This window comes from Halichoeres trimaculatus, unplaced genomic scaffold, assembly GCF_033239565.1.
Source record: "Halichoeres trimaculatus isolate MK-OKI-2021-1 unplaced genomic scaffold, fHalTri1.1 fHalTri1_scaffold_19, whole genome shotgun sequence".
Lineage (NCBI taxonomy): Eukaryota > Metazoa > Chordata > Actinopteri > Labriformes > Labridae > Halichoeres > Halichoeres trimaculatus.
In genome coordinates, this window is record NW_027437197.1 from 8,993,645 (window position 1) to 9,064,798 (window position 71,154).

At 39.1% G+C, this 71,154-nt stretch overlaps 3 protein-coding genes across 10 annotated transcripts in view; 2 read left to right on the plus strand and 1 right to left on the minus strand.

The window, feature by feature from the left end:
• Nucleotides 1–1,071: 1,071 nt before the first annotated feature.
• mlphb (melanophilin b) lies at nt 1,072–30,542 on the plus strand. Of its 2 annotated transcripts, XM_074695106.1 has the most exons (15): nt 1,072–1,186; nt 3,020–3,176; nt 9,153–9,374; nt 11,340–11,479; nt 16,308–16,363; nt 19,165–19,257; nt 19,884–20,019; nt 21,103–21,344; nt 24,175–24,258; nt 25,564–25,866; nt 27,261–27,410; nt 27,495–27,563; nt 27,966–28,014; nt 28,780–28,874; nt 29,872–30,542. In XM_074695106.1, the coding sequence occupies exons 2-15, from the start codon at nt 3,052–3,054 to the stop codon at nt 29,896–29,898; spliced, it is 1,791 nt and encodes a 596-aa protein (XP_074551207.1). In that variant the 5' UTR covers nt 1,072–1,186; nt 3,020–3,051; the 3' UTR covers nt 29,899–30,542. The 2 variants fall into 2 exon arrangements, with proteins under 2 accessions (XP_074551207.1, XP_074551208.1); XM_074695107.1 differs by lacking the exon at nt 28,780–28,874.
• A 4,680-nt stretch (nt 30,543–35,222) lies between these two features.
• On the minus strand, nt 35,223–37,139 carry LOC141808253 (ras-related protein Rab-17-like). Its single transcript, XM_074694765.1, has 5 exons — nt 36,870–37,139; nt 36,084–36,235; nt 35,872–35,997; nt 35,646–35,739; nt 35,223–35,353 (listed from the first exon to the last, which is right to left on the minus strand). Exons 1-5 carry the CDS (start codon nt 37,048–37,050, stop codon nt 35,223–35,225), a joined length of 684 nt encoding a protein of 227 aa, XP_074550866.1. The 5' UTR covers nt 37,051–37,139.
• A 1,787-nt stretch (nt 37,140–38,926) lies between these two features.
• lrrfip1a (leucine rich repeat (in FLII) interacting protein 1a) overlaps nt 38,927–71,154 on the plus strand; it is a 39,535-nt gene continuing 7,307 nt past the window's right edge. For 2 of the 7 annotated variants that reach the window (XM_074694764.1, XM_074694757.1), the window contains exons 1-11: nt 38,927–39,537; nt 52,774–52,860; nt 60,503–60,553; nt 66,682–66,708; nt 66,915–67,040; nt 67,237–67,308; nt 68,565–68,735; nt 68,923–69,015; nt 69,262–69,354; nt 69,495–69,587; nt 69,789–69,933. In XM_074694764.1, coding sequence (XP_074550865.1) covers nt 39,448–39,537; nt 52,774–52,860; nt 60,503–60,553; nt 66,682–66,708; nt 66,915–67,040; nt 67,237–67,308; nt 68,565–68,735; nt 68,923–69,015; nt 69,262–69,354; nt 69,495–69,587; nt 69,789–69,933 — 1,048 coding nt within the window. In that variant the 5' untranslated portion in view covers nt 38,927–39,447. The remainder of the gene's footprint in view (nt 39,538–52,773; nt 52,861–60,502; nt 60,554–66,681; nt 66,709–66,914; nt 67,041–67,236; nt 67,309–68,564; nt 68,736–68,922; nt 69,016–69,261; nt 69,355–69,494; nt 69,588–69,788; nt 69,934–71,154) is intronic. The other 5 variants (XM_074694758.1, XM_074694760.1, XM_074694761.1 and 2 more) reach the window with 5 other exon arrangements.

Below are 71,154 nucleotides of genomic sequence, written 5' to 3' on the forward strand. Positions count from 1 at the left end.
AATATACAAACCCAATGGTCTTGTTTGCTTCTGTTGATAATACAGAGGCATCATTGTTGGTTTTCAGTCTGCTTTGTAGCCTGATAAAACTCCCTACAGTAGTTTTAGGCGGTAACAAAGGTGCCTGTTGCTTTTCTTTTCACATTTCACCTGTAAAAACAAATTTTTGTTGGAATCCAGGTGAATGGAGCCACAAAGAAGGAACACAACAGGGGGTGAACAAATTAAAGGAATTGGATTTCTACAATTAGCACATGGGTCAAGGGATATCTTAAAAATTCCAAACCACAAGAAAGAAAATGGTAACAAAAGCTGTCATTTATGGCATAAAGAGGGAAGTAAAATCTCAAACAAGTTAATTAAGTTAGGTTTTGTTAATACAGTTGGGCTAGCTTAATGAAATTGGGAATGTCCAAGCATAAATTTTTATTCTGGGGTAAAAGGTCTTCCTCTGAAATGCCTGTCTTTGTGTCCTCATTTTAACTCTGCTTTCAGATCACAGTAACTGCAATGATCACGATGCATAAAAACGGTTTGTATTAAGTTGTCGTTCAGTTTGCCCTGACCCTCCCACTCTGCAAATAAAATATCTGTTCTCTGCCTGCTTAAACCAACATCAAGTCAATCATTAATGCATTTTCAAAGACTTTACATTCTGTGCTGTTGCTGTTGTTACATTCTGAATGAATAAACCCCCCATTATTTCCCTAAAAAAAAAAATGGTATTGAAAAGAGGTGTCACATGTTATTCTACAGTTGAGTCAATGCATCGCTCCTCTCTGTTATAGAACTCATGACATGTGACCAAAGGATTAAGCCCAAACTGGCCTCCACATAACCTTCAGGATCTCTGCCAGCTTTAAACAACATCCAGAGAAACGTCCCACAAAGTCGTCTGAGCAGTTTGATTTAACTTTAATTAGTCATCAGTCATTTTTGACGTAGTTGCAAAGCAGTAGCAGGTACAGCGTGTTTGATAACACTGTCAGTGAGGCCTGCAGGGGCCCTGAGCAGCCTTTGAAGTGCATTCAGGGAAAGCAGTGGGCAGGCTGTCTCCCTGCCTTTCTTCCTCCTGGTTAACTAGACATGTGATTAGCATTGCTGTCAGCTACCAAGTTTGCTCTACACTCTGTCTGCTCTGCCCTCAGAGGACATACTGCCTGCAGGCTTCTCCCTCAACCCCAAGGTGAGTGAGACTTACCAAGTTATATTCAAACTCAGAAAAAAAGATGATGATTGTAGGGATCTCTGTAAGGTTACAGATATACCTGTTTTTAAGCTTTGATCAAGCTAATTTCTCATTGGACGACAGAGTTGGCTAATATTTTGAACAGAAGTTTTGCTTAGAGTCCCATATAATCCAACATAGCATCTCTGGATTTCCATGTTTCAGAGTATCTTTTTTGAGGAGCAGCCAGTTAATGTTTACCAACTTGTTGCAGATCTACTGCGACAAAGCCAAGTTTGTCTCATTCAAAATATAATTGAACGTCAAGTGATTTGGATCACAGTGCTTTGAATGTTAGAGGCTTTAGCTGGTGAAACTATTTCACATTTGTATGTTTCCACAGGTGATATCAAGGTGAGCCATCCTTTGGCAAACAGGTAGAATGTGCACCTGTGGAGCTGCATGAACAAAAAATGTAACACAAGAAATCCTTTGTAGACTTGCTGCTTTACATTTCTGTTGAAGATAAAACTCAAGAAATTCTAAAGAATAGATTTACGCAAAGATAACTGATGCATTGCAGAGGGCATGTGTTTATTATGGCTCCTTGGAGAAAGATATCAAGGTGCTCCCACCCGCTTAGCAAACACACACTGTGTACTGCTTAATGTACCGCTCTGAAATTAAACTGTCAGAAGTGAACTGTGGGAACCTTAACATGTCACATATCTGGATGAGCAGATAGTTCCAGTCACTTCCACTGGTCTTGCTGGCTTGTTTTGACCACTTGCTGAGGCCAAAATTAGATTAAGCTAGATTAAGCAATTAGACAATTATGTGATGTTCCTGAGCATTCCTTTACATCTCCCTGCATATGAGAGCTCTGCATGCATCGCAGATGATATATCCAGCGTGTTCATGTGTGCTTCTCTCTGTCCGCTTGAGCAGAGTGACCTCATCCTCTGTAACCAACGCATTATAAAGCTGGACCATGTGAAATATTTAGGCAGGCTGAGTTTAACTTGATTATGATCCCTGAGTAATGTGATGGTTCAGCTGTGCCAGACTCTCCCAGATCACAGGACGCTTGCATGTTGGACAGAAATCTCAAATTCAGATAAATGACCCGGTCACTGACCCTCAGTGAACACAATTATTTCAGTCTGCTGAAAGATGTTGCACAAAAACTGTTCAACACTAGCGAGCATAGAGACGAAAATTAGCCACTGATGTGACGATAGATCCGCTGTTTTCTTCAGAGGTTGGTTGAGACTAAAAATATGCGATCAGATATGTGACACTATTTTTTGTTCGGCATTTGATTGTCTATTCTTTTGACTAGACTTTGGTCGTCTCTAGTGGTTTTGTAAACACACAGCCTGGCTAGTTGTTTACGACATATTGTCAGCTACTCTGACACGTAAGGGATTTTTGGGGATTCTTCCAAAATGGGTAATGAGGCTCTGACTAACAGCTACATGCCAGGGATGTTTTCTGAAGCAGCGAGTGTGGCTGACGTTTTTGTTTTGGCTGACAAAGGCACCCTAAACAGTGTCCCAAACCAAAAGAAAAATATGTGAAGAGCAGTTCAGACAACACTCGAGTTTCTTTGGAGAAATGAGACATATAAACTCTAAACAAACAGTGTGATGGTGCAGCAATGATACGGCCTGTTTCCTTCTCCACCTGTTGCTCCATGGAGAGTACCAAACAGTATCCTGACCAAAGGATGTTGTGGGAGATGGAGCTTGATTGAGAAGAGGTCTAAGCTGATTCTGTTATTTATCTTAGACCTAAAGCTTTATTCAGCATCATTGTAAAATAATTATATGATTTTATGTGTAACACTAGGCGGCCTGCTGACTCTGAGACATTGAACAATCATGCTCGGCACCACGACTGGGAAGAAGCTGGACCTCTCCAAACTCACAGATGAGGAGGCCAAACATGTTTGGGCAGTCGTTCAGAGAGACTTTGACCTGAGGAAGAAGGAGGAAGACAGACTCGGGTGAGCAAAAAGTCACGAATATCTTACTTCTGTTTGATACTGAATGAATAAAGAGCTCCAAAAAGGTAGTGTTTAGGTTTTCTGTTAAATTAGGGTTCCATAAAGTATAAGCCATGGCAGATAGGACAATTCTTCTATCTAATTTAGCTTATTTATATTCAAAAACCACCAGACTTTGACCCAAAAACCTGCACAAGTGTCAGCCTGAGTTTCCAGACATCACGTGTGTTCAGTGTCACCTGCAGTTCATGGAACAGCTGGAATCTAGAGCCACAAACAAAGTGCAAAACTAAACCTGAAAGTATGTATTTACTGAACTTGATCTACAATCTGTTTTAAAATACACATTTTGATATATTATACTTCACAATGAGCTAATGATTGTCAGTCCTTTTAAGACCCTAGCTTTTGTCTGGTGTGCAATTTTTAATTCACCTTGCTATTTTGGATGGGTAAGACCTAATAAGTATAATAACTAAACTTGGTTTTTGAACAGGAAGTTAGTTTATTTCTTTTAAGAGATCACTATAAGATATTTGTGTTGTTCAGTTTAATTATGTTGTTTTTTTGTTTGTTTTTTTTACTAAAATGTTTGATTTTACTAAAAGATGATGTGGGCAGTGTCCCCAAAAGTGGCTAATTGGTCAAATATTTAAAATGGAAGTATCATGGGTCTGAGAGGCAGAAATGTAATGTCCACATATGTGGATGCTGGGTCTTAAGAGGTTGCAACCGTTCACCTGCAGCAAAAAAAAAAAAGCAACTACTTTGCAATACTGTGCAAAATCTTTAAAAAGGAGGAGGAGTGTAGTTTGCATACACAACAGTAAGTACACTAAGCAATATAAAGCCTGTCTATTATTTGCTTTACATGTCAACCAAATGAAGACATAAAACTAATGAAATATGGAAAGTCAAAACTTACATGTCCTGATTTTAAACTGTTGGTCATTGCAGGTCATCTGCCCAAGTGGAGATGACCAAAGTAGAAATGATATCATGAACTATTTCTGTTACCCACATGAGGCTAAACTGATACATCACCATCAGAAAATTCAGTCATCCACTTCTAATTCACTGAGCCTCTGCTCACATGTTTCTGCAGTAATAATAACAGATGGACGGTCTGCATGGCACTGAACTCTTATACAAGACCGGAAGAAAAGATTTGGTTATAATCAGTCTGTTCTAAATGATCATGATCTTATTTTCTGTTTTGAAACCAAAAGATGGAGGTCACCGTCTTTCTACTTAATAATCAATACTGAGGAGTAATTTTCTGACTTTTACCACAGAGAAAATCTTCTTCTACAGTTTGAGAACTCAGGTTGTGAATGAAAGTTGAACCATACAGTGTCAGCACATAAATGATGAGATTCAGCTGTTCTACCAGACTTAGTTGGACACGACAGTAGTGTTACAAGAAGACCTGGTGTTTGAAAGGTCCAGCGTTGTTTTTCACAGTACATAAAGATTGAGACATCACATGTTTCCTATAACAGTTTGACGTCCCTCTTGACCAGACATATTATTAGCCTGAGAGATTCAAAACACCTGTGTGTGTTTTAGACATCTGCAGGATTTTGGATATGAAGCAGCCAAACCAAGCTAACACTTCAGACAAATCTTCTGTTGCAACTCTAACACTGTTTTTTAACTCCATGATCACTCCAAGACAAACAGACACACTTGCATCCATTCATTCACTGCGAATAGTTCCTGTATTTCTCTTTTTCTGACATGTTTACTGTAGGATGTGTTGTTTACCCCTGAATCTTATTGTCTTGGTTTAAAGAGGGACATGTCTTTGTGTCTGTTGTTATGAGCGTCCTGTGGTTCCAGCGACAGCTCTCTTTAAGCTTTTTGTTTTCCATTGAAACGAGTCGTTCTTTAACGTTGAGGCAACTGCTGTTTTCCTCTGGAGCGTCTGCTGTCTTTAAATAGGTACAGATCTTCATGTGGTTTACATATAAAACTGTCACGCCTAAATCTGTCAAACCACATGGGTTGGATCATTAACAAAAACCTATTTTGGAAAAGCTTTGGTAAAGATGTTGAGTTCCCTGCAAATAGTAAACTAGAAAACAGATTTCATGAACGTTTAAAGTGTCGTTATTTTATCATCATCATGTGCTATTTTGGGAATGGGATGTTTTGAGCAGTTTACAGACAGAACCGGGGATTTCTCCATGGATTATTTTATGACGTGTTAATTTTGATATTCAAACTTAATAACTCCTGTTATGAAGTTTTGACCAATTAGAAACAAGTATTTGACATAGCTAGATGATTAGTAAGAAAGCTGTGAGAGAAGTTCACATGAAGAGCTCACAGTATCTAATCTTCTCCATCTGAATTCCTTGAACGGATGAAAGTACAAATCATTTTAAGTTATAAAAGCTGTTTGTCCGAAATGTTATTCAGCTAAGGGAATACTCCTGTAGGTAATAACTTGAGAATGTGATGATTGGCCAAGAAGAATAGAAAAGGAGAGGATATGAGGTTCTGGTTTGAAGATTAAAGACAGGGTTAAACACACCAGTTTAAAATGTGCGCAGAAGATTTGAAACAGGAGTTTTATTAAACCTACAAAGGGCTTGGTTTGCGTGGGTGAACGCAGTAAGAGGATCACCATGCATTGGAACAGTCAGTAACTTTTTTCTTCCCAGTTGTCTGTGTCTGAGTGAACGTCTGGCTGATGCACACAGATTCATGAACTCTGCCAGCGAAGCTTTGAACCAAGTAGGGAGGAGAGGTCTGGATTTTATTGTAATTACTCAGAGTGTTAGAAAGTTCACTATTCAGTAATAACCAACATGTTAAATGTTGTCTCATGTAATGCTTCTTATATTCGGGGAACTACATGTTAAAAGAAGGTGGACCACAGCATTATTTTTTCACTATCTACACAAAGTCAAATCTTTTTCTGCTGAAATGAAAGTGTTTTGATTTTTTGGTAACACTTTACTTTAGAGGTCCGCAAATTTGATCACACTTAGGTAATAATAAGACAAAGTTTTTTCTTATTTCTTTGAAATTAGCACATAACTTCTTTAAAATAATGTCCAAATTTATTGTTGCAAGTCACAACTGGTAGGTTACTGAGCTTTTTTTCAGTTTTTTTTTTAATTTACTCCAACTTGCAAAGGTTAGAAGGTGACGATTAGCAAATAATGGTTTGAAATTACATGAACCTTTCACGAAATGTTTCTAGAAGTATCCCAACATTTCTGCCATTACCAGAGAAGCAGGTGATAAATAGCTGCTTAGTTCTTGAATAGAGAAGTTGGGTTCATTGTTTCCTCCGATAATTACCTTTGAAATGTTAAGTGAATAATTCAATTTCCCAATAAGCAGTTGATCGTAAGCTATTTATTTAATTTCACCAAGTTCTTTAGTACTAAGTTTGTTGATATGACTGAGATCACATGCAAAATGATATACCTTTATGATTAGGCCTATAATGTTTTAAATGATACGACTGAAGGCTTCAGATGTGTTATTAACCATGAGTGGGGTTGTAAATTGGCCTTACCTGACTGTGATAGACACTGCTAGTACAGGCGCACTGCAAAACAGAATCTGGCCAGAAGTTATGAGCTAATTTTGACCAAATTCTCATTAAATTTCGGGGGTAATTTCAAAGACTAAAAAAAACTTTGTCCAACTATTACCTAGATCGGCCCTTCATAAAAACATCACATGATTTCAATGGCCCGCAAGTTTGGTAACAGCATCTTGAAGTGACCCTCGAGAAGTTCATGCTGTGTCATAATTCAAAGAAGTCCTCAGAGTGGGCTGGCATTGTTGTGTCTTTGAGCTCATCGTTTCAGTCTTACGTACCACAGCTTCTCTGTTTTGCTTCAGGAAACTATTTTTCCTAGTTAAACTAGAGAAAGTTGATCCTAAAGAAGCCCTTCATGATTTTTGTTGTAACTATTTCGTTATTTTTAGAACTACGTAAAATTTCAACAATAAAACGACAGTATGTTCCTTTTACAGAAACTGGGAACAAGCCATTGCACTTGTCTTGGACAGTTGGCTGAGCCAGCCATGTATCAGTGCTTGGAGGGGCTGTAAGCTGCTCAGAGCACACATCTTATTTGAATCACAGAGCTGCATCTTTTCCACCAGATCTGTGGGATCTGATGTTTCAGAAGAAGGCTGATTTTACAGATATTACTTTTAAATCACATCACTAACAGCCACCAGCTGTAACTGCTGACTGTTATGTGATACTAACAAAGAGTCCACTTTATCCGGGTGATCTGGGGTATGATTTAAAAAGCATGGCTTGAAAAACACTTCAATAAACAATAGATATCCTCTTATCCTCAGTTGGTGTTTGGCCAGACTCCTCCCAGACTTTCCTCCCTGCTACTGTCAGCATCTTACAGCGCTGAGTGGGGATGTTGCTTCCCCAACAATCAGCATGAGTGTACTTCAGTTTGCTGAAGACATGATCTGGCTAGAGGCAGTGAAGTCATGAGTGGAGGGATCTGCCAGGTCACACAGGGAAGAAAATGAGTTTGCATTACATAGTGAAGTTTTGCAGTTTTTAAACATAACTGGGCTTATTAAAGCACTTAAAATATCGCTGTTAGATCAGTTGTTTATAAATAATCAGAGCAGAGGAGGATTTTAACTTAGAAAACACTGTCAGTTCTTTGTGCAGACTTCCTCTCCCCAGCCTGTGAGTGATCACAATGACAAAGAAAGCCCTGATTTAAAAGTTGAGAAGCTAAATAGAACCTTTGTCATAAGAGTTGGACTTGTTCCTGGAAAAACTTGAGGTGTAATAAGGTGTAATAATAAGTCACTTTAACCCATAATCTGTAAGAACTCCCGCAGGATGCTGCAACTACCATGGAACCACACTGTGCCGGTTTGTGTAACAGACCCAGGGTGATATGGACCTCTTTTGGGAGGTTTTGGATAATATGAGGCTCCAACAAAACCAGCATTGGATGTGTCATTCAAGACCACCTAGATAAAGACCACGTTGTGACCAAAACCAAAATGAGGAAGAAAAAAACAAGACCAATATTTTCTCTGACTGAAGCCGAGGCAGAGATGAAAAAACATCAGCTTCTGGGATGTGTGGCGTCATATTGATCACTTACAGAATAAAGTATTAAACAAGATTGAAATGAGCTTGTGCTCTTTTAATGCCCCACCTCTCATCTTAACACTTCCCTCTTATTTGTAGCTATAATGCCAAATGTTTCCCAGAGATCCACCGCAGCTCTTTCTGCTTTTAGTGACTTTTTCCGTTCATAATCGTTATTCATGCAAAGTTGCCAATTGAAGCCATGTGTCACCACGCGTGTGCCGACAACCATCTCATCACCCATCATCTCCAGCCAACATGGTGACTCATAAAATCTTTGTAAAGGGAAATTGAATATGGTTCAATTATGGTTCAGCTGTAAAACATAATGTAAGTAGTGAATTGGACATTTGCTCTCAGATGGACTTCATGTGTTTTTGTGCTTTGAATCAGAGAGTGGCATTAGCAGTGTAGGATATGGTTAGCTTAGCTTAGCATAAATAAAGGGGGTGAAACAGCCTGCCTGGCTCGGTCCAGTGTTCAAAATACGCACATAAGCCAATAAAGCTGTCTCATTTTATGTTCTTATACATAAACATACATGCATAAGTAATATTTGTGGTTTCGGGAGGGGTTATACTTTGGAAAACTGACTGGGAAACAACAGCTCGTCTTCCTGCTATGTGTTTCTGTGTGGCCTTTGCAGCGATGGCACTGGTTGCATAACAGAAATGTTTGTTTGAATCTATTTGTCAGCTTTATATCACTTTATTTACATCAGTTTTAATCTTCAAAAGTGATGTCATGGGGTGCTCAATGGTTTGGCTTGAAGATAAAAGTGCATGCTCCATTTACAGAGGCAGTAGTTCAGAGCTGATTCAATTCCTTATCAAATATCCTTATTTGTGTCAAAACTTTCTTTTCAGGGACCTAAAGACCAAAATCGAAAAAGAAGACACCAAGAGAGAGCTGTTGGGTAACCAGACCAGCCTGACCGAGTCATACTGTATCAGATGTCTCCAGCCCTTCAAGTTCCTGGTCAACAGCAAGCGTCAGTGTCTGGACTGCCAGCTGTACACTTGCAAGTCCTGCAGCCGCTTCAACAAGAAGGAGCAGGGCTGGGTGTGTGATCCCTGTCACATGGCCAGGTGGGAAATGACACAAGTGAAAGTTGAAAATTAGACCAGAGACTTGGTCAAAAATGGAAAATTCTCACCAGTAAAATACTGGAGATCCAATTATAGGGCCGATGATTTATGTATCTGGTCTATTTGAAGACATTTCTGGCTATTTAATCCTTATGAATGAATGAGACTCTAAGGAAGTCTTCACATCATCAATCTTCTGCTATGCACAGAGTATTTGGACTTTTGACCTAATTCAGAGGTTTACTTTTCAGTGCAGTTCCCTCTTACATGCAGATACACATGCATAGCACAATTGCTTCCCCGTTTATGCATGCGGGGTTCATTTACGAGTTTGTTTGAAACTGACTCCAAAACCTCCAGTCTCTATCAGCTACTGTTCAAACAAAGGATAATCTGACTTTTGGATACTAGTGGAAAATCTTAACATCCTAACTAACAAGTCAGAAGCAATCGTTGCTCTTGTAAGTGGAGCTGCTCCCAAACTCCACAGGGTGTAGTTCAGAGTTCATATCGTATCCGTTACATCTAGCCTAGATCACTAATTTGATTTCCTGCAATAAAAACGCTTAATCCTCATAAAAATACTCGCCTGCCAAGGGGAGACAATGTTTTGATGCGAGCAGTGTCACCATGGTAAAATGTCTTCTTGTGTTAACAGGGAACACATCACAGTTAATCACATGTATCAGTACAACTGTTCTAAACGTCAGAAAATATCACGTCATTCAGCATAAATATTCATAATCAGCCTTATGGTTGGTGCTGATTTCAGCGAGTTATGAAAGATAAATATTAAAAAGTGACTGCAGATTTTTAAATGCAGGAACTTTCAGTGTAGAAACAAAGCCATCACTGAGTGACATGTCCGTCAGCATGAAATAAATAAAGTTATATATTTGTTGGCTTATCAACACTTGATGAGTAACAGATGTTAGCTTAGCTAATGTTGAGTGAAGTACTCCCTGTGGACTAGATGAACTCATATTGTGTGGACAGTTGGAGGTTCAGTCAGCTCTTCCAGCACACTCTAACAGCACATGCAGCATTGATGGACATTTTGGCAGTTTATGTCCTTTACTGCTCAAGCTTTACTGGATGCAGCATTGGAATTACATACCAGCAGTTCAGTCCAGCTCCATCATATGTTACCGTTATACTGCTGATGGATCAGATGAGGCAGAGTTATAGAAGGTCTTTCTCTGAAGTCCAGGAAACTTCCTGCTTAATATTCCTTGCAGTTCTGGATGTTCTGGATGTGATTAAGAGTATCTGAACTTTATTCTACCTGACCAAGGAAGACTATTAAGTATTTGTTGATAGATGCACACCAGTAATTACAGACCTTTTTTGTCTGTAATTACTGGTGTGATATTAATTTAGTGAAGAATGTTGAAGTTTTAAAAGAAATGAATTATATTGTCAAGGTGTAGCTTCATGGGAAATGCAACACATGCAATCATGCAAACCAGATAAAAGCAATGCATGGCTTGGTCAACTCTTGTTCTTCAAACAATACTGCATGAGCCAAAATACAAATATTAAAGCCTAAAAATCTAGGGGTGGGTAAAAATATTGATGAATCAATACATCAAAATATTGCCTTGCCAGGGCCACGAGTGACCAAACAACGAATAAAATGGCAGCCAAAGCAGCAGCAGAAGCAAAAAGCCAGATCCTTCAGCTTTAAAGTCTGACGTTTGGGTTGTTTTATTGCTCCAAAAGGTGAGGTGACATTCAACATATGTTCAAATGGGGCATGATAATCAAAGCATTTTATCAATATCGAATCAAATGGATATCAAATCGCAACCTGAAGAATCTAAATTGAAATCAAATTGAATCAAGAGGTTCTTAGCAATATCTAGCCCTACAAAAATCTATAGTTGAAGTAACAGTGGCTACTTCTACTTGTGTATCAACAATGTGTGAGTCACTGGTACTTCATCTCCTCTGTCTCTCCATCAGGGTCCTGAAGATTGGCACACTGGAGTGGTACCATGAAAATGTACGTGCTCGCTTCAAGCGCTTCGGCAGTGCCAAAGTAATGCGATCATTGTTTAAGAGACTGAGCGGAGAGCGCAGTCTCTCCCAGAATGACCTGGAGGGTGAGTAGTAAAGTTTCAGTTCTTTTCAAGACCTTTAAAACACACTTTTTGTTTACATTCTGCAGCTATGTTAAGTGTGACAATTTGTCAGTACTCAACCAGAAACCAGCTAAGTGAGGTTGCTTGGTGTAAACAATCAAAAAGTGGAGTACTGACAGCAGCTGCCAAGTTGAAATGTCTGTATGAATGAGAAGCCGTGTAAATCAAAGGTTACAAATGTGGCAGAATGTCAGGTCTCAGGTCGAGGTTTCTTTGAAGGGGTGACCTTGACAGATTTCCGTCTGTTCCGCTCATTTTTTTAAAAGCCCTCAGGAGGGGCTGCAGGTCAGAAGTTTAGCAAGCAGAGCACTGCTGAAAGCCTGCTTGAGCTTACCATCAGAAATCCCCAATAAATGAAAGGATTCAAAGAGTTCCAACAGCTGCGGACTGGACTGTAAGTGCATGGAAAAAATGATTTGGACATTAGAATCAATCTCTGGTGTCTGATAATTGTTAAAACATCATGATGACAAGTGTATCCTATATGGGAAAAGGGTCAGTTTTCATGTTAACATTCAAGAGCTGGAGCAACGTTTTGTATAGGCTGTATAATCCTAAAATTACAGTGCATGTTTATGGGAGTAGCATAGACATCAAAGTACTGAAATCTGTGCAACTGCTTTGGAATAAACCCAGCACAGTGTAAAAATTTAGACTGATGTAATTATCAGAATAAGAAATACCATCAGGACACATAACTTCATAAGGTGCTATAAACACTTTGAGAATGTTTGGGGAGCATACTTCCTACTGCTCCACACAAAGATTAAGCATCTTAAAGTTAACGTGTCTTGTGTTCGTAGCTGAAGACACAAAGTGTAACTGTTTTCCTCTCATGTGTCAACCACCTGCCCATCAGACCCTTCATTTCTGTGACATTAAGTCACAAGAATTAAGTTTCCTTTCTCTTTTTCAAAAAGGAAGCAGTCATCATCACTCTGCCAAATCTGTCACAGGGATTTAATCTCCTCCATCTTTCCTGTTTTTCCAGCTCTTGGCTCCTCACAGCTGTGCTGAGTGCTAATGTCACGGACTTTAGTCTCTCAAAACCTGGACACAGCTCGGACCATGTCTTCCAATGTAGAGTTTGTGGTCTTTACTCAGTCTTGTAGTACACTTATACTGGCTTCCTAACCTCTTCAGACATGATTACCAGAGGTATTATGATACTCAAAGGTCCTGTTTATGTTTGCTGCTCATGTTTACAGTCTGATTCAGTGACGGCATGAGGCTTTATCAAAACCTTTCCACCACTTTTCCTCTCTTTTTAAAACTGCTCACACAGCATCGCCTAATCTTCCGGCCCCACCCAAATCATTTGAAACCAGTGCCCTTGAAGCATGGACTTGCAGCCTTATTATACACAGCAGGTCTCCAAGTGAGATCACAGCAACAGGAGATCAATGAATTATGAGCAGACAGCCAAGACTCCTGGTACTGCTTACGCTGAGTCACCCTGGAGGATTTTGGGAAAGGATACGGAGTGAGTTGGCTTAGCCCAGCGGGCCTTGTGATCATCCAGTCACATGTCTTCCATTCTGTGCCTGGAATTGAAGGATCCAGTCTTGCAGAGAGGGAGAGGAAGAGAGTGAGAGGGAGGGAGAACAGGACTTTTGTTCGCCATATTAATGAGGAATAGAGCTGACAGAGTGTGCACAGATGTGTGCTGCATGCACCAAACACTTCATAAATGTGTATGTTTACAGACGCTTTGTGTTTAAAATGATTAGCATCTCATCACATGCAGGCGTTCATGTGACCACCTGGATTAGATTCAACATGCATGACTGTACACTCCTTTTCTCTTTCACACACACATTCAAACACACACACACTCACACATTCTTTTGCTGCCTTTTTACTGTATGTGTTCTGCAGTGGTCCGCTGGGCCCCCAAAGCTCGGAGGGTGTCATACTTTGAGTCCAATGTCTTTGCACACACGCGGAAATGTGCACAAAAAGACTCTTTGTTCACATGCGTTCAATAAAAAAAGAAAAGTTTCACACACATAAGTGTCCAAACTGGGCTTCTCAGTTTAATGATGCAACTGCTGCTTCTGATTATCACTTTATGTGGAAAGTAATGACTACCAAAAATTATCCCAATTTGCTGAGCTGTTTATTAGAGCGAGTGCATGGCAAGGCTGCAAATCTTAACCTCATTCATCTTATTCTACAAAAAGAGGCCAAGGGTGAGAGATATTTCCAACTATCAGGTTATATCCAACGAAAACTTTTATTACATTTCATTAGACTCGGCTAGAAAATCAGGTTTTCTTTATTTTTTCAGTTTGCAGAGCCTTATGATTCAGAAAATAACAGCTAGACCAAAGTGAATGACTTATTTTAAGCATTTGAAAACATCTGATCTTGCAAGAAAAGTCTTATTCAGAAGCTCTTAACCCTCAACAAAAATGTCTAAAAAATGACACATGTCAGCTACGCTAGCTTCTTCTCAAACATGCAGATTGGTGCTACTGCAGCTTTAACATTCACCATGTTCATTAGCGAGCAGCAAAGTTTCCCAGTAACACACCCAACAGTTTGACAGATTTTATCTCCAGAAAGTGAGGGGTCAGCTGGCCAAAAGATATTTTCATCTTTACCATCAGACCTCTACCATGACCAAACACAAACATGCCACAAAATCTGTTCTCTCTTTTTCGTGATCTTTGTATTTGGAATGGATCATTGCTTTGTAAGATTCATTTGTTGGTAATGGACATCAAACTGGTTTTGTCTTCAGTCATTTTTTACTACTTTTGCTTCTGTCTTTGTCTGGAGATCCTACATGTAACCATGGCTGCATTGTTTACATGTGAAATCACCAGTTAGCAGCCCGTAGCATGTCAATGCTAACTGGTGCAGGGCCTGATGTTTCCCCACAAGGTGAGGAGAAGGAGGTGAGGACGACATGCTGGTTCTCAGGTGTGAGCTAAGAAGTGACGACATGGACCTGTTCTTCCATCTATCATTATTGGGAACGTAAGATCTATCTCCAGTAAGATGGACAAGCTAGCCGTGCTAACCCAGCAACAGAGTGAATAACAGAAGGCAAAGTAGCATCATGCTATTCACAGACATGGCTAACGGAGCTAACACCAGACACCATCGCTACATTGGAAGAACTTCACCTGCTGTGAGCAGACAGGATCCAGGAGACAGAGACTGAAAAGACTGCTGAAGAAGCTCAGTCCTGGACCCTGTGGAGGTGGAGGCTGGCTGACTGGAGAATGATGGACAAGCTGTCATCATCTATTTTTTAATGGACCTTTTTGCACTTTCTACACACTTTATTACTTTTGTTTGTTTTCTTGATTTCTGCTGTGACTCCTCCTGAATTTCTTCGCTGGGATGAAAAAAAGTATTTTCTATTCTATTCTATTCTATTCTATTCTATTCTATTCTATTCTATTCTATGTTTCGATGTTGGAGCACTGTTATTTAGATCATTATGACAACCAGTGCGGTCAGGGTTTAAACAACAACCAAGCAAAGCAAGCTTTGATCTGGTTTGCAGTAGATTGTTTCTAAATCTGAAGTTTAACATCTTGGCTGTCAACATTTTTTTCTTGTTTTCTTGTTTCTTCTTTGGAGAGGTAGTCAGGTGTAACTGTATTTTCTAACCAGAGATGAGCTGGAGAGCAGCAAAGGGGTTCACATCATCTAGTCTGAGGTCGCATCACTCACTCCCCCACTGATTCTCCTTGTTGACTTCAGACTAAGTCCTCTTCTTGTGTCTGGAGGCCAAACACCCCCAGGGGCCCTGAAGGTCCATTAAAGCTCATGTTGTGTTTGTCCCAGTGAGGGTTCCTTCTTTTCCTTTAAGACTTAATCCAGGCATGTGTGTGGTCTTCGTCTGATCCATTCTGGTTCCTGTTAGTGTTGAATACCTGGTACGCTGCCTTGTTACAACATTGTTTCGTCTGAATTCTTGTGATTGTCAACTTAAATAGTCTCGGGGACTCAGTGAAAGTGATGCTGAGCATTGAATTTTCCCATGAGAGTAAGAGGAGATCCATCTCGCCCTCTCAGTTTTGGAAGTCTCAGACGGCGGGTACAGTGGTTTGGGAACAGAGGAAAATGTTCTGGTTTGGTTGGCACAGCCAAGCTCCTCTGGCAGATCAAGAGTCGGGGAGCAGAGCCAGAATTCTGTCGGGGAGTGCTGAGAAGGTTTCAAACAAAAATGTTTGTGGAAACTGTTAGCATTGTTGTGAAACCATGACCAGCACGAATTGAGGAGATGCAGTATTAGTTGTGCTAAGGGTGTTTTGTGTGTATCTTAATCTTGATTTTCTATTATTCAGTCATTACACTGAGTCATGAAGTCCATGTTCACAGTTGCTTATCGCATGATCTGTTGATCTGGGAAGCTCATCTTGAACATTTGCTCCTTCCTGCAGCTTCCGACCTTTTTTTCTCTCCTCCACTGTATCCAAGAGGGAACTGCTAAGTAGAAATGCAACTCACCCATAAACACCACCATAAACTGGGGCTGAAAACACACAACGTTCAACACTGTAGCTTGGCCAGAACAAAAAAACACTTTTTGGATTTGGATTTGCTGCAAGTTGTACAGTGTGCATCTTGCTGCAGAGGAGTGTAACTTTGTGAGCTTAGCTTGCATCATGTAACATGCAGGTTTGTTCACCTTTGATGTTTGCAAATACATGCAAAAAGAGAAATAGTGGTTTATTTTATTCATGCATCACATAGCTTTCCAGAAAGTGTGGATTACTGTACAAAATGTTCTCACTAACAACCCCAACATGTCTGTCTTCTCTTTCAGCGGATGGATACGAGGAGCACAGTATGGAGGCTGCAGATTCACAATCCGACAAAGGGGTACGAACACATTTCACTTTCATCTCATTGGTTAAACAACATGCTGTTCTTATTCATGCTCAGACCTTCTTTCTAATTGCCTGATCTTTGTTTACTTGTTGAGGGATTGAGTAAACAGGCATCTTGCAGCTATTTGGTAGGCACTTATGTTTTAGTGAGTTTGTGGCAAGCAGAGAGCATTCCATTGATAAGCATCATAAAACAGGAAACTGATACTAATTTGTACTAAGACAACAAAACACAAATGGTTCTTTTGATTTCAGTGCTAATTTATATCGAGACTATGACAAACCCACAAAAGACATCTGGTTTACTTCAGGTCTGAGGATTTGATTCACTAAAATTTGAACAATTCCTGAATTTTTAATAGTGTGAAAACAAGCTTTGCGACACGCTAGGTGATTTCACATTTCCTCAAGTATCTGCCGAACCAGCTGTGACAGAAAGTACTTCGCCAAAAAGAGTCCCCTCCAAGGCTCCTGCCAGTTTAAAGGACTTTTTGGCTGCACCAGTGTTGACAAGCAACAGGTGGTTGTGCTGATTTTGGCACCCCCTGTGGACAAAGTGATTTCTTCACTGACCTCAACCTGTAAGTGTGAAATGTCTCCAGACTAAAAGTTGTATCTCCCTTGTCAGATGAGAAACTTAAAAAGGCAGTGGGTTTGTAAACGACTCATCTGGCACCTTCCTTCCAACAGGGTCAACAGGAAAAAAAACAACATAAGACAAAACATAGTCTAATCATGATGGCCTTGTTTGCTTTTCTTAGTCCTGTTGAGACTGGTGGCGGTGATTTTGGTCTGTTACAATTTCACTGGAGCTTTCGGTTCAGTCTCAGTAAATATTATAGAACACACAGGGTCGTGCTATTTGCAAAATGTTGAATGAATAAAGTTTATTCCGCTTTTCTATTTCAATTCATCGTATCAATTTTTTTACTTAATTTTTCACCTTTGAGCGTTAGAATAAAGCAGGGGAAAAATCCTGACTTGCTTATGCACAAGATAAAATCTGTAAAAAAAAAAAAAAAAAAAAAAAAAAAAAAGGAAGTACTACTTTGTCCGCAGAGGGCGCCAGAATCAACACAAGTGGTAAGATTGTCACAGGACCTTTGAAGACTTAAAAAGATGTTTATCCAAAAAAGTAATGTCTCAGATTCTGTCCCTCACAACACCGCCAGATAACCTAATTTTAAGAGGAGTCTCATGCTAACAAGGCAAACAACCAATCATAGCCTTGGATTTTGGTGTAACATGACGGGTAGCCAATCAGATTTCAAAAGGGATCCCCATCACTCCACCCCAAACAGGCAGACCACAAATAGCAGACTTGTCTTCAAAATTTGGAATGTTATGAATAAACAAAGCCCCACATCCTCATGATGAGCTGATCTGATCAGATGATATTCTACTTTCCTCATTCTTGAGTCCCGTTGGTGAAATGTCATGGCTCCAAGATACAAAGCTGTGGCTAAAGTCACATTTCTCTAAAAGCTTACTTATTAAAAAGACATGCTGGAATCAGAACAGGGGAATTAACCCTCAACAAAACAAGAATTTGCATGCATGTGTCGCTGTAAACATCAAAGAGAGAGCATGGATCTGCTGTGGTCTGCACTGATCCTTGTCAGCGCTAACGGAGCTTTTCTCTGTAGAAAGGCTGAGGGGTTTTCTACACGGGTTATCTCTGTGATGTAAACCAGCCCCTAACAGCAGCTGGAATGCTTTGACAGCTCATGAAGACAAAGGTTAGACTCGAGCAGCAGTGTAATGTGGGTAAATACCAGGCTGTCAACATTTGCACATAAGAGAGTAAGAGCAGAGTTGTATAAGCTGAGAGAGTTTCTGTTTTAAGCCCAGATATTGAAGAAAAAAAAGGAAAGAGAAGTTGCGCTGAGTCCGCTGGAATTCATCATAAAACCAAAAACTGCTATTGTTTACACCACAGTCTGTGAGTAATGTGGGAGCTAAAGTTTGCTTACATTCAATCACTGCAGTGGGAAAAAAGCTTGAGAGGACTCCCGGGTTCTGCTGGGTCTCTGGATACTTTTCCTGTGTTTCACCACGGAGCACTGATTTAGATTTTATTTAGATATAATATGACTAGACCTCTGATGGATGATACAAGACGGGACCAGGAGAGGGCCAAGTCCTGCTTCCTGCTTCTGTCTTTGATTCAAACTTAGACGCAGTGCCCCCTACTGTTCCAAATGGAGAACTACCTTTGAAACTCCTCCCTGACTTGTGCAGGGAAGCATTCCTGCCTTCTGATTCTACTTAGAAAAGTTGCACTAAAACAATATGACAGTTTTTGGAGATGATAGAGACTAAAAAAAAAAAGAACTTTCTTTCAAGGCCACAGTTCCATACAAGCAGCTGATCTCTGTTCCAAGAGCTGTGCTTCTCTTGGGATAGCCGTAAGCATCTGTTTTTCTGGAAATGTATGGAGAAATCCCAAGTTGTTGTTAAAACAGGCTGCTCATTTTGGATCAAAAAAACCCTCTGATTTTGCACACACACACACACACACACACACACACACACACACACACACACACACACACACACACACACACACACACACACACACACACAGAAACAGATAATAATATTAATGCAAACTCTGGCAAATGCATGTGTGAATGTGTATTTTTGCTTTGGTGGTAATGATATGACTACGTTAGCAGATTTTCTCATCCTTCCTTTCCTCTCCTCATCTCTTCATTTGAACTTTCATCTCAGCCACTTTACTCTCCCCTGTCTTTCTTTGGGTGATGGTGTTTCTCACTCTGCTCTGTGAAGATGAGAAAGGCCAAAAGGCGACTACCTGTCGACCCCTTTGACTTTGAGCTGGGTCGTAGACACTGCACAGACTCCAGAAGACGGTCAAACCAGGTAAAAGGCTTCACACCCCTGGAAATAGCTTCCCTCTCTCAACTTATTTGAAATGTTTACAGTCTGCAAGGAACAATGCAATGTCAAACAGGCTTTGGATTAAATTATCACAGTGTTTATAGGGGATGATAATTTGAAACACATGCCTCTGGAAAGGGTTGAGTGAGAACAGGGGATAAAAAAGGAAAGGTGATCTGGGTACATCAAGACACTTTAACGCACATTAACCTGGGACAGCTTCAGTTTGTATTTGAATGGATTAGAGATCAATTGATTCCCATGTTTGGATTTTTCAAAGAAGAGCTGTCTGAGTGAAAGATGTTTTAAAGAGTGTCTTCTTTCTGTTTCTCCTTCAGCTTGTTTCTGTTTTTCTGGTTCCTTTTTTTTTTCTTTGAAAAATCGATTGTCTTTGTCTGGTTTGACTAGTCTGTGTTTTATTAGCATCAGTGCCAATAAATCTTGTTGTATCTGGCCTCAAAAATGAAAAAATAACAATTTACCAAAATAAAACTGTCTGCAGATGCTTTAGCACATACAAGTCAACCAACTGAAAGAGAGTAAAGTGGTGAAAAACACGACCTGAGTACCTTCTACATCACTCGCGTCTCCTCTCCATCATCCTTTAGGCCCAGGTGTCACATGACGTCGTGAACATGGATGAAGGCATGAGGGAGTCCAGGCTTGCTGAGGCAGACATGGCCTCTGTTTTCCACCAGATCTTGGTCGAGCAGCGTAAAGAAATGGAGCTGGCTCATCGACAAGGTGAAGAAATGAGAAACCTGCTGTCTTCTTGAAGTTTCAAGGATCTCTAAGGGTTAAAAATGTAAAGCCAAATGTGATTATGCTAACTGGAGATGTGTTATTTTCTCACTTGGAGAAAAAGCAGGGTGCGTGTTCCTATGACTTGTTTTTTGCTCTATTTAGCTTACAGGCTAACCAAATTTGGCTAACGCGTTTAAGAAATCTGGGACATGGTTTGGATATTAACTTAATGGAGACCACACTCAGGACAGCACGCTCAACGGATAAAATTCAGAGAAGTGTTTGAAGTTTAGAGGATTTAAATAATTGGTCAGATGTTGAGCTGTCAGTCACGTGCCTTTGGTGAAAACAGTCTGATCCTTTTCACAAAGAAAGTTCCTGCAGCAGTGCGCACACCATCCATTCACCAAGTAACTTTTTTGTGTGCATTATCGGATATTAAATCACTGCGCTGCGAAAAAAGTGAAATCTTAGAAAATGTCTCTTTAGACTTAATATGAGTCACATTCACCTGAAAAATGTATTTTTTCAAGTCATTAAAAGACAAAAATAAGGTCTGAATTACTTGTTACAAGTTACTTGTAATGACTTTATTCCTGTTTCAAGCAAATTTTCAAGCAATTTTTTTTTTTTCCATTAGCAGACTGTTTTACTTGATACAAGCAACTTGGAACACATTTTTGTGTTTATAAAACTTGAAACAAGACATTTTTCTGGACTGGTCAGGTGAATGGGGCTCATATTACGTATAAAAAGACAACCGTTTACTTAAAATATGAGAAAAACACTTAACAAGATTTCATTTTTTTTTGCAGTATGGTGTGTGGAGCAAAGAAAGCATGGATAAATGTTTTTTTACCAACATAAGAAATGCAGAAGGCTTTGTCAATATTTTTTAATAAAACTTTTTCCATGTGTGTTTTGTGTTTGCTAAGAATGATTATAAGTTCAAGGACAAAGCTGAAACTGGTTGAAATCTTCCCGTCTCAGCAGAATTTCTGATCTTTTTTCATTTCACATCCACCAAACAGAGTTTTGGCTGCTTGTTTGATTTACTGATTTTCTGTCGATTTTCTTTTTTAGATGACCTTGCGTTTCCGGACAACCGAACGATTCCTTCCCGCTCCATCTCGCGGCTCAGTCACTCCTCGTGTGGCAGCGGCAGTGCTTGGGGCCCTCGAGACAGCAGCAGCTACCTGCCCGACCTCGACGACTCAGAGGAGGGAGAGGAGCACTGCCAGTCTTTTCCTCTGTACCAGTCTCACCTGGGCCCCTGTAGTCACACCTCCCAGGAGAGCTTGAACTCATCTAACCTTCCACCTCAGGTACTAAATATGTTTGTAGCCAGGGTTTGATTCAAGTGAGCTCTTTCAAGTTAAAGTTTCTAACTCATAATGTTGCAAAGATCCTAATGGTCAGCTTTAGTGACATACATATAATCTCTGTGGCTGGTGTTCTGTTTCAATATTTGTTTTTGGCCCAGTTAAACAGCCTATAAAAGGTGTTGTGTATGTGTAATAATCTTTAGGCTTTAAAACTCAACATGTCATTGGGGAAATTGAAAAAACATACTTGTTTTTTCCCTATAATTTGATATCTTTGAAATAAATCTGCTCCACATGACAGAATCTCCAGTGCAAAAATGAATGTGTAACATAATGTTTGACCATATGGCAAAGCTCCAATCTCACTATAACATTGCGGCAAGGATGAATTTTCTTCATAAAATGAGCCACAAAGAGGAGGAAAATGCTGTAAACTGAACGCTTCAAGTCATCAGTGTATTATGTCCTCTTTAGGTTAGAGCACAAAAGGAAAGAGGGATTAAAAAAAAGTTTTTTACGACAGATTTCATATTTAGTAGCCTAGTCTGATGTGGTGTTCATAACTAAGTTGCTTGTAATAGATATTAAGTTTAATATGAAACATTTTGTCCGTTATTGACAAAAGCACTGACTCAGCTTTCTGTTCGCGTCCTTGCTTTAATTTCTGTGCAGTAGAGTATTCAGCCTGCACTTTCAAACCACATGACACAGCTCTGGTTCCACTAAAAACAAAAAATGTGTTGGAAGGAATTTGCTTCATAAAAATGAGCAGTAAAGGGTAAGAAAACACTGTAAACAAAATAATTGACCCTTTCTATGCATGAAAATACCAGTGGAATCTCTTTATAAGTGGATGCAGGTGTAAAATAATAAATTTTCATTTTTATCAGATAATACTTTAATTATTTTCCAAACAACTTTAGAGCTCAGAACACATGCACAAATTCATCAAGCTGATGTGTTGAGTGATGAAGTGGAGACAGCTGCCACATCAGAGGGTGGTTACTTGCATACATTACATCATTGTCTATTTATGTGTAAGCATAAAACTCTGTCTCTGGAAAGGATGGCAACAACTGTTCTGTTCATGGGAAGCAGATAAAAAACAGATTTTGTTTACCATGAGTTTGGCTGTCTGTCCTTAGCTGTGTCAGAAGTTACAAAGCCTGCATGTGTCCTTGTGTGTCCTTAATTTTTGTGCCTTTGAGCTGATCCAGACCTGTCGTGCAACCAAACATTTAATAACCAAGGTATAAATCAAAGGATGTTCTTGTAGATATTAAACATAAGGGAGAGAGAAGAAGGGATGTGAATCAGCCAACCATGACAATAATAGCCTGGTCTTATCAGTCCCACCTGTCCCTCCTCTGATTTCCACGGTCATGGCAAATTCTCGCAGCTGGGAAACACAATGTGAGACACAAACAGCATCCTGCAAAGAACAGCCAGTCCAATTATGGGTCTGTCATACATCAAACAAAGCCGTGAGATTTGTCATTGGCTGTGATGTTCAAGTATACTCAGACACCAGCCAGTCATCCTGTGTGTGGTTTTTATTTCCTCAAGGTTTGGTCTTGATTTGGAAAAAAACATTCAGTCCAATTTACAGAGTGAGGTTCAAAGTCAGTTGATGTGTATAGTTTGAGATGATTTGGGGAAGAAGACATCAGGATGAGTCAATGAGCTCAGAGTTTGTAGGAGTCCAGGGAGCGTGGAAGCAATTCAGAAAATTTTAACATGCCCTGTCTGTTACCTGAAGACAAGTCATGACACCATAAATACAGTGATGCATTCAGAGTTAAGGACAGGATGTAGACATTTTCTAATAGGAATTGCTAAAACATAAGCAAAACTCAAAGAAAAGAAGTTTATACAACATCAAAGAAATATCTTGCGGCCTTAAACTTGACTTCCTGACCTCGAGATCAAATTTCTGCCGTTAGTTTCAGAAAAGTACAAAGTAAATCTGTTATTGTCCTAGTGTCAAGTTTCGCATCTGGACAGTTGTGGCTTTGCGTCATTTTTTCAGAGGATCCTCTTGATAATTGTAAAATCAGATTCGAGGATGACAAGGTTTGGCTTTGACCTCAGACTTTGATGAGACCATGTGAAAGAGCAGCATGGACTTTATCAAGAGGGTCATAAATTGAAGGCCATCTGTTTTTGAAAGACATATTTCTGTGGTTGTTTAATTTGATCATTGTGCATGAAATGGGAATCATATGACTGGATATCACAGAAGTGTTATGTAAACAGTTGAATTTACAATACTATAAGAAGCTAGAAAAGCAGTCAGAGAGCGTAGACCTCTGCCAAGCATATTGTGATTGTTACACAACACTTAAGTCCAAATTTCATGTAATATTCCCTTTCAGCAGACTGTCTGCGACAATTTGGTGTTAGTTGCAGGTTTGTACGATAATTTGTTACCTTACAGTGTTGAAAATTATAAAGAAATATTACCAGGATCTGGATCATATTTTTATATCTGTCAGAAATGATAGTGACCTTGTCTTGTATTGTTATATGTACACATATGGTGAAAACGCCCCATCTCTCAATGATAAAGAATCCTCCAAAATTTAATAATCTCTTCGTTATCCCATTTAGAGCATTTCCTGAAAATTTCATCAAGATCTGCTCTTTACTTTTTGAGTTATGTCGTTCACAGACAAACAGACAAACTCTCCAAAAAACATAACCTCCTTGGCGGAGGTAACTACATCTGGTGCATATTTTCCCTTACCCCCTGATCATGGCTTATCATCTTCCTACTCTTTTTTACCCAACATCTCATCCTCGTCATCAAACTCTCTCCATCTCTTTCCAGATCACTGACCTGACCAGTCGCATGTCTGCCATCGAAAACCTCTTGAACCACTTGGAGCAGAAGGTGACATCAACATACGATGAGGTGAATCCAATAGAAGTACACCACAGATGCCAAATAATCATCGCTCTCATCAGGAAACCTGCACACAGCCGGTGCAGAAGCGTTTGAATTACACAGGGAGCAGAGTGAAATTTAAAACCATTTTTGCATAAAAGCCTTTAACAAGCTGGAGAGGACACGTTTTTGCCATGGAAACATGGACCATCATCAGGCCTCTTGTTGTAAGCTCTTAAGATTGCATCAGACATGAAGAAAAAAACAGATAAGAGCACATGAGTTTCATATTTATCAAACTGTGTATGAAATATGAACGCTGCTCTCTGCTGGCCGCAGACATGCATGTCCCCTAAGAACTTTAAACGTTCCAAATGTTCCTGTCCCGCTCCTCAAGCAGCACTTCCACGCTGCCGCATCCACAATTTTCATGCTTCACACACAGCTGGTGCTAATTTAAGTTGCTGAGGTTTGAGGGGGATGTATGGTGGGATTTGGCCCAGTAAATACAGACTGTACTGGAATGACCTCCGAGTGGCTCCCATGTTTCCATATGTAATGACAGTACAAGGTTTAGCTACAGCTTACATAAATGCAATATATACACACATGGGATGCAAAGAATACGGGGACATTATGCGGTGGTGGTCTGTGTAGTAGTTTGTTTTCCCTTCTGTTTGTTCTCTCTGCTTGTAAACTGAAGCTCGTGTGTGAGTGAGCAGTGAAATTTACGTGAGGGTGGCCTCATTTAGAAATATCTGTTGAAGTCAAAATAACTTTAATTAAGTAAAATGTTCTCAGAATTTTCTTCTAAGTTTTCATTTGCTTCTTGCAAACATGAACACACCCTCATTTTATTTTTGATTATCTAATAATTAGAAAAAGTTTCCTCCAAATACTCAAGTTATTTATTTGCACTTAGTTGTTTAAGCCCAATAATAATGAAGAGGGGAGACGTTTACCTCGATTCATCATCGCCTCATCACAAGTGAGCTCTCATGTGGCTTTGGCGTCTGCTTGTAATTAGATCGCAAGCTCTGAAATCCACACCACTATCATTGGAGCAGAATGAGCAAAGCTATAAAAAACAGAAAGTTGTATAGAAACAGAGAACTTGAGGTCGTCTGGTAATTAGTGGCTTCAAATGAGACAGTGTTTCATAGACTCATGCTTTCTCTTTCTTGTGGCTTACAGCAGTTTTAATTCATTTGCATAAAGCCCTGATGTTATGCTGGTTTTGTCATGACACAGTCTGCATGCAACTCGTCTGCTCTAATGTCTGATTATTATCATAGTGAAAAGAGGCTTAAATTCTCTGCTCCCTTCCTGCAGACCAACCAGCCTCCACTGACCCCGAATAGCACCTCTCCCCTTCCTCAGTGGGAGGACGTCGACTTGGAGGAGCAGCAACTCAGACAGAAGCTGCACGAGATGACGGACAACATCAGCGATCACAGCCTGACCTCTGATGAAGACGAGTCCAGCAGGCCACTCTCCTCCCAAGACATCCCATCATGGAGGAGCCATGAGATTGATGCCAAGCCTTCAAGACTGCCCACCAGACCCACATCTAGAGCCAGCAGTACTATCTCCAGAGTGGAGGAAGAGAAGCTCAAGCACACTGACTCTCCGAAGGTAGAGGATTCAATATGGCACACATTCTTCCTGGATGAAATCATCATGTAATGCCTGAAAGTTCATAAGAAACATACATGCTGCACATCTGGATGGTTGCACATTCTGTACTTTTAAAACAGCCAGCTCATGAAGTCTCATACCACCACTGGAAGCCAGTTCAAGCACATACTGTAGTAATAAATCAAGTCACTCAGCCGAAGAATTTATTTTTCTTTGAAACCGTCTCACTCCATTTTCTCTAAAACACACATTGGACCGGAAACACAGCCACTTCTTAGTTTCTCTGCTAAGCTGTCTGAGCTGAGACGTTTTTTCTTTTTTCCCTCTAAAGGAACCTTGAGAGCTGAGGCAGTTATATAATGTTGTGTTTTTTTAAACAACACCTGTTAAAAAGTGCTTGTTCTAACTCAAGGCCTTAAAGGATTATATAGCATTAGACTCTAAAGTTATAACATCATAAGGCCCAGACCTGTGAGGCTGGGCTTTCTTTCACGCCATCGTGTTTCGGTTATGACTGAAAAGGTTCAAAGGTCATCTGTTATGGACCCCTGATCTCCCAGCAGCCCTTGTTTTCTGTTCTGCCTTTCATCAAACCACATGGCTGCTTTCTGCCTCAATGACTATAAGTTATGAATGACAACTTAACACTCGATCTGTTTTTTTATAGAGTTAATGTAGTGAAAGATTAGGTGACATGACCAATCTGGAAATCTGTGTGAGTTCTTTATGGGATTTTGGTTTTATGGTGATGTTTCCTTCCAAACAAAAAAAAACAACAAAAAAAAAAACTTCACGTTCCTCAGGGGTGGGAAGGGGTTACGTAAGACTAAAGGGTCAACTAAACATTGGTGCTGTGAGAAGCCACGTTCTCACTGTAATTATTAGCAAATGGAAGAAGTTTTCTGTGTTTAATATCAAATGTCACACCAGCTCAGAGACATCGTTACTGCCATCTACTGGACAGAAGTGAGATAAAGGCTAGGGTTTCTGGCAGGTGTGACAGTTATATCATCAAAACTAAAAAAAAAAAAAAAAAAAAAAAAAAAAACAAGAGTTGGTTTAACTCTATCATACCAATGAGCTGTTTTGAGAACAAAATGCTTCCAAAAATCTGTATTAACACATTGAGGTAAATTTCAGAAATCTGCACTTTCCTGCAAATATCTGGACTGACTTTATATTATGAGTCACGATTTATCCCATTTCTTACCAAATGTTTAAAATTCAGATTATTTTTAAATTTCAAACAGTGTATCATTCCATATTAATGGTCTAAAGCAGTGATTTTAATTTTGACATTAAGTATTGAAATCCACTTAATCATTTTTGTGCTTTATGTGACTTATTAACTGCATATTTACTTTCTCTCTGTCCTTATCTTTCTCCATCAGACAAACCATTCAACAGACAGTCCTGAAATAAAGCGGCACCCCCTGGAAGACGGATCAAAAGCGGGATTCAAAGGCTCCACAGCTTTACTAGTTGAGCTGGAAGACCAGGTCGCTCAGGCAGCTGCCAACGTCCAGAGCGCCCAGAGTGAGGTAAAGACAACCAGGAGCTGAGTTTAACTTATCAGGCACAGTATGAAACTTCCTGTGTATGTTTCATCTTCTTTTTATCCCAAGGTGTCTTACATAGAGAACAGGATTGCTGCCCTGAATGCTGCAGGTCTGCCAGTGGACAAAAGACGAAAGGTAAGGATATTACATTTCCGCATGTTTAATCTGGTTATCAGCCAGAGTCTCTGTGTTGAGACTGCTGAAGTTATAGCATTAAAAGTTTGCTAATTCTGATTTCTGTTGATGGAAACTAAAATCACATGCACACTGTTGCTATTTCCAAAAGTACAGCTGTTTAGTCGTGGATTTCATTATGCTGATTGATTCAATAACCTGGGTCGTTGGTCTTGAAACGTGGCACAGCTCTGTGACTCAAACCACCCAACTTCACTCTGAAAGCCTGCTTCTGATACCCAGCTTCAACATGATGAGGTGTTAAAAGAAAGACTGATAGACCGAACATATCTTCCCAAATGTTTAATATGCTTCCTTCTTCTTTTTTTTTGCTCTTCTTCTTTCTGTTTTGATGTCCTACAGTCTGCAATCCCGGTCCAAGCAAGACGACTTTCCCACAACTTTCCCACAAGTAAGAACCAACACTGCAGCCCTTGAGCACGATCCCCAAGGCCCAGTGTATGACTCAAACATCTTAACCTTGTTAAACGGAGAACATGGTGATCTATTTTTGCGAGCTGGTGAACACTGCATCCTGTTGTATCACAGTCCTAAGTTTACCAGATGTTTGTCAGATATTTAATTTTTCCATGCTTAATTCCCACAGCTTTTGCTTGATTTAAATTGAGGGTTATGTAAAGATTTTTGTTGAATTAAAAGGGAATATCAGTTTTTGAAATTGGGACCATTTTTGACATTTTGAAGACATAGATTAGTAAAAGGTTAAAAAAAAAACTAGAGTTAAAGTCAAAGTTTTTGTAACATAACAGGAGATTTCCACAGAATATGCAGTTTGCTTCCTTTCAATGAGCACAAACTGTGCCATTGCTCTCTTTAAAGCCACCATGCTCCGATGGTAATGTCTAAGAAATGGAGCATAGAAATTTCCCTTTTAGATTATTTTTAACCTGACATTTAGTGTTCGCTTTAAACTCGATAAAAAAGAAGAACTTTGACTCACTGCTCACAGACACAGATACTGTACTTAATGCTTTCAGTTCACTTTTCTGATAACACTTCTCCAAAGTTTCAAGGACTTCGCTGGCCCAATAAAAGCTCACTGTTTTCCCCACGACAGGTGATAAATAAACCAAAGCCCTGCTTTAAAACCAAGTTAAACAAAAAAAGAAGAACTAGAGGAACATGGGTGTGAAATGTAGTTGCTGTATGTTTGCAGACCAGGTGGACAACTTTATGAGGAACTCCCTCTACAGGGGCTCATTGACACAGAGGAACGCAGTGGCCAAGCCCAAACCCAGGGCTACCTGTGCGGTATGACCCCGCTGTGTGGTGCTGGGTGAAGTGAAGAGTTCACCTCCGATATTACAAAGAAAGAAAGTTGAAGCATTCATTTTTCAGGTTCATATCTTCACTTGTGTTGAAAAAAAAAAATTTAATTTCAAATTCTGAACTTAGCATTTTTGATGGGAACATTTCAGTCCAAATTTGGAAGTGAACTCTTCATTTACTGGTGTAATGCTTTTACAGTTAAGGCAGCTGCTTGGTTGGAAGTTGATTTTTGTGTTGGGCTTTGTCGTGGTTTAAAAAAATATATTGATTGCTTTAATTTGTGCTCATTATATTTTACATAGCTATACTAATTCTGGGCATTACTGCATCTTTGAAAACTCAGCTAATGTGTCGACTAAATCATTTTTACAATGGAGTGATAAGAAATGTATATTTATAAGCTTCATTGACACAAGCTTTGAGTTTAACCTGTTGTACTGTCATCTAAACATGCTTAAATAACTTGTTTCCTATTAATTAGGATTTAACTGTGTTTGCACTGAAGACAGGTTTGTACATTCATAGTACTTTGGCTTGGTCCACAGTTTGATGACAGCTGCAGTTTGCTAAAAGTTTTTTCTTCCCATTGCTTTTGAGATATATTGAAGCTCCTCTGAGGAAGTTTTGGTTTGTGATGATTTTGAGGAGATGGAGTCAAACATTTTTCTAGTGTTGGATCCCTGAAGCACAGGAACTCCTCACAGGAGCTTTAAGATGAAGAGTGCATCATGGTAGAAGTAGATTTACTCCGAGTTGATTTCTTCTCTGATGCTTCACAAGCTGATCATCACATGATTATCACCTCACATCTTTTCCTTCAGACATGTAATATTTGCTGCTGAACTTGTTTGGGTCTCTGCTGCTATGAATATGATTTGACTAACAGTGAATTTATTAACCCAATCATAACACGACACGCGACTGATTCTTTGATCATCTAATAGCCAATGATTGTCTGTGTGTCTCTGTCTTCCTACAGAAACCAGTAATGACTCAGGGCTCATGAGGAGGAGGCTCAGCGTTTTGTGACTGACTCATGTTTTGTGTTTCAATTTCTATTTTGATTGTTTCCTTTAGCCAAACGTAGTCAAATTTTTGCTGGCCATGATTTAAACTTTATTTGTAGATTACAATGTTTAACTTCACACTAACTTTGATGGACTAGCACCTTTTTGCATCCAGATGATTTTTAACTGTTAATATGCTGGATAATTCACCTTAACACATTTATCTTAAATTGCAAAAGCTTTCTTATATCATATAATGTTCTTATATCTATGCCAGTTTATTTTTTTGTTTATGCTCATGTAAAGTTTAATGATTAAAAAAAAGAATTTTCATTATTTGTACCTTATAAACATTTTAAACCTTCTTTATAATGAGTTGTTTGAACACTTTACTATAGTGTAGCTTTAAATTTAAGTAAACAACTCCATGCTCCTAACACCAGTAGAAGGTACTGATTGTAAAATCTGCATATGATGCTTTACAAAGCACAGGAAGTTATGGGTTTAGACCTTTTACGGATGTAGCACATCTGTTTGCTGTTTAAATATGTGAAAGGTGTAAAAAATTAATGTAACGGCAATGTTTTTTTTACACATTTTTGTTTACGACAAGTAGACTAATCATTTGTCTTAAGTTTAGAGCTTGTGTCTTATTAAATGATGGTACTTTCTGCATTTGCACGCTGCTTTGAAAATACTTCTTTGATTGTGACGTGTCATACAGTTTTGTTTTTGTTTTTTTTATGTGTCATAATACATCATAAAAAATTTTTAAAAATTATATATATTTATATATGCGTTTTAAAGTTGTGTGGACTTGAATTTTTTTTTTTTTTTTTTTTTTTGGAGCATGTCCATTTTTCACCAAACTTTTAAAAACATATCTCAAGAATCCTTAATGTTATCAACTCCTGACAGATATTAACACCAGCTGGATTACTACACAAAGCCTTAGTCTAATTTTCAAATATATAATAGTCTAATACTGTGTCCAGATTTTATGTCCCAGCCTGATTAAATTATTCACAAACTTATCTGTCTTTTTTTTTTTTTTTTTAGTTTTATTTCATCCATTTCTCATCCCCTGACAGACATCAAACACTGTTTTCTGCAGTAGAAGATTTGATTTATTTTAGTGTTTTCCTGTTTCTGTCATCATAATTTTGAAAAATCAAGCTTTTGATTTTGAAAATATAATGACATAAAAAAATAAAAACTGTTTTTGGAGTTGCTGGTGTTTTCATTTTGTTACACAGGTCTCACGAGAGAAATATTTTAAACACTTGTATTAATAAGTCATGAGTGACATCAATGCATCCACACTGCCGCCCCTCCTGCTGGAGTATAAAGAGATGACACAACTGATTAGCAAAGAGCCTCAGAGGTGCGCCTATACAGCAGGTGAGATAAACACATTCCTCTGTCCTTTAGTCTCACTCCAGTTCTCCTTTGAGTCACTGAGATTATAATCTCACTGTTCCTTCACATCCACAAACAGAGAGGGATATTCTCTGGTTCCAGTCCTTACTCCTTCATCTGTTCAGCTCCAGTTTTTATTGGGAGGAGACTGAACCCCAGTTAAACAACACCTGCTATACCCAAAAAGGTAAGTCTGTATTTATATTAAATGTATTTTAAGTTTTTGGTAAATTCAGATTGACTTTTGTTTTGGGAAAAAGTAAGAGTTAGAAAAACCTGCTTTGATAGTAGAGACCACCTTTTCAGAAATGTATCTTTGTAGTAAAGAAGAATTCAATCCTCAGCAAATGCTTCAAGAGATGCAGATATTCATTGATCAATTATTAAAAAACAATATGGATTTATAATTCTCTGTTGTGGATGCTTTTTATGCACTTTTGTCCCTCTATGATTGATTGGTTGGGCTGTGTGTTTTTGTTTTTGTATTTTTTTTTTTTGCTTAGGTCAAGCTGCCATGAGGCTGTGTGCAGCTCTTATTGTTGTCCTGCTGTTGCTCACTCAGGCTTTCATTGGATCTTATCAAGATGCTTCAGTGACTTTCAGAAGTAAGATATGATTAAGAACCTAAGTTAGTTATGCACATCATAATTATTTTGTCAGAAAAAGTGATTACCCTTGGTGCATAAATCAAAATAAGTTTCGTTATTTCGTGTGCACATAATATTTGGTACCCTACATTAAAACTGATCTCTGAGTGAAACTTTGAGGACACAAAGCTTCATCGTTGTGTAATTTCTGAGAATTGAATATTTAATTTATTCCTGGGCTGAAATGGTTGGTTTGCATTAAATAGCCAGATAATGATTCTCGACCGTGATGGAATCTGGGATTCGTCTGTTCCTTGTTTTTCTCCTTTGTCATCCGTGTTGTTCAGATCCAGACATCGATGCCTCCTGGTACACTGGCAGAGGGATCAGACCAGTGGGGAGGTTTGGACGAAGAGCTGCGCGGAGAAATCAGCATCTGGCTTTTATCTCTGTGAGAGCTTACAGACCAACAGCTGACGGTGACACAAGTGTTTGGATCACACAATGATGTGGAAGATTCAACATCTCTATCTTTTCTTAGTTTTCAATATTCACATTGTTTTAACAGATATCCACTTTAGATTAGGGGGTTAGGGTCTACATTTTTACATTTGAGCAAATGTTTTAAGCTGTTTCTCAAGATTGTATATGGTCTACTTAAATCATTGTTGAATTAATAAATCATTAATGTATGATGAAAAGTCTTTTTTAACCTCATCTAACATTACAGTTAATCATGATACATTGAGAAAGATTAATATTTTGTCTCTATGTTAATAATAGTGAAGCAGATCAGCCATCAGAGTCTTTGTTTACAATATTCAATAACATAGGTACCAGCAACAGTTATATGTCTGTTGGTTAAGGATCGAAGCATTTGAATATTGCTTTTGGAGCCTTTATCTTCAATTCTCAATTTCCCGTCATGATTTGTTTGTCCTTACTTTGACTGTATATCTGTTCTAAACACTTTAAAACAAAGAAAGCTTCTTCCAACAATGGCCTGAGGGCTTGCACAACATCTGCCTTGCAAAGCAGTGTTTTACTTCCACAAGATTAATATACTCGTAATAAGAACCAAATCATCCACATATCATTTTGACTGTGTTTAATCCACTCAGTGTGAGGTGTTTTTTGTTCCAAACCAAACGAGGACCAGCAGCCCTCCGGGGCTTTCTTGTGCTGATTGAAACCAAGCTTCTGTAAGGCCTGTGAGGATATCATCAGGATCTCAGTGCTGTTTTAAATCACTGAGCAATAAAAGTGCACTCTTGGGTCCATCCTGCAGAGAAAAATGTATGTTTTTGTATGAAGACCAGAGAACATTGTGCAGGGAGCAGACTGCAGGGGAGAAGAGTCTCTGTGAGGAGGTTTGAAATGAGCACATTAAAACAGAGAAACTGAAAACCAGAGGAGGCTTTGCATCCTGACTTTATTAAAACATAAAGACACTGTTTCTATTGATTTCTGCTGAGTCATAGTATCACACTTTCATAAACACTACCCCCTGTCCCATGTCACCCCCTACCATTAAGAAAGAAAACATGTGGCAGCAAACACCCAGGAAATACAAACTTGCGTGTCACTAGTTTTTCCAAGCAGTGGTGGTACAAGCCTCAGAGGAGGGGGACGACTCCTGCTGTGGATGGAAAGGGCTTATTGTTTCATAAACAAGAAGAGTTTCACATTCAGGAGATTTAACACTGTCCCACATTATATTTCTGTCTTGCTAAATGCTGCAGACTTCACATCACCTTTAAAGTACTCAAAATGTTCCACTTTAAAACTTACTCAAAAATATTTATTAAGGTTTTCAGGGTCAAAAATTCACCTTTTACACAACATGGATAGATGCACCTTGTTTAGCAAAGTTTTAGCCAAATGATGCTGCACATCCTGACTACAGTGCTATAGTATATTTAGTCTATCACTACTGCTAATGAGTGTGCAATAAGGGGTGTCTGTTTCACCTTGCTGGCGCAGATGTTAACCACTTCACACTGTGAACATTTTATCTGAATTGTGATCCTCTAGTTCATTATTATGCAGAATTTGGGTTCATCACATGATGTCAGTTCTTCTGCCGCAGTCGCACAAGCTCCTGTCCAACTTTTCTGCTCTAAGTTTTATTTCATATTATCATTTACTGTTTTTTAGAGCTTATTAAGATAAATGAGGGCCTGTGTTAATTTGTTTTTGAGGCAATAAGGGCATACAAGTCATAAAAAAATGCATTCATGTTTCCAGATGAGTCGCATCCATTGACATATCAATGCTAACAGCCAAACTTTACAAAAAGAGCAGATGTAGGCCATACTCTATGTTCAATCAATCAGTCGCTTAAGGACTTCGTCTACATTTGTCAATTAAAAATTAAAGCTGATACTAACCATTTGCATTTAAAAAAGGTCACTATTACATACAGTACACTTCCTTTCACAAAAGAAGATTAAAGAAGGGGAGTTATGGAACATTGGGCCAATAATACAGGTAGCTCGCCAGTTAGTCATTTTGTATTGGTCTAAGAAGAAATCTCAGTAAATTCCTGAAATGTAACCTTTTTGCAGTATGCCTGCAGGCCTGAACACATCAAAGCTGCTTTTCTAGAACAGAAATCCCCTGATCTACCTATTGTCTTGTGTTTCTTGTTCATTATTTGTCAAGCTAATTTGAATCCCTGCTTGGATCAAAGCTGTGGGCTGTGACTCAGGCATCTGGATCCAGAATGTCCATGCATCACATGAATATAGATTGGAATAATAAAAGTTTGAACAGTTATCTAACATTGACATTGTTTCAACAAACAGACCAGTAGGACAAAGCCTTTTGTTGGGCAGTGGGAATACTTTCAAAGTGCTTTTTTTTATTATTATCATTATTATTTTATTGGGCTTGACAGGGTCTTTATTGTGTAAAGTAAGTTAGATTGGAGAAGTGCTTTCAACTCAACGCTGCTTGAGGGATTTCCTCTCAGTGTGACCACAACCCTATGAAAGCGAGGCAGGAGACAACGAAGAAAGGTCAACGTATCAGTTCAACATGTGGCAGAGACAAACACTGAGGCCTTTTATTCTTCACTCTGTGACAGAAATCAGTTCAAACATAGGGATGGCTTAGGAAGATTCTTATTCAGCCAAGAACCAATCCCACAAGAACACAATTATTGGTCAATCAACCCTTATTTCCAAAAAAAAGAAAGGGAGACATTATATATTTAAGAGGTTTTTATGTACAGAACAGTTCTATTCTAGTGCAGCTTAAAACAAGGAAGGCAACCAGCTGATCAGAGACAGGCAGCAGCAAAACCAGCAGTGACATCATGGTCCTACTTTACAGCAGGATGCTAACAGATTGGATGTGTTTCTTTGATGCAGATCCCCAAGAGGTGTCTCCTGCCACTCTGACAGCCCTCCCTGCTGCGACCCGATGCACTCATACACCCTGTGGGCTAAAATACAGCTGTGTTACCATCAAAGATTTTCAGTATATTGAAGGACAGGAGATTTATCAGCCAGAGAAGGAGAAGTTTTCCCCCAGGTCAAGATCACATCAGCAAATAACAGTGTCGATACATCTGATGCTTTTATTCCAATGACCTTACAAAACGTATTTACTCCTCATGTTTGTGTCTACTGCTCTCTAGTGGAACATACTTTCTTTGGATTGTTGATTTTAATTTTATTTTTTCTCTCAAGTCAGCTGTGCATACTACAACAACTCTGTAAAACATCATTACTTACCAACATCTAGCAGCAGGTTGCTGACCTGATCCCCTGACAGGGCTGATGTCTCTGTGAAGAATAAACCTCTGTCATCAGCCAGACTCTGTCCTTCCTGTAGGACGACATAAAGAGACCGGAAATAGAATTTTATGGATCGATCTTCCTCTGAATATCCACTTGAAGATGTAATTCAGAGCATGACTTTTTGTTGCCATTTTGGTGTGTGAACTAGAAAAGACTCTACCTGCACTGGAACTTGTCGATCCTGTGTCAGGTCTCCCTTGTTGCCTACCAGCCACACAACAGTAGACCCTGGGATGTAGTGTTTTTCCAGTTCTTTGAGCCACACTTGAGCTCTAATGAAAGTTTCCTGCAGCAACATGAGTTTACACAATGAGTAAAGCATCAGCAAAGAGAGAATAGAGCTCTGGATTTCTAACATCTGGCTCCTTTTACCCTTTTGCTGATATCATAGACCAGCAGTGCAGCGTGAGCTCCTCTGTAGTAAAGTGGGGTGACACTGTGGTACTTCTCCTGTCCCGCTGTGTCCCAGATCTCAAAACGAAGAGAGACGTCACTGAGGTGAACTACACGAGTCAGGTAGGCACCTGATGAGAAAGACAACACAATGACGCTGGAAGGGTTTCAAAATTTCACAAATAAGTGTCAAGAGAAAGTTCTGCCCTGATAATTTATGTGGCAGTATTGTAACAACAACCCTTGTAAACTGAAACAAATGCATCTCGATACGAGAAACAGATTCATCACAAGACCTATGTGCAAAATTAAGGTTTTTCACCCTGCACCAGTATCAGTCACCAGTCATCACATTTTATATGTTTGTATAATCTGTCCAAGTTAAGGTTACTTCATAAAGTTATAATCCTGACCCTAATTACCTCCAGTAAACAAGGCCAAGTAATAGCACAACTTCTCAAGTTGAAATTTGGTTTTGAAGTGATACAGTCTTTGTAAATTAGTGAATTTTCAAGTTGAAAGACCTTTTTTTTGCTTCTTAGTATCTTTTTATGCTAATCTCAGGTAAATGTCTCGGGACTTTAGCTCTACTTAAAATTACTTAAAATGCTGAAGAAACTACATTCAAATAAATCAACTTCCAGGCAGAAAACCCTTAAAGCAACAAAATAAACAAGCAATACAACTGATACTTCATCTTTGTAGATCCTCTTTCACTGTTAAAAAAGGGACTGCGAATCAAAGCTCTAAAAGGTCACAACTCACAGCCAACAGTAGGCGTTGTATTCCTGAACTCATCCTTTACAAATCTCTGAGCCAGACTCGACTTTCCCACACCAGAGCCTCCCAAAAGGACCAGCTTTACCCTGAGGGTTTGCACCAGTCTTCCCATACTGTCAATGCGGAGCCGAGCGCCTCCTGGCACCCTGGGGAGATTTTCCCCCATGAATCGTTGAGTCTACTCCAAAATAGTGAAGAAAGTTTAGACGTCCAAGAAAGCCTTTATCCAGTGATAAATATTTCCTTGTGAAGAAGAAACAGCTACTCCAAACTGTTCACAAGGGTTATGTCTTCTTTGTAAGAGTTTGTTTGCTTCGACATGTGTTAACTGAAAATAAAAGTAAAACCAAAGTCCAGTCTCAACTTGTAAAGAACCAACAAACATTTTCACTTCCTACTATAGCGAGCCATAAAACCTTCCAGCCAATTAAAAGTGAGCAAACAGTCTCAGTGTTGTTGCTCATTCAACCTGTTGAAATCAATGTTTATTTTTGATGTGCATTATGACAAATGTTGGTCTGCTTCCACTGTCTGCTGATGTTTCTCTCCAGTTGAGCTAAGTGATTTAAAAAAAAACTGAAGGTTAGATCAAAACTGAAGCTGTGTTTTACACTCTAGTTTATGATTTACTAAGCCGGTCTCTTCCTGTATGTGTTAGTATGTTAGTATAACACTTTCTCAGCACAAGAGGGCAGCATTGCAATCAGGACAGATTTGTTGTCTATGTGGCTGTAGGTGCATCAACCAATCTCAAATTTTCCCCTGCAAAATGTATTTCATTTCTTTGACCTTTAATTATTATTATTATTATTATTATTATTATTATTATTATTATTATTATTATTATTATTATCATTATTATTTTAATCACTTATTCTTTAATTTTAAAACTTGAATTAGCTACCTAAAAGTCAAACAAACACTTCAAGAGATTCAAGAAAAAAAAAAAAAAATTGCAGCAAGTGCAGATGAACCAATTGGCCCTGTAAACAACAATAATTGAAAAAAAAAAAAAAAAAAGTATACTTTTTACCTTTAACATTAAATAGCTCCCTTCAATTTTGTGGCTAAAACTTTGTGTTATACAAAATGTTTATTTTTAGTCAGATGGCAAATTAGTTAAGGCAACATTTGATAGGACTTGTAGATAAATGTAAAGTTCCATTTGTAATAATAAAACTGCACTATTACTACTTCCAGAGTAATTTGTTGAGGATATAAAAGTGCACAGTAAAAACATCTAATGCCCTGCGTTACAGCATGTGCTAATAATGACTTACAACAGTGACTCCAAGAGATATTAATGTATCTAGCGCAGCTATAAATTGCTTATGACTATCGCGGATACTCTTTAATGGGCTCAACATCAACAATAAGAGATTACAATCTTGTCCATTCAAACTGAGGTCACGTCTCTCTCTTTAAGAAACTCACGGCCGTTTTAAGAGCTCGCTGGGTCATCATCAAAAATAGCAGAGGGTGTGAGAGACTGTGATCGCCCAGGAAAGAGCACAGAGCTGTGGTTTCTGACTGAAATTGAACCCCTGAACATGCATGGCGTCCCCAGCCAGAGGTTGGTGATGCATTCAAGTGTTAAGAAAAAGCTCAGGGAAGAGAGTTCCCATACAAATGGGGGTATACTTGAGGAACTTTTTCAAATTCAAAGTGAGATGTTCCGAGTGACTTGATCTGTCCTTTTTCTTTACAGTAAAACTATGAAATTAGAAAAAAGAAAGAAAAAAGAAAAAAAATCTAAATGAGGTTATTAATTCGGAAGCACATTTTATCTAATAGCTAGCTATATAAATAAAACAGACACATGCTCAAAGATGTAAAAGAACTTGAGGAAGAGAATACATTACCACAGTCGAGTATGCTAGGTATCCGAGAACATGTAATATAGGACCCTACATGCAAAGTCGTTTGTTAAAAGTATACCAGGGACCAAGGTTTTGAAAACAACTATCCAGTCGCTCCTTAAAACCTTTGCTTTATTTGAGAACCACTTTTTTATAGCTTGTTAATCCGACAGCACTTGAATGCATCTTGATGGAGTGCAGTCTTTGAAGTTCGTCAGCGTGACAGCTTCAGTCTCTGCTGTTGTGGATCCGTCAGGTGGTGGAGACAAACTGCTGACAGACATTCTACTAACTATCGGTTGTTAAACACTGTCTGTGCTTTGTCGTTTAATTTCGGCGGTAATTTTGTTTTAAAAAGTCTGTGAGCCAGGTCCGGATCCGGTTTAAAGGACAGTTCAAATGCAGAGTAAACATTTCTACTAGAATTGGCCAGTAAACGCACCAGAAGCGCACGTGGGGCAGATGCTGCTCGACTGAAGCAGACTTTTGTCGCGAGCCCGATCGGCGGTACTAAAACACAGGAAGAGGTGTGAAAACGGATGTAAGACAATGACCCACGCTGTGTATACGACCAGACACAGTTTGTTTTTGTCTCTACGACTTTAACCCAACATTTTAACGGCTTGTTCGGCGCTCTTTTTGGATTACTTTGTGCGCTGTTCGCCAATTGTCTTTACAGTGAGTGGATACTTGTGTGAGGAAACATGGGAACTCAGGGCACAGGACGGAAAAGATCTACCAAGAAGGAGAGGTCTACAGCAGAGGACGATGCTCTGAATCTTATAGCAAGAGAGGTGAGCAAAACGTGTGTCTAAAGTCTGTGAAATTGAGTCTGTCAAAAATGAGCTGTTTCAAATAACACCGACGAGTCCAGGGACTGGTCAATGACCCCAAAACCCACTTAGGGATATTTTTGTGCTTTGGAGTCTGTTTTGTGACCCATTTAAACGTCCCAAATCCGAATTTATCCATAATTTTAAGAAAAAGCTCTCCTACTGCTTAAGGAAATGGTATTGGTACCAGTATTCCCAATTAAACAGGAAGCTTCACTCAGACCCCTGACTATATGGGAGCCCTGTTAGAGCCCGAAATGTAACAACTGTCCCAAAATGTAACAAATGTGCTGAGCCCGAAATGTAATTAAAAAAAGCAAAAAACCCGGAATAACTTTTTGCCAAAAAATGTAACAACTTGTTACATTTATGGCTCTAAAAAGCCCTAAACTGACCAACACCCAAACTTTGCATTTACTACATTGTTTTCTTGATTATGAGTTGTTTTTAAGTTTTCAACTCAAGATTTTTCTGTCTGGTAATGTAAAGATAGAAAACTGAGTTGTTGTTTTTTTCATTATAAGGAGTTAATTCCAGGTGACTTATTTTCCATATTATCTTTATGTGAGGTCTTTTCTATTCAAATGGCATACTTTTCCTGGTTATATCAGGATAAAGTGTGTTTTCCCAGTGTTATAGATCTAAGTTATCTAAGGATAATGAAGCTGTTTATCCCAACATGCCTAATTTTTCTGACTAGCTCTTAGTATTAATACTTGATTTTCAATTATAACCCTTTAACATTGTTTCTCATACAAGATCTGAGAGTTGCCACTGTAAAAAATATGACCAAGACAAATATTTATTTTGTGCAGGGGTGCCTACAAGGTCCGTGTAATTTCAACTACCCCCTATCAGAGATCTCCAAAGTCTTTGAAAGAATATAGTTCCTTATTTGCATGCAGTGTACAAGTGATCAAACATATATTAGTTATTTTGCATTTCCTCAAGTGTGTTGACTTATCAGGAGAATTTTTAAAATCACTACTCAGCCACCATTGGTTGTTACAGTGATCCACTGGTGACAATGGTTTTTAAAGCTCTATCCATGCTCAACATGGATTATAGTAAAGAGGCAGCTCCCAGTGTTGTGACCTGAAGCTGATTAAATGGTTTTCTTTACTAAGCAACAACCCTTTCATGTAGTAGCATGCAGGAAATGTTGGACTAACCTTTAATAATGCAAGACTTGAGCTGGGAGCAGTTGTTTCAACAGGTGCTGAGGTCATGTTGTGACAGGTTTGCACTGATTCCATGTTTCTAATCTCTTTGTTATGATGAGTCTAGTGTTGAATAAATGAACGTTTTGTACCACTGATAATTTCTTGGATGTCTGCAGGGCCTGGGTGGGATACCCTGCACACTCTGGTGCCTGCCTCTGGTGCATGAGTCTTTTATATCCAGGCAAAATCTAGAAACTGTGTAGATTGACAGTGGCAGCATCCTCTTTCAGGGTGTTGCATTATGATAAACAAATAATCCCAATACCCAAGCATGATAGACTACAGGCAGTCAAAAATTAGCAACTGTGGAATTGCATGATGTGGAGTTATCAAACAGCCAATCATACAGCAGGTATAAACACAACAGTCTGTAGTCCATATTAAATAATTTCCTGTCATTTTTAAGTCATTAAATGGTCAGCTAAACCGTTTTAACTGCCATTTCATATTCCTTGCAATATCCTTTTTTTGTCTAGAGAAGTAAAAATGAGAGGGAAGAGAAATGAGGAAGGAATGCAGTCAGGAGTCAAGGCTGAGAATCAAACCAGCAACTGCTGCAACAAAGACTTAAGCATCTGTAAATGGGGTGCAAGCTCTACAGCAAGGCTAATTGGTGCCCCAATTTTTAGCAGTTTAATCATATTTAATAAATAAAGAGCTTTCAAATGTGATTTAACCATTTTATTGCATGTAAACAAAGCAGGTAACTGTCAACATTGCAGTATTTTCCAGTTATGTATGGCTGTCAATGTAACTGACCAAAGCCATGAATTGAACTCTGGTATGTTAACCATCAAATATTGAATTACTGCATAAACAAAGATGGTGAGCTTGAAAAAAGTATCAAACTTTCCAAACTATTGCCCCAGATTGAGGTTGGCTTAGACAGGCACCAGTTAGCAGGAAGTTTTATCTGTGCTCACTACACCCGGATGTTTCAGCACATTTGCATGTCGGCCTTAACTGACATATTCACACTCTCCAGCAATCAAACCAAAGCTACCAATTCCAGACCTGCCGACATTCTTCTTGTAACTGCTTCACTCTGTGTACCCTATCTGAGGTTGCACATTCTTGTAGCTGGCAGTCGTTTCTTGTTGTCGTCTATTTGCGGTGGCAGGAATGTTATCAGGCCAAGGTTAAAGAAGAGTTGGACTAAAATTGTACGTGCTGAGTCAGCAGAGCCAGAGACAGTAGTTTCTCTTTTATTTGATGAATGAATCGTCCTGCTCCAGAACTGCAACAGTAAACAGTACTGCGGACAGTTTTCTTTCACCTCACCATGTAGTGAAGTGAGAAAGTCTATGCCTTTAAGTAGCAGGGGGGTCATGTCCCACACTGGCAGTCCCCTGACAGGATGGTATGTCCGCCCTGATGAGTTGGCCCATTCTGCTGAAGAGTTTTAAAAATAGCTGCTCCTGAAAGATCAGCTGCTGCTGCACCCCAGTTTTAGATTTGGTCTGTGGGTGGGGGATGGGGATGGAAGAGGAGGGATGTGGCTCAGCGACTGGCCATCCCACTTGCATGGAGACATGAGAGCAGGGAGTTGCTACTTGGAAATGTCAGTCAGTGTTGCAGAGAGATAGTCAGAGGATGTTGTCGACAGTTTGAGCTGCTGATTTAGATCATCATGTTGTTTACTTCTCTACTTCCTGCAGGATTTTGGAAAAACGTAATGTTGAAAACCTGATTTAGTTTGGACCAATGGAGAGTGGACCACACAGCAGGAAAGAATGTCAGCACAGAATACCAGAGCATTAGGATTCCTGTACCTTAGGGAGTTGGTTCCCTACATATGTCAAACAATTTGAATCCAGATGTAAACATTCACTGGCAGCATGAAGCCAGCAAGCTGTGGCTGACCCTAGCTGTGCCCACATTGTTTTTTATTTTAATAGCAGCAGCATTACACAATGAATCTGCAAGAATTGGTTGGTTATTTATTAGTGATTTCAAAGAGATTTAACGTCAAACTAAATTTGGAATCACTACTGAAGGCATTTTTTTGCTTGAACTCACTCTGACCACTTCCTTTAATCTTTTGCTTTGAAAAAAAGGACCATCTGTTTATGTTTATTGATTTAGTCAGCTGTTTGGTTAATCCTGATGAGAAAGCCAACTGTAGCCTCTCTTAGTTTCGGTGATTAACCAACCACTTTATGAAAAGAGGACAATTGGCCCAAAAGGATTAATCAAATCCTCACATGCTGAGGCTTTGTGTTGGGGATTTTAGCGTGTTTATTTTTGTCTGAAGAGCTACATAATGCTTCATTTGTTCTTTTGAACTTACTGTTTGAGCTTGAAATAATAATACATGTATTGAACAAAATGATGCACAGAACCAACTGATTTGGAGGATTTTTTCTCAAGATTCCTTAAAAAAGTTGTTTTGGATAATTTTGATCATGATAATTTTATCTACTTGAAAGTGAGCAGAGCACAAACCTCGCATATTTTACCCAATGTCATCCTTTTCCTGTGAGTTCTTTCAGCTGCAGCCTTGCTGAACGTGACGTCTGCTGTGAACCACAGCTACGCAGCCAGAAGCAGTAATGAGAGAGCATACAGCCTATACAAACATGTGGGCTATAATAGCAAGCCTGCTAACAGTCTGCTCAACTTCAGTTTAGCTGATTCTAACACTGCTTGCAAGTACCTTAACTTCAAAAACTTAATCTAAAAGAAGAATTTTTACTGTAGAAGAAGAAGAAGAAGAAGAAGAAGAAGGATGCGGCACAATTAGAAAACATTCTCAACATTAAGTATAATTGTGTCTTTCCTCCTTTTTTGTCTTCGCGGGGACCATCACCATTTATGGCTCGATGTATCAACCTTGAAACACAGCGTACCACAGTGTACCAGCGTCCCTCCAGTGTGATGTCAGATATTGATTACCCCAGTACTGATAACAGTCCTGGAATCTGGTCAGATTTAAACTCTCGCTTAAAAGGTTCTAGTAAATAGCCTGAGTCTGAATCACACCCAAAAACCACACAGCTGTACGTGTCATAGCTGATTCTGTTCATGAGCTCATGTTTGGTTTGTGTGTGTTGTTATATTTAACTCAACAGCACCCTATATAAATATTGACGAGCTGTTTAAGATTTAAGCTCCTAAATGTCTCCCATGTATCAGAAAGTCATAATAAGTGTTTATCTTACTGACAAATAGAAGGTGGCCTGCTTTTAATAACTCTCAATTAATCCTATCACGTCTGTGCCCACTATGGGCATAGGTCTCTAAGCAAGACAACAGGGGTACTGCTGTGTAGATCAGTGGTTCTGAAACTTTTTCCAGTGATGTACCCCCTGCGAAATTGTATTTTCTGCCAAGTACCCCCTAACAAGAGGAAAATAAAGCACTGTACTATTAGTGTCTATTGGATGTAGTACTCATTTTATGAACTTAAACTTATTTTGTTGTTTTATTTTTGAATCTTGCGTACCCCCTGGGGTACACGTAGCCCCATTTGAGAACCACTGGTCTTGATGATACGAATCTGCCAAAAGCGGTACCTAGGGATGGGTACCGAATTAGGTACTTTTATAGGTACTGACCGAATATTGTCAAAATTTTGATTTCACACAAAATCAAAAGGTACCATGTTCAGGTACCTAAATGCATCCTTGTGATTATGAGGGAGTGGAAGAGTAGGTGATTTTCCATACTGGACATGAACACAGCATTGAATGTTTATATATTGAAGAATAAATATGTTAAATTAAAAAAAGTATGTATTTTATTATTAAACAAATTAATATTTTTTACCACATGAACACAAAAAGTACCGAAAATTGGTACTGTTAAGTACCAATTTTCGGTACTGGTCTGAGTTTTTGCGTTAAGTACAGTTAGACTGAAAATATTAATGGACGATTTTTTATACTTCTTTTTAATGCGATGTGCACTTTCATACTGCATTGATGTTAAAATTCAGTTAACTTTATGACCTTGAATGCCCTTTAACTAGTTCTCCCCCATGCTGTGGTTCTACTCAGATGAAATTGCACAAGACTGCATTAAAGGGGAAACCCGCCACACAACCCTCTTTTCATATTTCACTCAGTGAGAGAATGAGACTGAAACCACGGTCCCTCGTGCAGTTACAGTCAGGTTAATTTTTAATGCTGTAGACAAGCAGCTCAAATTTACTCCACAACTTAAAACAATGGTCACAGTTAATGTGGAACAGTTGTTATATGAGCAAAAGTGTCATTTATACATTTTTACCACATCCACACACAAACTGTGTTGCCTTTATTTTTTTTAGAGTTTAATGTTTGTTGAACCAAACAATTAACGTGTGTAAATCCTGATGTGTGCTGGACTCAGAGTACTGGCTTCTGCTTGCCTGACTCATGTCTCCTTACAAGGAAGTGCCTCTGAGTGTTGACTTCCTCTTGATGACATCATCACTTGCACAGCAACCATACAGATTGTTATCACAAACTCTTTCCTGTTTATTCACCATGACTGAGTTTCTCCCAAAGATTAGGGAGCAGTGAGGGGCAGGGTCAGTGGAAAAAGAGTGTGGGTGTTAAAACTTATCAAATCTGGTGTGGTGCGGTTTGGTTTGGTTGGTTGGACGCGTCACTGCAATGTTAGTGATGTCAACAATCAGTTCAGCAATGAAAAATTGATTGTATACAACTTTTATTTTTTTCTTTTATGCCATTGCTGTTCCTTTTAGTGAGAAATACACAACAGCTCCTGACATAAACTCCACAGACATGGAGGTTGAGATTATTTTTTCAGGAAATCTCCACAAACAGGACTAGTGGAAAGCTGCTGCTGAGATATTTTCCAGACTGGCAAAGTTGGCACAGCAGTATCTCTGCATACCAGTAACATCAGTATTTTTGGGAGAGTGATTTTAGCTCCTGGACTGATTAAAACACAGTCGCACTCCTGACTGTCACCCAACCATGTAGACAATACTATTTTTGTCAGAACAAGTAAGGACAAAATTGAACACCTTAAAGTGATACTCTGGGATGGAACAAGTTGGGTCCTATCACAAGGTTTAGGGCAGAAATTACCCCTACAGCAGTGTTTTTGTGCAGCAGAGGCCCAGGGCGCACGGACCAAACACCCCCTCCCTCCTCCTCTGCACACAGACGGGGCCATATTTTACTTGACCAAAAACACAAATAAACGGACTCCCACCGACAAAATCTGATATCGGTCTGCATTCATGCTTTATTTAGAGAATTTTCAGCGCGTTACTTTCACACAAAAACACCGCTAAGTAAGGCTCTAGTTCTCATCGTGTCTCTTCGTCCTGGCAGACTACCTGCGTTTGTTTATATCTGGCACGCCGCGCGCGGACTGGTAAACTAAGCGGCGAGCGTCTCGTAGCCAGCTGTGGCTCTGCAGCAGAGGTAGCGCCGTTTTACGGCACGATGAGAACTAGAGCCTTATTTAGCGGTGTTTTTGTGTGAAAGTAACGCGCTGAAAATTCTCTAAAAAAAGCGTGAATGCAGAGCGATATCAGATTTTTTCGTTGGGAGTCCGTTTATTTGTGTTTTTGGTCAAGTAAAACATGGTCCCGTCTGAGTGCAGAGGTAACTGGCAGATGAGCACGGAGGGGGTGTTTGGTGCTTGCGCCCTGGGCTTCTGCTGCACAAAATCACTGTTGTAGGGGTAATTTCTGACCTGAACCTTGTGATAGGACCCAACTTGAGCAATTACCAGAGTTTTCCATTGGTACAAGGTCTGTCAGCTGAAATCAAAACACTGAGAGCTTTTTTCTTATATTTCAAGCGTTGCCACTTTCATTTTCAGCTGTAATATATGAGATTTCCTTGCCAGCTTGTGAGCTAGTTTGAGGTCTAGTTGATTGATGATTTATTGATGGCAGCCCTGATGGAATTTGGAGTGCTACCTGAGCAGAGAGAACTGTGTGAGAGATGATACTCCTCTGTTGAGAATTCTCCTCTTACCAATCCCTTCCAGCATGCCTGTGATCTAAGGCATGTAATCCTCCCTCCCTGCTGCCCAGAAGATAAGCATCAACACTGTTTGTTTGGATATGTGCCACATAAATGTAGCATGAAGAAATAAATCATGTGACTTCAAGCATGTAAAAAATGCCTTCTTGCCACTGATCTGTCATTCTGCTCACTCACTGAGTTACATTGGGTAACTTCCTGTGAAGTATTGCTTATTCCCATCATGTTTTTGTAGCAATGAGAGTTGCAACGTGGAGTATTGCTGCCTGAGGCCCCATGTTCAGGCCACAAGAAGCTTCCTATTACTTCCACAAGGAATAACCCTGAGGGGCCGGAGTGTATAAACAATTGAAAACATGTGGGCAACAGTGACAGAAATATTAAAAATGATGCTCATGTTCTGCAGGTCACGATCTTGTTGAAGTGACCCACAGCTTTCATAGAAGAGCAGTCTCATACCGAGTCTGTTGACCAATTGTTTAAGGATTTTCTCCCTTCAGTAATTCCCCCTGTTTCTCTGGAATCATTTCAGTCTTCTGGGTAAGAAATGTTTTGTTTGTTTTTTGTTTGGAGAAATTAGTCTCCCTGACACAGGGATGAGGCTGAGTCCTTGAGCTGTTGTGAAGTTGTGAAGAGTTCGTCAATCAGTCTTCTTAGCTTCTATTATTTTGAGAAATGTTAAAAGCTTGCTGTTTATTTTTCTTTGGCCTGATGTTACCTCCACTGTTTGGAGCTAGTCTGTTTGCTAAGAGCTCTAAAGCTGCTCTAAGTTTGTGGTGCAGCCTGAGGTTTAGTTACAGAGCTGTGAGTGTGGGGATGTTTTTCTTTCAGTAACCAGAAGTGAAAGTTGTTTGATTGGAGTAAAAGGATGCTATCCGCATTTGTCCTGATCAGACGAGAATTTTATTTTTATTTTCATTTTTTTATTTCTGGCCCCGGTCTACAGACGTATTGTGATGTGAGCCAAGGGAGAATGATGCTGGAGAGGTTGTTGCTTTTTAACCAATTCATAACAGTGTCCAAATCCAATACAGAGCCATCAAAACAGCCAAAGTATCAAAGAATGAAAAAAAAAAATCTGTTTTAAAAGAGGTTTTAATATTGAAACCACTCCACAGTGCTCCGTCTTTACAAGACATTCTGCTCTCTAAAGCTTTGCCTTTCTCTTATTATGTTTGGAAACCTTTGCAGCACTAGCTGTTATGTGAAAAGCATAAATGATCTTAAGTGTTTGTTGAATCTGCCTTGACACTGAGACGAATGTGTGCCACTTAACAAGGCTACCATCAGTTTATTTTCTTCTCTGTGTGTATTGTCCGACAGTACAAGTTTTCCATTGATAATCCTGGCTGTTAAATGCCTGGTTCTTTTAAAAAAAAGGTTTTATCCTGTGTTGGAGTTAGTTCTAGAAAAATTTATTTTTCTTTTTTTTTATTTTAGAGTTTCTCCCAGTTGCAGAATTGATGGGATTTTTGCCAAAATGACATGATCGTGTCACCAGATTAGTTTGCAATAAACATTAAACAAATAAAGATTCTGAATTATTCCCAAAGAACCTGGGAAATTGGTTTTGCATTTGAATATCGATCAATCTGGTTTAAAGGGGCTGTGAGGAATTTCTAAGTGATCTTGAAAAAGTTTCACTTCTAGATGCATGCCTGATGGTTATCTCAGACTTAAAATGAGATTATTAGCACCAATATAAGTTATTCCTAGATGCTATTTCTCAGCTCCCCAGTCAGGTTGGACAGGACCAGATTGATTTGCAGCACCTCAAAGTCTCTATGACAACACCACGCTAGCTGATAAAGTTTAGTGAGGAGAAAGATCTGTGTTTTTCTCTCCTGAAAAGGATTTCTTGGATTAACTTTGTAGTGATGGTGGACACTGGAGCTGAACTGTCAGACAGAAAAGGACAGCAGGTTAAAGCTAAGGTTTAGTTTTGCAAACAAGTTCTGGAGACTATGGAACATTTTATGTGTTTCTGTTTATTTAAATGTTATATTTTATGTGTTCAACTTTTGGTGGATTTTTTTATACCCTGTAGTGTTTTTTTCTGCTGGCACACATTGGATTGACATTCTGTTAGAGGCACAGTTTGTCCTCTTCTGCTCCCTGTCAGAAAAAACCTCCTCTGTCGACTCATGTCTGTGGCTTTATTACGAGTGGAGCGTTTCAGCAGCCACTCCCTTAAAAGCAGCATCTGGGAGGTTAATATTGTGTAAAAGAGGAAATAAGCTTTCTTTTCCATTAAGTCATCGTAACCTTAAACTTTATAATAACCAAAGTGTGTGCGTAAATCCACTTAACAGTCCCACCTCATTTTGAGCAACCAAACCCCTAGCTGGTCAGAAATCATAGCTATTTCTGTATGCTGTCTTTGTCCAGCCTGTCAGCACTCACGGTCATTAAAATACCCGTCCTGCTTTCGGTTGCTGAAGACTGGTATTCAGGGCGTGGGAACTTAGCTCACTGGAAACACAGACGGACCAGGCTGGCATTTACTTGTGGTGGGACTTGGCTTGGTGGCTTGGTGCCCTTGTAGATTATCAGTTGATGGGTGGGATCAGGTTGACAAAAACCAGGCCAATGTGTCTGTCGTCTGCGGTCTCCTCTGTGTTTGGTTGATTTAGTAGTAATAAAAAGGTTGAATTCTGTCTTGGCAAGGTCTCCCTCAAAAAAAGAGGTCTTAAATAAAGGTTAAATAAGATTAAAAAAAAAAACAGAAAAAAGGCTTTACATTCTGTAAATGTGTCCCAGATGATAATGTGTTTGAGCTGAAATTGCTTCGAACCGTTAGGTTGAATGTCACTCTCCCTTCTCCCCAGACTCTCGTGGATTACTAACATGGTCAAGTGTTTGTTTACAGATCTGTTTTTTTTTCAGTGTTGAGCTTTACTCACTGGGACTTAAGACATGTCGTGGTGCATAGGCTGCTTCCTTGTTGCTGTTTTGTGTACCTGGTCACTGTTTTTCATGTGCTACAAGAAAACAACACTTCTGTTGCTCAACATTAAAAAAAACTTTTTTTATTTGTTGGTAACTACGTCATTCACTAAGTTTGTCCCATGAAAGTGTAGCTCAAAACTTATCACTCTCAGTATGTTTGCACTGAACCCTGCTTTAACTTCAACTTTTCTTGCTGTCTCTGTCTCTGTGTGTAAAACATTTCAAAGGCTAGTCCATGTCTTGAGAATCCATTTAGCAATGAACTAGCTCATTAGCCCTCGGAGGACCATCACCTTATTGAAATGGTGCTGAATTAGAACAGTTTTTATGGAACCCAGGACCATGTAGGTCATTATAAATAGCCGTAAAGAAGGAGGAAAAGATGTGTGATTCTGTCTTTTGGCCTATTTTAGATGCATCTTTCTGGATGGAGGCTTCTGCAAAATATACACAGGATTATACATGTAAACTCAACCTGTAACAGTGTTTTGATGACATCAAGTTGTTCCTCTAAGTTAGATTCAAACTTTTTTAAAGAAAATTAATGTTAAGGACAGTGTTTGTTCTCTTGCAAACATGTTTGTGAAATAGCATCTTTTCTCTTGTTTTGTGCCTTATAAACTCAACGTGAACCAATGAGAAAAAAGACTCGCTGAGCCCTTATCCCCTGAGTTTGTTTTTTAACACAGATGTAGTGAAAATAAATCATCCTCAGAGCAAAGTGTCCACTTTCAAAGAGGTTTTTAAGAGCTCTGTCTTTGCTGCTGGAGGCAAATAGACTGATGACATGTTACTGCTCTCACACTGTGGCTCTGTCACCCCAAGGGCCTGTGGAGATAAATGTCTGTTAAGAGCAAGACCTCGAATGTGGAAATGTGTCAGCACTGCTCCAGCATCAGCTTTGAGGAGCTTTTGTGTGTGCTCCTGGATGCCATGGGCACGTATGTTAAGAATCTTTAGGACAAAGAGCAATCATTCACTTAGAGGAAATGCCATCTAGACGCTGAGTGAGTGAGTGAGAGCCACAGGGAGGATAGCAAACACTCAGGACTATTTCTGGAACATCTTCACTCTTTATGTGACTTGCTTCTTTACTTATTAAAGGGATTTATGAAGTAAAACTTTTTTGTTTGTTTGTAAAGTCCTTGTAGACATTCACACACCTTAAAAAGCGGGATGCAGAGCATGCAAACACACACACAGTTTTCTGCAGGGCGAGTCAGATCCACTGAAGCAGCAGCAAGCCAGCTGCTCTTAGGCTGCTCATCCATTTCTGCACCACTGAAGACACTTAAACAACAAGCAGATACTTATTGTGTCAGACTTAAGAATTTAAACCTAAAATCTGTTTGTTTGATTTAATTTAAACAGATCTATCCATGCAGTGTGAAGTGAAAAGGAGAGGCTGCACTGACCTCTAAAGGTGGATTACAGCCAGTAGCCAATAGGGTGCAGTCAGATGCGCCGTTCTTGTGTCCACATCCTTCAATTTAAACAGGACTAAAAACAAGGGGGTTTAGTCTCATAAAGTTTTCAAGGCAAAGGACTTAATACATTTTCCATACATAGTAACTTTTGTTGCAACTTGCAGTTTTCTTGTACTTGGATGACTTGCCTCAAGTATTTGGTGCTTTTCATTCTACTCATAGAGTTAAATGAAACCTTGTTCTCATTTCCTGCAGGGTTTCTTTTCATTTGGTGTATAGGGTTAGATGACAACCAGGTCTGTTCTTCATAATGCTGCTGGAGGGCCTGCTTAACAAATTCCTTAACAAATTTCTTTTTATGTATTTAAGTAACAGTATTTCTTCATCTGTTTCAATGAATTAATTTACTGAATTTTAAGATTTGTAAAGAGCTTTAACAGCCATGACTGAGACTTCTCTTTCTTTCTAGCTTTCCTTCTTTCTTTTGTCTTGTTCTGTGACTTGGTCATGCTAACTGATTGAGAGGAAATGCATTCATGCGATGGTAGGAGGGATCACAGTGGCCCCGCCTAGAGGCAAACAGACTGCTGCAACCACATCGTGTCACCACAGCGTTAGAGGAAGGAAATGCTTACACACACTGTGTAACGCACACTCATACAGTACACACTCTGAGAGAGGTCCTTTTAAGGAAAAGGTCCTGCTCCTGCCTGAGTGCTGAGTGGAGCAGAGGCAGTGCACAGATACAGAAACAGAAATACATTACAAACATTTACACATTATTGTGACTGCATGAGGTCTGAATATTCACATCTACTGATTATTAATATAGTGGACTACATCTATTCACGGTTTCAGGGTTTGATGGACACTTGATACTCTGTGTTTATAGACACTGGTAATCCAGTCAGCATAACAACATGATCCGTGAACACAGACAACTATTCCTTTCAGTTTATACTGATACTGTACTACAGTTCTACCTCAAAAACTGTCAGTATTTTTGTATTTGTTAAACTAGTTCTGTTTGCAGTTTTTAATATTTAATGCCCCAAAACATGCAAACTTTACGTTAAATGTTATGTCATTTTATAAACCATGTTAGTATACAATCATTAAAATATGGTAATAAATGTAAAATACAAATGCAGACATATTCCTCATTAGTTTTTGTAACTTGGTTGTAAAAAGTAAATCAAAAATAAAACAGTGATGCAATTTGTTTCCAAAAGAAGCTTAAACAAAACTGTTCCTAACCCTGTTAGAGTAAAAAACATGAACATGTCGTGATTGTTTTTTTATCAGTTCATCAAAGTGCAAAGTAGTTTTTGTTTCATTTTTTTGTTGATAATGAGGAATTTTAGGATCTACTTTCACATGTTTTATATCCCAAAAATAACTCAAAAGTTCCATGGTTTAATGTTTGGTCTGTGAAGAGAATTTTAAATTTCGCTTTAAGGGTCCGTTATTCTTTAGGATTTTAGGTTTCACACGTCTGATAGAAACAACTTCCAGGCACTTGGACCTCTAGTCACACCAACGTTCCGCTTTTCCAGATTGTTTATCCATGAACTGCTAAATCGGCTGCTGCCTCACTTCCCTTTGTTCTGTTTCCTCTTTCTATTTTTCTTTTAACTATTTTCTCAGGCTGAAGCCAGGCTGGCAGCAAAGAGGGCGGCCCGGGCAGAAGCCAGAGAGATCCGGATGAAGGAGTTGGAGAGACAACAGAAGGAGGTATGGTACAAGTTAAATCCCATGCTCTCATTAAAAAAAAATGTCCTCTTGCTGAATTCCTCTTCATATATTTTCTTATTTCTTAATGAATCGAAACAATGAAGAAATGACTATGTCCTTCTTTAGCAATATTTTATGCTAAATTTACAGTTGAGATAAAGATTCTTAAATTCTACACCAGTCCCCTTTGGTGCCTGTGCTGCTGAGGCTCCGCAGTCTGTCGTGTTGAAACAGGTGTTGAGCTGAACCAGCTGTGTGCTTTTGTGTTTGGACTGCAGGTCAGTGGTGTGTTAGTCGAGTTTTTATCTCTTGTTGAGCAACATTGATCAGATCCATGGGGAGTCCTGCTTTCCCTATCTCACTATTCTTAGCAGGTAGTAATCCCAGACACACAAACAGACTTCAGCCTCTCACCTGTTGAAACCAAACTTATTAAGGTTGTCTGTTTTCTGTGACCAGAGAGGACTTAAGCGTTAAGACCCCTGAAGCTCTAATTACAAGTCACCCAGGTGGCCTATGACATAAATCTTCTTGAACTTTCACAGGTCAGCCCCTCCTGTAACCTAAAGATATTTCTAGTTGTTTTCTGTCAGGAGGAAGATGTTTTACAAGGGTTCTTAAAAAGTATAAACATGACATGATAAATTTCTGTTGTGAAATTAATTTAAAATACTGGAAATAAATTGAGAACACTTTCCAAATGGAAAAACAGATGGGAATGAGCTTGGCAAAATTCAGCCACTGATTTTGACCAATACCATCATGAATGTGGAGCACCCATTTCTTTTACAACTGTGCTGCTCCTCCATTGACATGGATTAAGGTAGATGCTTAACGACTGACACACATCACTGTCAGGCAAGCACACAGCACACAACACACAGATGGCAGTGTTTTCCACCTTTGTGACTAAGGGGGATCTGATTAACAGCTAATTTTTTAGGAAAATTGTGATTGACCAAAAAAATATAGGAATATTTTGATATTTGAGATCTACTGTTGTTGTGACTCAAAACTTGATCTATTACAGAGAAAAACGAAACAAAATGTTACTTTGTTTTGAAAGCAAAGCCCTTTTTCATCATGGTGTCCTGAGATAGCCTGTGGACTAGCATCACAGTCATTCAGTAAACAAAGTAGCCATGCTAACCAGTAGTCTATATGTACATATGATCGTTTGCATACACACACAGGTCTTACATCCTGGATTAGTGGTCATTGTTAAGCTAAGTCTGTTCGGGGCTTGACTGTGTTTATGTGTGTTGGTGTGCACGCGTGTGTGTCCCTTAAACCCTTTAGCTGAAATCTAAAGTAGCTTAGCAGGTTGCTTCTTGCCCCAGCCTACAGAGTAGCAGTTGTTGTTGTTGTAGTTGTTCCCGTGTTGTTGACATTAGCTATGGGTTACTGGACTTACAACGACCTTTGGGGCTTTTGGAAGTTTCCTCATACACTCGAAACTGGACTTAAAACTGGATTATTGGCTGTATAGCAGAAAACCGGCTGGTTGCTTCTGTTTTTTGAGCTGAAATCTCGGTACTTCGTCCTGCTGTGATCCTGCCTGCATGACCAGCCGCGGTCTTACCGGCTGACCGCCGGAGGATGCAGTCTTTCCTGGTACCCTGAGAGCAGCAGGACGGCCGGGCGTCGGCTGGCAGGGAGGGGGCTGAGGGCCGCCCTCTCTGGGCGCCCAGGAACCCCTCCACTGAAAAAGGGGAGCTCGGTGAGTGGAAAAGAATAGAAGGGGTGCAAACGTAAGCTGATTGTGTAACTCAATGGAGGAGCTTATGACGATGTCTGGCTCTCTCTAATTGGTTGTCCAGACATGTAATGAGAGACAAGTAAGCAGATGAGATCCCACCAGCTTGTTTTCATCTGTTTTGTACTGTCGATGAATTATTGGCGGCTGCATCATAGTATATCTGAACATTTCTTGATCTACTCTTGATGTCACAATCAGAAATCATCATGGTCTTTAATTGAAAGTATTTCTGTAGGCGGGAAGCTTTGGAGTGTCAGAGCCAGAATTACAGAAAAGATGTTAAATGTCCTGTTTTACTCTTTGTCTCATTGTTAAGGCGCAGTTTTCTTGCATAAATAACAGAGATATGATATTTTCAGGAGGTTGTGGTTGATGAAAATTGTTGCAAGTATAGTCTTTTGTCTTAAGCAGAGTAACATGTCACCACCATTCATCACGTCATATCATGGGTTTTAACTAGCCCTTAATTTAATGCCTCCTTTTATTTCTCATTTTCCTTTATTTCTTTTTTGTCTGGTAATGAATTAAGCATAAATCAGCTTCTTCGTCAAATACACAAACTAGAGGTGCAGCTTTGTCTGCAGAGGGCACCAAACCTCGACTTAAAGCAAAGTTCCTCACAGGACCTTTAGGTGATAGGGCAGGGAAAAACTCAACACAACTGTCAGCTGGGTTGCCAAAGCATCCTTCTTCTCTTGCCAGTAATAGTTACACCATTTTAATGTCTGAATTCAGTTTCATCTGATTATCTGCTTTCATCCATTTGGTTTCTAATATTTAACTGTACATTTTTAAAACATTTGTTTTGTTTGAACTTCCCCACCCTTTTTGTATGTGTAGGAAGGTTGCTGCTCGGTCTGACCTCTACATCTCAGTGTCACCTTCATGTCAGAGAGGATTAATTTTGTTTTTTATTAAAAACAGAGAGATAGTGGTGCAAATACTCTTAGTCTGCTCTGATGTTAGAGGTGCCTAGAGTGGAGACATGACCTCTCATCTGGACCAAACCCATAAATCATGAGCAGCCTGACAACGCAAAGTCTATACACAGTAGATTATCCAGGAGTACTCGATGTTCCTGGAGTGATGCAGTGGTAGAAAGGATCGTCTGCAAACCTGTCTCTGAAAGCCTGAATAGAAAAGCAGCCAATCCAAATATTGGGCGAGCATACAAGGCAGACATTAGTACTAAATCTGGATTACAGCTCTCCCTGGATGGGTTAGAAAGTACAGCAGTGGGTTTTTTCTCCAAATGTTGGGTTCTATGATCAGCGTTGTGTTTAAAAAAAAAAAAAGAAATCCAACAGGCTTTGGTAGAAAGAGCATCTACTCATCTTATTAATGGGTATGAAAGAACAGTCGGACCAAGCTTTCAAGAAGAAACTACTCAGTTTTAGGACACAGTCTCAGTTTAATTCGGCTGCCTCTTTATGGCTCAAAAAAGCAAACAAGGTGATTTTTTCCATTTCTGTGCAGTTATTTTAATGTCATCTGGTCAGATTATGACAAAGCGATTTCCTGCACTCAGCCTGGAATAGTCTGTGTTTACATGTTCTCTGGCAAGCTTTGCTAAGAGTAGTAAGTCAGCAAGTTAATAGGAAACAGCAGGAGATCTGATTGAGAGAACTCTGCACGAGCACATACTGGACAGAAGCTGCAGAGACAAACGCATCCTTAAATTACCTCATATCTACGATATCCATAATAAACATCTAGTTACTCTAGTACTATGTAGGTTGGTCATGGTGGACTTTCTTTAAAACCAGCTGTTTGATTCAACTTTATCTTTTTTATGTGGCTTAATATATGAAGAATTTGAATGAACAGAGGAGTGATGGTTACATTAACTTTCTAAAGTGTGACTGTGTCGATGGCAGATGTGTCAGTAAAAGGAACAAACCACATAGGCAGATACCAGGGATCATATCTTTAATTTGCTTTGTTTTGTGGACACTCCTCTCCAGATACCGAAGTAATATGAAATATCTGAGGTGAAGTATTCAGCTGGCTTCATTAATTTTTGGCCCAAGTTGAGTAAAAAAAGGAGGCATGGTTGGTTTGTTACCTGCAGATCAATCAATCAATCAATCAAACTTTATTTGTATAGCTCTTTTCATACAGGATTTTGTAATATAAAGTGCTTCACATGAGAAAAAGATAAAATAAAATAAAATAATAAGTGGTAATATGATACTTAAAAATACTCAAAAATACCAGAGGGTAAGATAAATAAATGAGTACATGAATAAATAAATAAATAAATAAATAAATAAATAAATAAATAAATAAAAATAATATAACAGTACAGAATAAAAGTAAGATAGTATTGTAAAATGAGATTGTGTAACATCAGGTGCGTAATGAAATCAGCTAAAATTGGAGAAGCATTTAACAAAAAAATAAAACTCCAAGTAAAAAAGAATAAATAAATAAATGAATAAATAATACATAAAATAAAATAAAAATCTGACTGAAATGTAGTAGTAAAACAAAATGAAAGGGTTAAAATAAGTTACATATAACATAAAATAATATAAATACAATCAGCTGAAAGCGGGATTAAAGAGGTAGGTCTTGAGTCTGATAAATGATGAATTAAAGTGATAAATGTCACTGCAGTCTTACCTTAAGGGTCCATGAATGAAAACACAGAAACTTTGCTCTAAACTACAAGAGCCCCTAAAGAAAGTCAGCAGATATACAAAGTCATGCAAAGTGAAACAGTTGCCATTTTAGGTCCATATCAGACAAGCCGTAAGTGAAACAGCCTTGAGCCTGATCATTTCATGAATCGTGAATCTTGAGCATTGAATTCAGAAATTTGATGAATTTTTTAGGATCTATGCTTTATGTTGTCAGAAACCACAGTAAACAGTCTAAGCCTGTCGGTGGCAAACACAAGCACAGACTGGGATGCACTTTGATCAAGTAATCTGAAGCAATCTGTTTGTGCAATTCCAAAACTTTTTGTTCCTTTTATTCGTTGAGACCCCAAAATATTACAAACAATGGGGCCTGTGTTTCAAATCAGCCAGATTACCCTCCATATATGATGGATAACATTTAGGTGGGGTTTTTTTTAGCACTTGAGAGAAATATAACCTCAGTTTGTAGGCTGTTGTTTGACCAGTGGTCTTTATCAATCATGTATATAGGAGTAGACTCATTTTGATGTTTAGTTATCATGTGATGGATTCAGAATCCCCACAGATATAAATCTGAACTACTTTTAGTTTAAGTTTTACAATAATTAATGTTAAAACTCCCCATTGTTGATGTTCCTTGTCTTAAACTTGGCTCTATTTGGACTCCATGGCTGATTTTGGTTCTTGGTACCAGGAAGTGTTAGGCACCAGTTGTTTGTCACAAGACTTGGATCTGCAGTCATGGGAACATGGACGTGAATGTGACACTGTAGCACTGGTACACCACAGCTTCCTGACAACTTTAAGGAACCATGGGAATATACCTGATTACTCTCTCTGGTGCGTCTTGTGAATGCTGATTTCTTGGGTCAGTAGGTTCTGCTCCTGTGTGCAGCGGGGTACTTCACATTCCTGAGTAGGTCTCATTAGCAGAAACCAGTCTCTGTGTGCTTCCTTTTGAATTCATCATTTTCATCATTACCTCCTGCAGCTAACTGTGCTTTTCCCTTTTATTAGTTCTTATTTTTATTTTTTCATTTCATATTTTTCCCCACCTTTCTTCATGTTCCTGCACATTCTTTCTCCTCTGCCTTTCATCGGTGTTGCTGTGTAGATCTTTCAGGTGCAGAAGGTAGGCTCCTCTTCCTCATTCCCACCTTGTAGCACATTTATATTAGAAATATCTGTTACTGCTTTCTGAATGTTTCATTCTTGCCCTCATTCCCATCCTCTCTCAGAAATATTATGGCTTGAACACCAAATTAGACGACCGATCGGACAGCAAATGGGGAGATATTGAACAGTGGATGGTATATTTTTTGTGTTAAAACTTAAAAAAAGCCTGCTCTTTACTACATCTGCACGTGTTTCTTTGCACCTGACAACAGTTGGTTGAGGCATTGCAGAAAGTGCTTTTAAATTTTATATAATTCCAGTTAAGCTATTTTGGAAAATAACAGATTATAGGGAATCAAAGCTTGGCCATTAATGATAATCCACTTATTCAGAGGAGCAGGGTGCCCATTTGGCTTTGACTCAGCATGACCATCTGGCCTGTTGGTGTGAGCCTGCATGAGATTTACTGTGTGTATTTACCACTTTAGTTTCCCAGTTTGGATAGTCTTAACCCGCATACAGTTTTAAACACAGCAGTGGAGACTTTCAGTGTGTGTGTGTGTGCGTGAGACTTGTAATTTAACTAACCATAGAGTGTTTTTGTTTATCTGGTTACTCACTGTATGTTGCAATTTGGTGTGATGATGTTTGTGCAACATGGGTGTCTCAGTGGTTTCTGGATGGATTAATGGTGATGGTTTGAAGAACATGAACTCTTTCTGTAATCAAGTGTGCTCTTCACTTTCATCTTCAAGTATTTAATGCAGGTGGTTAGTTCTTGTTCAGATTAATCCAAAGAAAGATTTACTTCCATGTAATGTCATGTGTTCATCACTGCAGAAATTTAATATCTATCAACCAAAATTATGCTTTTCCAAAATAAAACATAAAACTGCACCCATCAGTTTAACAAAATTATGATTTGTTGTTTAACTCATTTTAAATCTCTTTATTACAAGGCGAGTTGTTTTGCAGAGGTAGAGAGCTTTCTGGATGATTCAGCCTCCTGCAAATACCTTTTGAATAACGAATGATACTAAAAAATGCAGCTCAGCTCACAATCTCTCTATGTCATCGTCCTTTTTGGACTTTTAGGGAGATTTCCTGAACCTAATTTTCCCTGTTGTGTGTTTGCAGCTTTTGTCCTCTGTTTGCAGTTGTGCAGAACCAAAAACATCTGTTAGTGAGAGTTGATAACAATGAAGGACGCTTTCTGTTCAGTCAACAGCCTTCTCTGCTGCTACCAGGCAAATCTTTCTCTTTAAAGCCCCACAGAGAGGAGTTTTTATCCAAAACAAACTGAACTTAATACAGATGTATCCTCATGAGCTACAAAAACAAATTTTACCACCAGCAACAAGCCTGGCTGTTTCTTTTATTGCCATTTTTAATGCCTGTAACCACTGTTAGGCACTTAACAACTTGCTGAATGGACAGTCTGTCTTCAAATTTTACCACAGTAAATATTCAGTAAGAGTTTATCTCCAGATAATAATGAACACAGACACAGGGTGAAATAAATAACAATGCAAGAGTTACCACTTTCTCCACAGGGGGCGCCAAAATTGACACAAACTAAAAGTTTTAAATAATTCACTTCAGGGTGCAGCTGTTTTTATTTTTACTGTCCCCAAATGGATTTCAAAAATAGAGATCTTAAATCCTAGCAAAAACTGAGATGAACACATGCAGTTTCTTTCACTGGTTCAGTCATATTTTCACTTTAACAAGAGTTTCCCTCCTTGTGCATCTCTCACATTGATCTTCGACATCTTTTCCTCATCATTTGTTTCCTCCATCTCCTCTCCTCTCCTCACCCATTCAGGAGGACAGTGAGAAATACTCACGTTCATCACGGATACACCCGGTTTGTAGCCCTCCCTCTGTTTCCATCTTCTTTCTTTTTTATCCTATGCCTGTCTAAAAATATCGCAAAGTGACTTTGATAAGTTTTTAACACACAGTCAATGAAAACTGGACAAACACATGTTGTGAGGTTTAAGTAACTTTGCAGTAAATGTTGTTTTCCTGCAGGTGGACTCAGCCTATCTATTGAATCACACATTTAAACCTTTTCCTGGACCCTAATCTTTTCATTTTGATGTCTCCCTCTCTCAAACAGCTCTCTGATGAAGATGAGCGGATGTCAGTGGGAAGCCGGGGCAGTGTCAGGGTCAGTATTATTCAAACAGCACACTTCTTTAAAAACTCCAAAGACTCTCTTCTTCCCTCTTTGTCCCTGGTATCAAATTTTGTTTTATTCTGAATTCACAAAGACAGAATTGTCTTTTTGAGCCTAATGATGCTGGAGGCTGTGTGTGTGTCCTTGATGCTTACCAAGGTGCTGTCAGTGTTGATGGCACTTGTTGCTGATGTGATTGTGTCTTTTGCATAGTCTGATCTTGATGCAGTCGGTGCATATGGTGGTGGGGTAAGGGCTGATGTGATTTGGTAACACTGGATATGTTTTTAACCTCTTTACCTAAAACTTTGTGAATTTTTTTTAACTGATTAACAGATGGTTTAAAGTTCAAAAAGCATGACATAACTCTGTCTGATGAATTGAGTCAGTAACATCTTTCTGCATGTTTGTTTTGATTGTGCATTTTGTGATTTGAGATTTTAGAAAAACATGACCAGTTTGTGTGACTATCTAATTCAGTCATTTCCAGGTTTTTGCTGCTTGACATTCACAGATTTGGAGTCTGTTAGATGAGAAAAGAATTCAGTGATACAAAGCCAACATTATGCTCCAACCATAACACAGCATGCACTATTTTAGGCACTGTAATGCTTCAAAATATCTGATGCTATTCCTTCTGTGCTGTGTAATATGGAGAGATTCCTACTAATCAGACTCAGGAACAAACCAGACCCTGGATATTTGGCTTGGTTGATTTGCAGAGTGCAAAGAGTTCATTGTACATGTCTGACTTGTGTGTGCTTGCTTGGTTTTCTTTGAATAGAAACAGTAATATGATGTTGTTTTCATGGCCTCGACGTAGATATTGCCATCATGACATCGTCACTGTCAGGGGAAAACATGTTGCTTTTCCTCTTTCATGACTGATAGGTTGCCTCAGAAGCAACCATGCCCTAGAATATATGCTGCTTTATGATGTGTTTCACTGAGGTGGGGCCATCATTTACAGAATAATCATCATGCTCCACTAAAGAAAGTTTTAAAACTGTAAATTTAGATCTTAATGCTGAAGAAAAAAATGTATACTGAGGTAATATATATGGAGTAAAGTGAACCATTTTCTCAAAAATTATCCAACAATCTTTTTTTTTTTCTCCAACAAGAGGCGTCGCCCCCTGCTGGTCATTTAAAGAAAATACAGAATTGGTGGTTGTCATAGTTTTCTTTCTGTTTTGCTCCTAAGCTGCACAAAATGCTCCAGACCTTCTCACTCCTTACTTCTGTCCTCCTGTCTCTTGCTCTTAAGGCCTCTTCCTCAAACTCACTCAAGAAGTCAAAGAAAAAGAAGAAGCATAAACACAAAGACAGAGATGTATGTAAAAAAAAAAAAAAAAAAAAAAGGAAAAAAAGTCTCCCCAGTGCATGCAGAGTGATTTTTTTTTTCAGAGTTTTTTACTTTTGTTCTTTGTTCACAGAGGAACGGCTATGATGATGATTACAGTGTAATATCTAGCAGGGTCAGTAGTTGTGTCAAGATGTTTGTTCACACATTATTTGCATGCTAGATGTCCTTCATCCTATGACTTATGGTCTTCCTCTTTCTCACGCTGTTAGAGCTCAAGACTCAGCGATGAGAGCCGAGTGTCTCGCTCCTCCAGATTAGACCTCACGGTGTGTGTTGCCCCATTCTGATCCTTACTGCTGCTCAGTGATTGTCCAAAATATGTAACTTTACTTTTTGATTGAGTTACTCAACCACAACTTGACCCCAAAGTATATCAGAAGCTCTAAAGAAATACATTATTTAGTGTGCATACGATAAATAGGAAAAATGTGAATTGAAGGATGGAACTTTGCTCAATTGAACCTCAGTCATGATGAAACACGAGTGTGCTGCTAGGTGGATGTGAGGATGCTGACATGTAGTTTTTGTGTTGTTGGTGTTTGAACTCAGAGCTCCAGACTGAGCGATGACAGCCGGCTGTCTCGTGCCTCCAGACTAGACCTGCAGCCGGTGGGTGTCTCTGCATTGCAGGCTGTGCTTTTTCTCAATATTAACAGGCTGCGGTGTGCACTTTTCTTACAGTGTGAAGTTTATTAACAAGAACAGTTAAACAATTATTGTCATCTGAGAGAAGATTAAAACCATTTCAGTCTCATCCATTGAAATATAAAAGCTTAACTTTTTATTGCTGCACTTTTATTTCACGATAACTAACACGAGTAGAAGCATATTTTTCTTTTCTGTTTTGAATGTTAACAGTTTTGCTTCTGTAGAGCTGTGTTCTAATGCATGTACTTATGGAGCCCTTTAAAATGCAGGTTTTTTAAATTAAACTTGGGGGCAACCTGGATTTTATGGGTGAACTTCTGTTTTTCTTGGACCGTTATCTTGATGCATAAACCTTTGGCATTGCTCCAGTAGATTAAGTGAACTAGGTTGCAATAATCCCTGCAGCCAAATCTGCCTGATCAAAGTGCATCCTCTAAAAAAGGCGTGTTTTTTGCCACTGAGAGGGTGATACTTGTTATTCCAAGTTTTTAACAACCTTAGCAAAGGATCCATAGAGAGAAATAGACCTGTTTGAGGTAAGAAATTTCATTACTTTAATGATTACAGCTGCTTTCCTCTCATCAGACTCTTGTAGAAAAATTATTATACCTTACAGAACACAGAAGTAGGTGGTGTATTAACTTGGTATGAAAGCGTTGTAGTTTGATTATTTTCCATACAAGTCTTTGTAGCTTAGAGAACATATAATCTTTTACACTTTTACACACTTACAAGCAGGGATAAGATTGCTTAATTACAGACCACATTGCAACGGCCACAGGAAGGAGACTTATGGAGCAATTTTACTTTATTTCCCCTTAATTGTCTTTTGACAGAAAAATAGTTGGTTGATAAAAAATAACATGGGTGCATGTTTGTGCTTTTGCTTTTTGGATTTAACTGCATTAACAAGCATAAAATAAACATTTAATCATCAAACAGGTAGAAGTGACCCTCAGGGTGATGAATTTAAAAAAAAGTTTTTCCATCTTTCTCCTACACTTCTCCTGGTTCATCCTGCTCCCTTGCTTCCTTTTTCCTTACCGCAGGCCTCTTATGCTTCCTCTGACTTGTACAGCTTCAATGGTCTGTCCTCCTCCAGAAACCCAGGTTCAGCTTTCAATGGTTATCAGGTCTGTATGAAGACAAAAGTCAGACAGTTGTTTCTGTAAACACTGACAGGGTAGGAACTCTTTTCTCTGTTGACCTTTGACCTCTCTGAGTAGAGGGACATGATGAAAGAGAATGAGACCTTTAGCTTTCGTTCTCCTGTTTCCACAACGTGTCCCAACCTGCGGCCGTGTGAACCTCATTCTTACCTCTGACTTCCTGCTGTGTTGCAGTTCTGCAGGTCACTCAGTCAGATCACCCAGCAGCTCTATCGAAGGGTTGGTTTCATTCAGCTTTACCCTTCTATAACATCCACTGAGTGTTAAATCACACTTTCGATAATCACGCGCTTACTAAAGTGTTTGTGAGGACGTCTCAAACTGAGCCCATTTATCCAGGGAGCAAACGGATTTGATGATTAAGTTAAGGGCTTCCGTTTAATGCTTTATCACTTTTAAATTCCCTTAACATTCAGGCCAGCCACTGCTTGAATGAAGGCACTTATCAGCCACTAATAGGTGTGCTGTGCCACCAGTGAATAGATAAGCATGTAATAAAATTACAGATGTCAACCTCTGTTCTGTTGCTGGTGAGTGATTGATCTGCTTACTCTATGTTTACATTTGTTTGTATGGGTGTGTGTCTGTGTCTCTGTGTGTGTATGTCTGTATGTGTGTGCTTAGAGCTCCTTATATGAGGACAGCCTCTGCAGCGGGTCACGGCGAGTCACTGGCTCTACCTCGCATGTAAGATTTTCTTGGAATTAAATTGTGGCCTTGGTTGTTTGCCACACATGAGCGTGGACACGTGTGAAAGTGTTTTTTGTCCCTGGATTGTTAATACTACCAGATAATCATAAGTGGATTTCATATTAATTCAGTGTTAATGACAATCTGTTTGTTGAATGAAACAATGGGCTCTGTGTGAAGTTTGCTTTTGTTTTGCACTAACAGGAAATTTCTCAGAATATTGAGAGACTAGAGTGCTTTTTCTGGTTCATGCTGCTGTTTTGGATTTAAAAGTAATTAGGTCATAGACTATAAGAAGTGGACTTAGTCGCCTTGGCGCCCTCCATTAGTTTTAGGACCTCAATCTTGGTAATTTATCTTTCTTGACCATATTTGGACAAGAAGTTGGAGAACCAGAGGCATTGAAATGCATTTAGTTTAAATTAGTTTTACCTGTGATCAGTTTCGTGGTCACTTGTTATCATTGGTGTGTGTGTCTTTTAAGTGGGTAGTGAGAAAGAGTGCTTCTCAAGCTACTTTTTGGGAAAGAGAAAAAGAAATAAAATGAACCCTCAGCTAGCAGCCCTGTCTTTAACTCTTAAACCCCCAAAAACCTGGCTTTCAGAGGAGTTGCATACAATGCAGCGCGGTAAACAGTGGTGCATGGAGTTCCTGTGTGCACATTTGTGCCGCACCAGACCTCTTTGCATGCATTCAGGTCTGGTATACTTGAAGTATGTACGCACGCCTGTTTGCATCCTCATTAACACTGATGTGTAACAGAATGTTTTCTCCTCAGCCTTTAGAGTACACAAGCTTTCGCAGCTCCGGCTCCAGAGTCTCTTCAAGGGCCAACTCGGCCCGCACAAGCCCAGTGGTGAGCTATCAGTCCCTGGACACCCTTTAAACAGCCTCAAGGCTCAGAGATTTCCTTAGCCCATGAAACGAAGTGAAAGTGAAAATATTTCAGTATATTTGAATTATATGAAAGAGAGGTTTCAGAAATCAATTTTGAAAAAATACTGGAAAAATAAAGGCAAATATAAAAGCATTAGAGTTTGTTTTTTTACGTTTGTCTTTTTATAATAAAGTGTGTGAAAAATTATTCATGGATCAAAGGCCCTCAGGACTCAGTGAACTTGTAAAAGATGTAATCACAGTTGTTGGACTGAACTCTGTATCCTTCTTGCTCTGACAACATTTGGTTTATGATTTATGGCTTCACATTAGTGGTGTGACATTTTGTCATTAGACAGTGTTTACTCTTGCTGCCAGTGTCTCAGACTTGGCATGATGGGCAGAACTTTTTGATGTGCAAACATTGCTGAGTGAGCAGGTATTTCCCGGTGAACCGGTGCCACACTGACTTTGGAGGGTTTGGTTTTTTAGGAGCTCAGAGACACTGAACTCAAAAGAAGCCTTCACAGAAAAATAGTATAAAGAATCATTTTCAAACTTGATCATAACTAAATAAAGTCTTTATCCACTCTGATGTATGATTAAATGTGTCTGTAACATGCGTTCATTTTTGTTTTGAAGCTGTTGAGACTTTTTTAACTCTCTATTGTCTGTCTGGGTGTTTATTGTTCTGTTGCGCCCCCTGGTGCCTGATGTAGGACAACTGCTCTGGCTCTGTTGCCAGTTTTCTGAGGAGTGCGGCCAGTAGCAGTGGCCTCCCCAGGGACCTGGATGATGTTACTATTCCTGACTTTTCTGATGTGAGTCGCTTTGCACGCGGAGGGGGACGAGGCCGTGATGTGAGCTGAGTTTCTGCTTTTGCTGCCTTGCTATTCATTTTTCGGACTTGCCCTACGAGACAAGGAGAGCTCAAAAAAGCTTTCTGTGTCTGAGGTTAACTTGTGTGTTGACTATGGAAACTACTTGTGTGTTGTGTGGATGGCAGGAAGTAAAACTTGATGGTCCCCTGGGGTTTGAAGTGTATCCCTAACACCATACTGTGTATTTGCTGCTGTGTCAAGTTCATTTTGAAAGTTTCATGTTTTGAATTTCTAAAGGAGTTTATATGCTGTGTACTAAGTATTTGCATGTTGTTGTTTTTAATGACAAGCGTGTGACTTCATTCTATCTGAGAAGAAATTATAATGCTCCAAAAAGTGGTTATCACCAGGAGATCTGGTAAATCTTCTGATCACCACTGAGCTGTAAAGACATTGAGCTTTCTTCTCCTATCACTCCGTCTTCTCATCCCTGACCTCTTAATCATTTGTTGCCCCTTTGTTCTGACTATATCTCATTTTTCTCAACAGGGGGAGGACAGAGACTATCAGGAGAAGGTGAGTGAGAATGATTGTGACTGTCACTGTATCTAAATGTGGATCTCCTCTTTAAGATAATTTAGAAGTTTCAGATCTGTTTCAGCTACAGATTTAAATTTCTGAAATGTTAGAGCAATAGTCACAAGACTCCTCTTTCTTTGTGATAATGAAGAATTAAAAAAAGAGCATTGGGTTTAACTTTTTGTTGTTTTGGTTTGTTTTAGGGGTCTCGAGCAGCTTCTGCCTTAACAGCAGGAACTCTCACCTCGTTAGGCGGGAGTTCATCACGGAGAGGAAGCGGTGAGACGGCCATAACTGTCGATGCTGAGACTTCTTTACGAGAAATTAAGGTAACGCAGATGAGATGGTGGATTAAGAGAGCTTTCCTTTTTTCATATTCTTCTGCGCTTTTCATCATTTTCATTCCTTCTGCAAACACTTCTCTTACGGTCTTCATTGCTTGCTCACAAACAATCCCATGTCACGTTTTCTGATGCTGTCACACTGCTTTTCTCTGCTCACTGCTGCTGCTGCACTCTTCATCAGGAGATTCATGAGCTGAAGGATCAGATTCAGGATGTGGAAAGCAAGTACACGCAGAACCTTAAAGAAGCCAAGGTATAAGCTTGAAATCTCCAGTGAACTCTGGGCTCACTGTGGACTTGTTTGCTGTGTCTAACTTCTTTGGGCTACCATAGAGCTGTAATTCCCAGTATGTTAAATTTGGAAATACTAAAATAACCATTTAAGTAAAGTTACAGTAAGAATTTAAAGTTGTCAGACATTTAGCTTTATAGATAAATGAACTGACAGCAATAATTGTTAGTCTAACATTTTAGTGACAAATTAATGAAAGTGCTTGAAATCTCTTTTACTTTTGCTAACAAATCTGCACTGATTGTGCTTTTTCTTTGCTTTACATGATGGAAAGCTAAAAATTTCATCTCAAAGGCTGCTTGAGACTCCAGCTTTGCAGTTTTGTGTTAGAGAAAGTTTTTTTTTTTTTTTGACTTCTTAAACTTGCAGTCTTATTTGCAAAGCTTCTTTTGAGTTTTTCTTTTGCTTATTATTTTCCATTCACTCATTTAAATCTATGAGAAATCTAGGTTTACCAAGGTTTGATATACAGTTCTACAGTTTCATTTAGCAGACACTTTTGTCCAAAGCGATGTACAACACAAGCAAGAATTTAGACAGAAGGAAAAACCTAGCTAGTGCGACTGAGTGCTTTAAGTTATTTGGCTGCAGGTGCTGCCATTAAGTGCAGGATAAATTTTGTCTTCTTCTTTTTGAGTAATGTAGAATAATCCAGCCACCTAACCCCAATCAGCTGCTGCAACAATATACTTCAACCTTCAACAACATTAAGTACTTAGTGCTGAAAATTCAATAAGAGCTGAGTCTTAGATCTTCTGACTCATTCTACCCTTGGGACAAAGAGGAGAAGGGTCAGATTATGTGACCAAGTGTTCCCTGAACAGATGAGTTTTCAGACATCTCTTAAAGTAGAAAGGGACTCTGTGGATCGTATAGAGTCAGGTAATTCATTCCACCATTTGGACACAACAGAGGAGAAAATTCTGGCTAGAGATTTAGAGCTGCACTGGGCAAGCAGAGTGTAGTGAGCAAGACCTAGACTTGGATGTGGGACCCCAGGTAGGCAGGAGCCGTTCTTGTCAATGTTTTGTAAGTCAGAGGATATCTGAGTATTCTCTTGCATTGTCTACGTTATTAGCATCCTGCTCTCATCTGTTACTCCAAACATAAACTTATTTTTCTAATCTGTTTAACAAAATGACTTAGTTTAGTTGAAGACATGTGAAACCTAATCCAGCTCCTATTTTGATTTTATTTTCTTGTTCTCATGACATCAGGACACATTAGCAGAAGTTGAGGAGAAGTACCGTAAGGCTATGGTATCTAATGCCCAGCTGGATAATGAGAAAAACAACCTGATGTACCAGGTGGACACACTCAAGGACTCTCTTATGGAGCTGGAAGAACTGCTGTCAGAGTCACGCCGAGAATTTGAGGAGAAAGTCAAGGTACAGAGTTTCGAATTGAATTCGTACAAATTGATTTCTTTGAACTTAAAATAAAGCCAGTAATGCTTTATTTTGACTTGACCTATTCATGAAAAACAGTGACTGTTATACCTATTTAAAGCAAAACTGGAGCAGAGACATATAACAGTAAATCAAATGGCTTTAAGCTTTCCCTTTGTCTTCACAGGAATACGAGCGAGAGAAACATGCCCACTCTGTGCTTCAGTTCCAGTTCAACGAAATGAAAGAGACCCTGAAACAGAGTGAAGAGTTGCTAAACGTGAGTATCACTTCCAACGTGACTGAGTGTCTATAAGAGTTAAAGCAGGGTGCAGAAAAAGGGTAAATGGATAAAAAAAAGTATAGAATAAGCACAACCTTTTTCTCAGTTTGTCTCCAAAGGCTGCATGTTAGGGGGCATTTCACAACTTCCAGCTTCCACTCTTTAAAGAAACTTGCACTGCTTCTTTTCTTTTTGCTTTTACTCTTCATCTGTCAAACTTTATTTCCTTTTCCTGCGATTTAGGAGATCCGCCAGCTGCGTTTAAAACAAGAGGGTTTTGTTAGAGAAATATCTGACCTGCAAGAAACCGTGGAGTGGAAGGATAAAAAAATTGGGGTATGACCCTGGTTCAGCACACACTTTACTATGGACTTTAAATCTCCTTAGCATGACAACTAAATGCAAGCTTTTACTTTCCTTTCTTTTCACCTCTTGTGCACCATCTTTCCACTCTGCCACTTGGGGGCTCTGCTCAGGCCTTAGAGCGACAGAAAGAATACACAGATGCAATCCGAATCGAGCGAGATGAGCTCAGAGAGGAGGTGGTGAAGCTGAAAGACATTCTGAAGGTATTCAGGCAGCGTGTTGATGCTTATTCCTGCAGTGGGAAGTTTTGGAAAGCAAGCTTATAACAAACAAGTTTAACACTGTTGTCATAATAAGTAGAGTTACATTTTATTTTCCAGTTGTACCAAATGTCCAGCACATACACTCAATTTCAAAAAGTGTGATCTGTGAGGAGGTAATTGTTGAATCTTTGCCCCGTCTAGAAACACGGGATAGTTTTGGGACCTGATCTTAATATTAATGGAGACTCCATTGAAGCACAAGAGGGCGGCTCCCCAAGCGAAGATCCTTCCTCCCCGCTGACACAGGATTCAAAGACCTCCCCAACGGAGGGGAACAGCATGCTCGGTAAAACCCGCAACAGAAAAAACACCTTTACTGCAAAGCTTGGCATGAAACTGTATGAAGACTTTACTGCTACAATAATTGACTTGATTATGCGGCTTTTCATGTGAAAGCAAGAATTTTCATTTCAGACAGTTTGTCCAATGTCAGAGTGAAGTCTTCATGCACAGGTGCCAAACTATTTGAACTGTAACAATGAATCTCTATTTGCACTAATCTGTAAGGGTAACTCTGGTGATATTCGACATTTTTCTTGAACTTAAACTGGCAGAAAAGACAACTTCACCACAATTAAGAAGTTATTTTTCGAGCCTTGAATCTTCGCATTTATGACAACAGAGGTTGAATTTATGGTAATTTAAGGGTTCAAAAAATCATTTTACTGGGCAATATTATAATAACACCTACATTTACTAAAAATACCGTATGATCTAGAATACTGGACAGGTTTTATTCAATAGGATTACATTTGTTAAAAGTGGTATTGTCCTCCATTGGAGGTTTTTGGTAATTCAATGTCAATATTGATCACCACAGTGGGCAGCTCCTCTGATCTATAAACCAAGTTGGCCATGTCTGAAATATCGGCCACAAAAACATCATCTTAAAATTTACATGTGAGTATGTGACTGCAAAACAAAACTTTGTGATCTTTTTGTTCCTGAAAAAAATTTCAAACTACTGCACCAATCATTCCTGTTTGATCAATATTAGCTCAACATTTCACTGTCCAGCTAATTCTGGAGATTACTGAGCCCTAGTGTTTGACAACAAGAAAAATGCAATGAAACACCAGTGTTTTCCTTTCAGCTGTATCTAACCTTCATCTTTCTGACCTGTTGAAAGATTGAAATGCACTCACACACTTGTGGCTTTGCCCTCATCACTAATATTTTAGCTTTTATGCTGTTTCTTCTGCACATTTCCATCACTGCAGCAAGTGCTCTTAAGCTCTGAATCATATCTAACCTTTCTAAAGTGGTTGGTTTTGGGGTTGTACAGCAGTTGTGAATCATTTTGAGAAATGATCATAAGCAGATTTTAATATGTTTAAGAAAAATTTATTTTGATTATTGTGGAGATTTTGTAAACTGCCAGCTTCAAGCTTCTCTCCTCGACGCTTTGGTGATCTGAAGATCAAGATCCTCTCTTCGATGATCCTCGCTACTTTCTTCTTCTTATTCCCTTTTTGCTTCTCCTGGTCATCTTGGTTTTGCGCTTCTC

What these genes read in the sequence shown, in the direction of transcription:
- mlphb (XM_074695106.1), top strand. Translation starts at nt 3,052, where the DNA reads ATGCTCGGCACCACGACTGGGAAGAAGCTGGACCTCTCCAAACTCACA. An exon ending in CCAGAAGACGGTCAAACCAG is followed by an intron (nt 19,258 to 19,883) that starts GTAAAAGGCTTC and finishes ATCATCCTTTAG; the next exon opens with GCCCAGGTGTCACATGACGT. An exon ending in AGCACACTGACTCTCCGAAG is followed by an intron (nt 25,867 to 27,260) that starts GTAGAGGATTCA and finishes TTTCTCCATCAG; the next exon opens with ACAAACCATTCAACAGACAG.
- LOC141808253 (XM_074694765.1), bottom strand. Translation starts at nt 37,050, where the DNA reads ATGGGGGAAAATCTCCCCAGGGTGCCAGGAGGCGCTCGGCTCCGCATT. An exon ending in TCTATGATATCAGCAAAAGG is followed by an intron (nt 35,998 to 36,083) that starts GTAAAAGGAGCC and finishes ATGTTGCTGCAG; the next exon opens with GAAACTTTCATTAGAGCTCA. An exon ending in CAACCTGCTGCTAGATGTTG is followed by an intron (nt 35,354 to 35,645) that starts GTAAGTAATGAT and finishes GCTGTATTTTAG; the next exon opens with CCCACAGGGTGTATGAGTGC.